At 48.3% G+C, this 70,137-nt stretch overlaps 2 protein-coding genes and 2 non-coding genes across 4 annotated transcripts in view; 2 read left to right on the forward strand and 2 right to left on the reverse strand.

Moving 5' to 3' along the window:
• The first annotated feature begins 704 nt into the window (after positions 1–704).
• On the forward strand, positions 705–786 carry TRNAL-UAG (transfer RNA leucine (anticodon UAG)). The gene has a single exon. It is a non-coding gene; the product is annotated as a tRNA-Leu (tRNA).
• A 5,978-nt stretch (positions 787–6,764) lies between these two features.
• On the reverse strand, positions 6,765–26,112 carry SDR42E2 (short chain dehydrogenase/reductase family 42E, member 2). Its single transcript, XM_081552264.1, has 12 exons — positions 26,041–26,112; positions 25,267–25,443; positions 24,691–24,786; positions 23,413–23,470; positions 22,642–22,760; positions 21,902–21,977; positions 18,147–18,229; positions 16,186–16,323; positions 15,592–15,657; positions 14,005–14,068; positions 11,870–11,943; positions 6,765–7,004 (listed from the first exon to the last, which is right to left on the reverse strand). The coding sequence occupies exons 1-12, from the start codon at positions 26,110–26,112 to the stop codon at positions 6,765–6,767; spliced, it is 1,263 nt and encodes a 420-aa protein (XP_081408390.1).
• An 8,006-nt stretch (positions 26,113–34,118) lies between these two features.
• The window catches only part of VWA3A (von Willebrand factor A domain containing 3A), a 56,384-nt gene continuing 20,365 nt past the window's right edge, over positions 34,119–70,137 (reverse strand). Inside the window, exons 10-35 of the mRNA XM_081554568.1 lie at positions 67,889–68,014; positions 67,477–67,585; positions 67,199–67,264; positions 64,692–64,817; positions 61,786–61,921; positions 61,574–61,677; positions 60,110–60,190; positions 59,253–59,347; positions 57,471–57,590; positions 52,337–52,411; positions 51,987–52,131; positions 51,376–51,571; positions 50,255–50,325; positions 47,237–47,389; positions 45,682–45,772; positions 44,878–44,988; positions 44,237–44,334; positions 43,286–43,423; positions 42,250–42,358; positions 39,352–39,496; positions 38,219–38,363; positions 37,657–37,808; positions 36,780–36,903; positions 35,436–35,533; positions 35,219–35,284; positions 34,119–34,936 (exon numbers count right to left, since the gene is read on the reverse strand). Of these exons, the coding sequence (XP_081410694.1) occupies positions 35,233–35,284; positions 35,436–35,533; positions 36,780–36,903; positions 37,657–37,808; positions 38,219–38,363; positions 39,352–39,496; positions 42,250–42,358; positions 43,286–43,423; positions 44,237–44,334; positions 44,878–44,988; positions 45,682–45,772; positions 47,237–47,389; positions 50,255–50,325; positions 51,376–51,571; positions 51,987–52,131; positions 52,337–52,411; positions 57,471–57,590; positions 59,253–59,347; positions 60,110–60,190; positions 61,574–61,677; positions 61,786–61,921; positions 64,692–64,817; positions 67,199–67,264; positions 67,477–67,585; positions 67,889–68,014 (2,866 nt within the window). The 3' untranslated portion in view covers positions 34,119–34,936; positions 35,219–35,232. The remainder of the gene's footprint in view (positions 34,937–35,218; positions 35,285–35,435; positions 35,534–36,779; positions 36,904–37,656; positions 37,809–38,218; positions 38,364–39,351; positions 39,497–42,249; positions 42,359–43,285; positions 43,424–44,236; positions 44,335–44,877; positions 44,989–45,681; positions 45,773–47,236; positions 47,390–50,254; positions 50,326–51,375; positions 51,572–51,986; positions 52,132–52,336; positions 52,412–57,470; positions 57,591–59,252; positions 59,348–60,109; positions 60,191–61,573; positions 61,678–61,785; positions 61,922–64,691; positions 64,818–67,198; positions 67,265–67,476; positions 67,586–67,888; positions 68,015–70,137) is intronic.
• On the forward strand, positions 54,260–54,367 carry LOC145533559 (U6 spliceosomal RNA). The gene has a single exon (XR_014074161.1). It is a non-coding gene; the product is annotated as a U6 spliceosomal RNA (small nuclear RNA).

A 70,137-nucleotide genomic window follows, 5' to 3' on the forward strand; every position in this document is an offset into this window, starting at 1 on the left:
GGCAGAAAAGGCTACTGTGTTTTTAAAATCTCTCTGAAAATAGTCTTCTACGTGAAGAACACTGGATCTTGGAAGCGTCAGGAATGCTGGCTCTACCTGGGGCAGCTAACACAAATTTTTTAGCCTCTCTGAGCCTCAGTTCCCCGCTCTGTAAAACAAAGTGGATACTCGTGATGACTGAGGGAGCCTACACAAGTCAATAATCTGTAAAAGCATTCAGTGCTATTCCTTCCTGGAATCACAGTGGCAAGTGCCAGGCCATGGGGCCGCCCGAGGCTGCAGAAGGACTAGAGAGTCCACAGGATGGGGACCCAGTTGGTTCCCCGAAAACCGGGTTCCGCGCGGACCTGCAGCTCGGCCCTGAGCAAGCGCCAGTGCAACACTGCCCCCACGTGGTCGTAGGCGGTATGTCACCCTCACGGAAAACCAAACGCAAACGTAGATGACGATTGACTGTTAACATTTTGGAACTCCTTTTTTTCCTTTTTACTGCTGCGTCCCGATTGTATTTTCTACTGCGGATAACGAGAGCACTCCGATTGCGAAGCCCGGAAGGAAGCCGCGAGGTTAGTACGTGGAAACCGGCGCCAGAGACCCCAGGCTGATGTCTGGCAAACATAGAACAATGGAGGCGGGGTTTGGAGACGGCGAGGCGCCGCGTCATGAGACTAATATAGTACGTGTGGAAGACGCTGCGAGCGGGAGGTAGCGTGGCCGAGTGGTCTAAGGCGCTGGATTTAGGCTCCAGTCATTTCGATGGCGTGGGTTCGAATCCCACCGCTGCCACACCTTGCGGGGTTCACTTTTTCAACTTATGAATCATTCTCTCCCAGTTATTCTTCTCCTTTTTTGTGTGTATGCTTGGTTTTTAACCTCCTGACGCTCTTTTTTCTTTTTTAAAAAATGGAATAAGGAAGGGAGGGGGAAAAGAGGAAACTGCAGCTCGGGGCACCTCACTCCTTTAGCCTAATACACAAACCCACCAATCCTGCTACCTAAAAATACGAAAACGTCTCCCTATTTTCATGGTAAAGCATCTGAGATACTTTAAGAAGCTCTCATCAGACTGCGCCTTTGATTTAAGGCTTCAAAGCCTGAGGCCCAGGGAGTGGGCCTCTTTACCGTCCAGCGACAGAGATTAGGTGGGGGTGATTTTAATCAAGACTTCACTCAGGAAGGGTCCTTTTCTGGCCTCCTCTGGTCTGCAGAGAGCTCAGGCTGACTCCATAAATCCCTGTTGGTAGAAACTGTGTCAGGTGACCTTACGGAGGGTCTGGGGGCTGGAGATCCCCGCCCCAGACGGGCTTATCAGCCTAGAGGTCCCAGTTTCATTGATCCGCCTCCTACCTGGTTTTTGTGCTTGTTTGTTAACTCATTCAGCAACAATTTATGAAGGGCCTGCTATTAGTATGTAGCCCTGGATTGGGTTTTCTAGGTGGCTCAGTGGTAAAGAATCTGCCTGCCAATGCAGGAGATGAAAGAGACACGGGTTCAGTCCCTGGGTCGGGAAGATCCCCTGGAGAAGGAAATGGGAACCCACTCCGGTATTCGTGCCTGGGAAACTCCATGAACAGAGGAGCCTGGCTGGACTACAGTCCATGGGGTCGCAAAGAATCGGACATGAAACAGGAAGATCAACCTGAGGCTAAAGAGGAACAGGGCAGATGGTCTTGACACGCATGAAGTTCACAGCCACTGTGCTTTCTTCCATTATACCTGTGAGGATTGTTATGCAGCATGAGGATGCTGATCCCTCAGAGGAGATCATATTTAGTCATCTTATCTCCTTAGACTTCTGTTGGCTGTGACAGCTTCTTAGACTTTCCTTGTTTTTGATGACCCCCGAGTTCTGAGTATGGCATTTTGTAGAAAGTTTCTCAATTACTTTGATTTCTTTTCATAATTAGGATTTGGGGACTTAGAATCTTAAGGGACTTTGAAAGGAAGACCACAGAGGTAAAGCGCCATTCTCTTCCACGTCAAGAGTACACGCTATCAGGACTTCTCTGGAGGTCCAGTGGTTAGGACTCTGCCCTTCCAATGCAGGTTCTATCCTTGGTGGGGAACTAATATCCCCCAAATATGGCTAAAAAAAAAAGTACACATTATCAGCATGATTTATTACTGTTGATGTTAACCTTGATCACCTGGCTGAGGTCTTATTTGCAAGTTTCTCCATGGAAAGTCACACCCCCTCCTCAGTACTGTACTCTTTGGAATGAAATCACCGTATACACTTAAAAAAATTTTTTTTAATTGGAGTCTAGTTGATTTGCAACGTTGTGTTAGTGTTTGCTGTAGGGCAAGGTGAATCAGTTATACATACACACATATCCACTCTTTTTCAGATTCTATTCCCATATAAGTCATTGCAGAGTACGGAGTAGAATTCTCTGTGCTATTACAGTAGGTTCTTATTAGTTATCTATTTTATATATAGTAATGTGGAGTTGTGATATTCTTAAGGGTGGAATGTTTACATCAGTTAATTAAAATTCTATACAAAGAAATCGGTCTCTTCCCTCATTTATTAAATTCATTTACACCACTATGGACTCCTGGATATTCATTTTATATTTTGGGAAATAATCCAGTAATAATTTGTTCAAAGTGTTGTATCTTTAGCCACTGGGAGCTCTAACAGCTGGCTCTAGTGTCCTTTCGATATACCTCCATCATTGTGTGGTTGTTGTTTTTAAGCACATCTCACTTTGTAGCACCATAAGATGCTTCAGGTTCATCTTACATGTTTCCTGTTCCAGAGTTTGCCGTTTATCTTAGGCATCATGGGCCCTTTATTGGAGAAGGGTATTAAGGAAATAAGATCTGGGTACCAGATGTAGCCTAGATACTGAGGTATTACTGCTTCTAGGCCCTGTTAACTGATAAAACAACGAAATTTCCCAGGTGGCTCAGGGGTAAAGAATCTGCCTGCAATGTAGGAGACGTGGGTTTGATCCCTGGGTCAGGAAGATCCCCTGGAGAAGGAAATGGCAACTTACGCCAGTGTGCTTGCCTGGGAAATTCCATGGACAGAGGATCCTGAAGGCCTACAGTCCATGGGGTCTCAAAAAGAGCTGGTCACAACTTAGCCACTAAAAAACAACAACAAATGCTTAAAAAAATAAAAGAAATAGAGTCAGATGTAGAAAACAAACTTATGGTTATTAGAGGGGAAGGGGGGAGAGATAAGTTGGGAGACTGAGATTGAGATATGCATGCTACTATATATAAAATAGATAATAAGGACCTACTGTATAGCACAGGAGACTCAATACTCTAATGACTTGTACAGGAAAAGAATCTTAAAAAGGGTGGATATATGTATATGTATAACTAATTCACTTTGCTGTACACCTGAAACTAACACAACATTGTAAAACAACTATTCCCCAATAAAAACTTAAAATGAAATAACATAGGAAAAGTATTAAAAAAAAAAAAAAAGAAGAACCTCATGGAGAGTGGATTATCTGGAGAGCCTCTAAAACCCTCATGGGGACTTTCTCTGTTGGGTGGAGGTGCCCCCTCCTTTCCCATTGGTTAAAGACACTTGAGAGAAAGGTAGCTTTCTGATACAGTGACCCATACTGCCCCCATCCCAGGGTTTAGACATTCTACTACCAGGGGAAGAGATGATTTAGAGAAATTCAGAAAACAAAGAAATTGATTTTGCTTTTGAGTTTCACAAGCTGAGGTTTGTCAGTAGACAAAAGATTTAGATTATGTCAACAGTAAAAGCCTATTTTCCTTCCCCTGAGAACAGATTTCTCAGAGAAAGTCAGAGGGGAAGGTGAATTTAGATGCAAGCATGTTACTGAGAAGAAAGAAATCTCAAGGGCTGCCAATCCCGACTGGTCCAAAGTTTGTGGATCTGAGACTGAGATATGTCCCAGAGCTCAACCCAAGCCCTGGTCAAGGAGCAGAAAAGCAGAAATAACCCATGGGTCATGTTTAGGCCAGTGGGCCTGGGGCATCTCATCCAAATTAACCCCCCTGCAGAGCAGTAACCCCCACCTTCCTCCACTCTTTGAAGTTAGACAACCCCAGTTTCCTCATTTAAAAATGAGAATAATAAGCCCTATGTAAGAGTGGTCCTGAGAATTACGTGTGAGCATATAGATGAAAGCTGTTTCAAATTGTCAAGCATTAAATATAAAGACTGAAGCATAAACAAAATATAAAGGATTGTTGTTTTAAAAATTATGTACACACATGCAATTCAACATAGTAAATAGGAGCACACATTTTTGAGCTGCTTCGCAAATTTTCTTAATTGTCCAGCAGAGGACACACTGTTGATGCTCATGCTGGGGCCAGGTTGGCCCTAACTAACATATTTACTCCTTCCCATCACAGGTTTCTTTAGGTTTGTGATGGTTTTCTTCTCTGCTAGGAGCCATAGTTTTATCAGCTAGTTCTACCTGTGTATATTATGATATACACACAGATGTATTTACACACTAATATTCTGGTACCCACAATTGAAGCCAAGATCATAGGGAGGCACTGCATCTTATGGAAAGCAGGGCTGGACTAAGAAATTTTGTGGTTTAAACATTAAAGACTATGGTGATCATTACTTGCCCCCTCATGAACAAATAAAAGCAATACTAAAAAAGTATGACCAATTAATTTCTAAAAATTCTCATTATAACTTATTGCTATTTTTCCTAGAGATTCTATTTTTTTTATTTTTTTAAATTTATTTATTTTTAATTGGAGAATAATTGCTTTACAATATTGCCTTGGCTTCTGCCATACAACAGATTCAATTCTTTAAAAAGGGTTTTGTGTGTTTTTTTAAAATTTAATTGACATGTAACATTCATTATATTAGTCTCTGTTGTACAATATAATTATTTGCTATATGTGAAGTCGCTCAGTCATGTCCGACTCTGTGACCCCATGGACTGTAGCCTACCAGGTTCCTCTGTCCATGGGATTTTCCAGGCAAGAATACTGGAGTGGGTTGCCATTTCCTTCTCCAGGAGATCTTCCCAACCCAGGGACTGAACCCTGGTCTCCTGCATTGTAGGGCAGACGTTTTACTGTCTGAGCCACCAGGGAAGTCTAAGGTCATTTGCTATATGTATATATTGTGAAATGGTCACAATGTTTAGTTAACTTCCATCACCACAGTTAGAATTTTTCTTGTGATAAAAACTTAAGATCTACTCTCAGCAACATTCACATACACAAAATAGTATCATTAACTATAGTAACCATGCTGTATATTACACCCCCAGGATTTATTTACTATTAACTGGACGGTTTTATCTTTTTATCACCCTAAAAAAATTTTTTTTTCTTTTTTGATGTCCCTTCTGGTACAGAAATCTGTGCTTACTAAACTGAATCATCCCCAGACTTATACACTGGAAACCCAAAAAAGGCCAAGCTGGGCTAGGCAGAAGCCTGAGTCTCAGGTTTCCTTCCAACCCTGGCTATCAACACATAGATCTGATGAGTGAGAGAACCCAAAGCGTAAGCGTAGCAGAGGATCAAGCGTAGTGCTTCTAGAATGGGTCTAATCCAAGACCCCAATCTAACAAGCCCGGGGAAGTTAGGGCAGCAAGGAGGGTCTGTGCCCCTAGAGAGGTAGCAACAGACAGCGAAAACTTGCAAACTTCTGCCCAGCTTGCACAAGTGGCTGCAGTTCAGTTCAGTCGCTCAGGCCCTAAGAACTCACCTATGAGAAGTGACTGGGGGGGGGCGGTAAGTAGAGGGGGAAGGGGCGGGGCTAGGACTGAATAGCAAGTAGAAGAGGGGAGGGACCCGGCCCAGGACCTGGCCCAAAGGGATAGAGCATGCTTGCTTGCTCAGTCGTGTCGGACTCTTTGCGACGCTATAGACTGTAGCCCGCCAGGCTCCTCTGTCCATGGGATTCTTCAGGCAAGAACGCCGGAGTGGGTTACCATTTCCTTCTCCGGGGGATCTTCTCGACCCGGGAATCAAACCCAGTCTCTGATGTCTCCTGCACTGGCAGGCGGGTTCTTTACCACTAGCGCCACCTGGGAAGCCCCTACCCAAAGGGCTGAGCAAGGCTAATTTCCGAGGGAGAAACTAGGGGGCGGGCTCAAGCTTACAGGTAGAGCCAGGAAGAGGGCGGAACTAGAGCAGGAGAGAACCCTGGGGCGGGTCAGACCTGGGCAGGGACGAGGAGAAGGCCTGGAAGGCGGAGCAGGCTGTGAGGCTAGGACCTTCCGGGGCCATCCTCTCCAGGCCAGAGGGAGCTCAAGACCCAAAGGGAGGAGCAGGGGCGTGGTCATGACTCAAGAGGCGGGGGGGGCGTGTCGAAACCCAGGGGGCGGGGCAGGAGCGTGTCAAAATCCAGGGGCGGGGCCGGGCCGGGCCGGGGCGGGGCCGGGCCGGGCCGGGGCCGGGCCGGGCCGGGGCCGGGCCGGGCCGGGGCCGGGCCGGGCCGGGGCCGGGCCGGGGCCGGGGCCGGGCCGGGCCGGGGCCGGGCCGGGCCGGGCCGGGGTCAGAACGGTGGGGCCCAGATGATGATGATTTAGTAGCTAAGTCGTGTCCGACTCTTGCGACTCCATGGATTGTAGCCCATCGGGCTCCTCTGTCCATGGAATTCTCCAGGCAAAAATGCTGGAGTGGGTTGCCATTTGAGCCCCGGGCAGACCCAGGCCCAGAGGGCGTGGCAGGGACAAGTCCAGGACTCCAGGGTGCGCCCAAGTCCGGAGGGCGGAGCAGGGTCTGGTCCGAGTCCTGAAGGCGAGGCAGGGGCAGGGATGGGCCGGCGACGACGGTCAGAAGACGGACGGCTGCAGGGCTAGGAAGCGCAGGGCCAGGACGAGCAGGCCAAGGAACAGCAACAGTCCGAGCAGCAGCCGCAGGAGGGTCCGCGCGGTGGAGCCGCGGGTCCGCCCGGCCGTTGACTGCACATATCGCTCCACTGCGTCCGCGAAGCTGAACTTGTCCGGCACGTAGCCAAGCTGGGCGCGGGCCTTGGCGATCTGGAAGGTGTGCGTCACGGCCACGCTGCGCACCTGCGGGGAGAGGCGGGACAGCCGCGGGGCGGGACTAGTGGGCGTGGGAAGCAACCTTGTTTCACCAGGACGGGATAGCGTAGGGAATTTCCTTGCGTCGCACAGCGATTTAAAAGGACCTCCCAAAGTGTTGGATCTTGCACCTTTGATGTCCTCATGGGGAGGACTTCCTTTCTCTCTTCCGCCCCCATTTTCCTTGAGGGCGCCGCCTCTAGGATGTCTTTTCTGCCTCTCCTCACCCTACTGAATTTCTCAGTCCCCCAAAAGTAAAGGCCTCACCTCTGCACTCCCTTCCCTGGCCTAGAAGATGCTGGGGCTCAGGAGGACCTTGATACATTCTGCCTGTAGCCTGGGTGCAGCTCTCCGGAAACGGTGTCTCCAGGGGACACCCTTGGCTTTTCAGCCCACAGCCCCAGATCGAGTCTGGACAGGCAGGTCCCAGGGCACAGCCTTCACTCCCTTGCTGATTAACTGAGCTTCCCTAAGAGAGGAATTCAGTTATACAGAAGTGATGACTCTCCAGGGTCTGAGTAACCTTCCCTGCTGGCAGAAGTCCTGGGGCCCACAGGCTTCAAAGGGTAGTACTGACAGCTAACAACTACTAAACTAGCACCCTGTGCCTTTCGGGCTAAATTCTTTCTGGGCCTTGTCTCATTTAATCTTCTGAAATGGTAATACCACCGTCTCCTCTTGAAAATTGATCAGAGAGGTTAAGTGACTTGCCCAGGGTCACACAAGGGAGCCAAATTCTAGTCCATGCCTTTCCCTGCTATGTTAGGACTGGGAGGATACCCTCCCACCTGATTCATTTCTTCTGCTTTAGTTCCTCACCTGGACACTGGGAAGAAGTCCACTAGCTGCTTAATTCTGCTATGGCCCTGTAATAGCCCTTGGGGTCGAGCCCCAGGTCTTGGATGCTAATGTAGGGAGAGAGGCCAGTTCTTGTCTCTTTTTGCCTCAGCTAGCAAGTTCAGGGCTTTGGGGATACAGCTGTGAACTAGATAAACAGGGGTCCCAGATCTCAGGCTTGGATGTCACCTCCTTTGGGAAACCCTCCCTAACTTCCTCAGAATTGGTTTATGTGCCTCTTCTGTGTACTCTGAAGTTTCTCATCATTTCTCCCAATATAATCCTTATCACAGTATGTTGAGTTGCCTGGTTGTTGGGCTGTCTTCCTCTTTGGATGGACTGTGAGCTCGCCATTAAATGAGATTATAATCTTTTTGCCCTTCCTAACTTACCAGAGCATCAGGGACAGTCAAATCAGAGCGTGGACTGGAAGGATTTTGCAAATAATCCAAACACCACCTGTTGCTTTACTGTTTATGAAAGTGAAAGTCACTTAGTCGTGTCTGACTCTTTGCGACTCCATGGACTGTACCCCACCAGGCTCCTCTGTCCATGGAATTCTCCAGGCAAGAATACTGGAGCAGGTTGCCATTTCCTTCTCCAGGGGATCTTCCCAACCCAGGGATCGAACCCAGGACTCCCACATTGTGGGCAGACTCTTGACTGGCTGAACCACCAGGGATAAACAGATTATTACTGTTTACAATCTGCATTAAAAATATCTTCTTTTAATAAACAACAAGGTCCTATATAGCACAGAGAACTATATTCAATATTCTATGATATGGACATCCCTGGTGGTACAATGGATAAGAATCCCCCTGCGAATGTAGGGGACATGAGTTTGATCCCTGGTCCAGGAAGATTCCACGTGCTGTAGCCCATGGGCTACAGCTACTGAGCCTGCACTTTAGGGCCAGCGAGCTGTAACTACTGAGCCCCTCTGCTGCAACTACTGAAACCTATATGCCTAGGACCTGTGCTCCACAGCAAGAGAAGCCACTACAGTGAGAAGCCTGGGCATCAGAAAGAAGAGTAGTCCCCGCTCATCGCAACTAGAGAAAGCCCGTGTGCAGCAACAAAGACCCAAGGCAACTCCCCCCAAATTATATATCCTATGATAAACCATAATGGAAAGAAAGTGAAAGTTGCTCAATTGTGTCCTACTTTTTGCGACTCCATGGACTATACAGTCCATGGAATTCTCCAGGCAAGAATACTGGAGTGGGATTGCAGCCATAATTAAAAGACGCTTACTCCTTGGAAGGAAAGTTATGACCAACCTAGATAGCATATTAAAAAGCAGAGACAGTACTTTGTCAACAAAGGTCCGTCTAGTCAAGGCTATGGTTTTTCCAGTGGTCATGTATGGATGTGAGAGTTGGACCATAAAGAAAGCCGAGCGCCGAAGAACTGATGCTTTTAAACTGTGGTGTTGGAGAAGACTCTTGAGAGTCCCTTGGACTGCAAGGAGATCCAACCAGTCCATCCTAAAGGAGATCAGTCCTGGGTGTTCATTGGAAGGACTGATGTTGAAGCTGAAACTCCAATACTTTGGCCACCTGATGCGAAGAGCTGACTCATTGGAAAAGACCCTGATGCTAGGAAAGATTGGGGGCAGGAGGAGAAGGGGACGACAGAGGATGAGATGGTTGGATGGCATCACCGACTCGATGGACATGGGTTTGGGTGGACTCTGGGAGTTGGTGATGGACAGGGAGGCCTGGCATGCTGCGGTTCATGGGGTCGCAGAGTTGGACACGACTGAGCGACTGAACTGAACTGAACTGAGCCTTTCCCTTCTCCAGGGGATCTTCCCAACCCAGGGATCAAACCCACGTCTCCTGCACTGCAGGCAGATACTCTACCAGCTGAGCCACAAGGGATGCCCCAAACCATAATGGAGAAAAATATTTTAAAAAGAATGTATACATATATAACTGAATCACTTTGCTGTATAGCAGTAATTAAGACATTGTAAATCAGCTAGTCTTCAATTAAAAAAATCCTCTCTTTTAAACTGTATATGCAAATAGGAAGTAAGGACTGTCCTACCTCTATTCCTCAGAACAATGCCTGACGTACAGTAGGTGCTCAATACAAGTGAAATGAATGAAAAAAGGCTATGAAGTCAAACTAGAGGGCTGGTTAGTATGTCAGAGACTGGCCAGCAGAGGGCGCCAGAGCCACGGTGCCCAAAAACTTCACAACTAGGGATCCTTTGCCCCAAAATTGAACAAGGAAACCTCAAGTGAGGTGAGAGAGAGAGGAACCAGCTCCCAGCCCGACCACAATTCAGCAGAACCTTGGCAGTTATTTTATGTGAATATGATTTCTGACATTTCACAAGCTGGTGGTTAAGCTTGGAATCTTTAAATCTGGTCTGGGTTCAAATCTCAGCGCTGCTCCATAAGCAAATGTTGATGGGCAGTTTATTTTACCCTCTCCCCCTCCCCCAGCCGTGTGTTTCCGTTCCTCCTCTGTACATGGAAGTGATAACAGAATCCATGGTGTATAGTGGTTGTCAAGATTAAATGAGATAAACACAGTGCCTGGCATTTCTTCACCACTCAATAGATGGTCCCTATTTTTATTTTTCTCTTTTCTCTGCTAGTCCGGATGGTTAAAGGAGTAACCATAGGGAACTGCTTCTTTCCATGGCCCATTGTTGATTCTCTGAGGTGGTGAGCACTGAGCTTTGAGTGTGAAGCCAGTTCTAGAATGGTGGGACCTTGGTGCAGGTATGCGTACTCAGTCGTGTCCAGCTCTTTGCGACCCCATGGACGGTAGCCTGCCAGGTTCCTCTGGCCATGGGATTCTCCAGGAAAGAATACAGTGTGGTTTGCCATTTCCTCCTCCAGGGGATCTCCTCGACCCAGGGATTGAACCCATGACTCCTGCGTCTCCTGCATTGGCAGGTGGATTCTTTACCACTGAGCCACCTGGGAAGCCTTGAACCAATCACTGATGGGTTCACTCTCATGCTCACCGTTTTTCACCATTGAATAAGATGCTAATCTTTCTGGCCTTCCTAACTTAGCAGTGCATCAGGGACAATCAAATAAGAGAGGAAGGACTTTGCAAGTAACACCAAACACCAGTGTTGCTTTGCTATTTACAATTTGCGTTAAAATATCCTCTCTTTTAGGACTTCCCTGGTGGTACAGTGGATAAGAATCTGCCTGCTCATGCAGGGGACATGGGTTCAAGCCCTGGTCTGGGAATGTTCCACATGCCTCAGAGCAACTAAAGCCCATGTGCCACAACTACTGGAGCTCATGTGCCCTAGGATCCATGAGCCACAAATACTGAGCCTGTGTGTTGTAACTACTGAAGCCCCTGCACCTAGAGCCGATGATCCTCGGGAAGAGCAGCCCCCACTCATCACAACTAGAGAAAGCCTGCATACCACAACGGAGACCTAGCGCAACCAAGAAAAAAGAAAGAAAGAAATGAAAAAGTAACGTTTAAATAAAAACAAAATTTCTTTTTTTAAAAAACATCTCTTTTAAACTCTATATGCAAATAGAAAATGCATCATCATTATTTGAGAACAGTGTTCTTAACACAGTAGGTCCTTACTTAATATATACTTATTCGGTGAGCAGGGATTGTGAGCCTCAAACTGTGAGGCTTGAATCAACAGGCTGTGTGTGCGCATGCGTGCACATTGACAGATGTTGGGGAGTAGGGACATTCCAGAAGGTGAATGTCATGGAACCTACCTTCGGGAGCCTCCAGTCTGGCTGGGAAGGCAAGTTGCTTATGAATGAAGTGACAGTGATGAAGGATGGGCTTGGAACTCTCACCCTTCAGACCAAGAGAGCACAGCCTAAGCCAAAGCCCAGAGGCTGGGATATCATAAAGGAGCTGGCCCTAGATTTGGGCGCACATGGGAGGTTCTGAGACCTCAGACAAGCATCCAGTTATAGTGTCAGAGTGGGAGAGGAGAAGGGGCAGGAAGGCAAGTGAGGGGCCCCAGGGCACAGGGGCTCCCCTCACAGCAGCCCACTTACCTCACTCCGGGTGAGCAGCGGCGGGAGGCTGCAGATGGGCCTCAGGGCCAGATGCAAATACTCCATCACCGTGGCTGTGTGGGGAGAGAGGGGACAGTGAACAGGTGCCTGCTCTTCACAAACTCCAGGGAGGCTCTCAGGGGCAAGTCAGTTGGGGGGCATTATTTGCTCTGCTAGGGGTAATCTTCACTTTGCCAACATTTTCCTGTCCTTGGGATTCCTTTAAATCAGTTTCTCAGCACAGCCTGGGGCACCTTGCTTGGTGATGAAATATGTCACAAGTTAAGTTGTTATTAATATTAAAAGCCTGACATCTTAAAATAAATCTGAGCGGATTCAAAGTGATATCTACAGTCATGTCTCTCTCACTCACTTCTATTCCAGTATGCTTTCTTGAGTCAGAGAGAAAGAAGTTGGGGCAGTGATTGAACGCAACATGCGCTTTATACTGAATCACTTTTTTAAATGTTCCAGCTTACCCCACCCCCTTGTACCTGCAGATGCTGAGATAATAGGTCTGGGATGTGGCTGAGGCATTTCTAGATTTTAAAAGCTCCCAGGTGATTCTACTGTGCAGCCAAGGGTAAGAAGCACTGAGTTACAGTTAGCTCACTGGGAACTGGGAATTATAGATAATTCACTAAAACTGCCAGAACCTGCAGTTGAACTTTTCTCAGTGGGGGTCAGAAGTGTCACTCTTGGTGGCGATGCTGTGCAGGGGAAGCCATTCTGTGCAGGTGCTGTGGGGGACAGAAGTCTGCAAACCCCAACTTTCAATGGCAAGCATCCCAGTGCTCTTGAAGAGCAACTGACCCAGCTGAGGTTTTCCAGGAACTCAGTTATCTGTGACTGGAGGGCCACTTATCCCCTGGGGCTGATCACTCCATGCCTGACACACGCTCAGCATTCCAACTGGAAGGAGGCCAACAGAGAGACACTGGGGTGTGAGAGTAGAGACTGACCTTCAGGGTGAGGAGGAGAAAGTGAAAGTGTTAGTCGCTCAGTCGTGTCTGACTCTTTGCAACCCTATTGACTGTGGCCTGCCAGGATCCTCTGTCCATGGGATTCTCCAGGCAAGAATACTGGAATGGGTTGCCATTCCCTTCTCCAAGGGATCTTCCCGACCCAGGGATCAAGCCTGGGTCTCCTACACTGCAGGCAGATTCTTTACTGTTGAGCCACCAGGAAAGGCCCAGGGTCAAAACTGAACCTCCACATGTCCCAAAGCAGCCTTAACTCCAGGCTGACCTTGGCGGATGGGGCAGCCCCAGGGCTCCCTCTCCTCTGCCTGGCTTAGCAGATTCTGGCATAGCAGTGGGGCTGGGAGTGGGCTATGGAGTCAGCCGAGCCCAGTGTGAATTCTGCCTCTCCTGCTTTCTCAGCATGGCTCTGTGGGCAGGCTGCTAACCTCTCAGAGCCTCAGTTGCCTCATCTTTACAATGGGCCTAATCACACCCACCTCGAAAGTGGGATAGAGTTTAAACAGGGCCAGGACTAGGGTGAGGGGATTATGGTGCCTCGAGGGCAAATTTAAGGAGGCACTTGCTCTCAGGCTTGGGCAAGTTCAGATCAGGCTTGGAGCATTTGACTCCTGAGACCGAGGGTTTCCTTAAATTTTGTGCCCTCATGGCCCCACCCATCTCAGCTAAGTCCTGGCTCTGGGTTTAAAATTTGGTAATGCATTGATACTTTCTGAACTGTGGTGCTGGAGAAGACTCTTGAGAGTCCCTTTGACTGCAAGGAGATCAAACCAGTCAATCCTAAAGGAAATCAATCCTGAATATTCATTGGAAGGACTGATGCTGAACTTGAAGCTCCAATACTTCGGCCACCTGATGTGAAGAGCCAACTCATTAGAAAAGACCCTGATGCTGGGAAAGATTGAAGGCAGGGAGAGAAGGGGACGATAGAGGATAAGATGGTTGGATGGCATCACCGACTTGATGGACATGAGTTTGAGCAAGCTCCGGGAGATGGTGAGGGACAGGGAAGCCTGGCGTGCTGCAGTCCATGGTGCTGCAAAGAGTCGGACACGACCGAGTGACTGAACAACAACAACAACAATGCATGTACATCTGGCACACGGAGGGTTTTCACACACACACACACACACACACACACACACTCTTCCTTACCTGACAGGTAAACCCAGGAAGTAGGAACCTGGATCCAGGGCTGGCTGTACCCCAGTTTCTCAAACTGCAAGGAAACATGGCTTGAGGTGAGAAAACGGATACCTGAAGGGCTAGTGTGCAGAGGCCACATACTGCCTTTACCCCAGAGTCATCAGAGCACCTCCTGGCCCCTCCTCAGCTGCCCACCAGAGTGGGCAGACCCCACAGCCAGCTCTAAGTTTACACCAGTCTTTAAATGAAATCCACACTATGACCTGGAAAACTAAGTGGGTTTTAAGCTTGGGCTCATTCCCATCATTTAGTTATTTTTTATGTCTGCTTCACCCGAACACACTTTAAGGCACTTATAAGGCAGAATTTACGGTAGCCTGCCAGGATCCTCTGTCCATGGGGATTCTCCAGGCAAGAATACTGGATGGGTTGCCATGCCCTCCTTCAGGGGATCTTCCCGACCCAGGGATCGAATCCACATCTCTTGCACTGGCAGGAAGATTCTTTACCACTAGCACCACCTGGGAATGTATGACCCAGGAATTCCACTCCCAGGTATAGACCCAAGAGAAATGAGAACATATGTCCACACAACTATTTATACAACAAATGTTCATAATAGCGTTACTGATAACAGCCCCCAAATGGAAAACCCAAATTTCTATCCACTGATGAATGGATTAACAAAATTTGGCATATCCCCTGAATGGAATGGTTTTTTTTGGTAATAAAAAAGAATGAAGCACTGATATGACACATCCACAACACGGATGAACCTTGAAAACATTATGCTAAATGAAAGAAACTTAACACAGAGCCCAAATGTTGTATGATTCTGTTCATAGGAAATGTCCAGAAGAAGCAAGTCTATAGAAGCAGGAAGGAGGTTAGTGGTTGCCTGTGGCTACGGGTGGGGTGGGATGAGACGCAAACAGAAATGACAGCCAAAGAGTATGGTTTTTGGAAGGGTTCTTTTTGGGAAGGTGACGAAATGTTCTAAAATGTGTTTTGGTGATGGTCATAATACTCTTAAAATACTAAAAACCATTGGCTTGTATGCTTTCAATAGGTGAACTGTATGGTCTATAAATTATATTTTAATAAAGATGTTTAAAGTTGACATTCATGCAAAGGGCCTGAATGCCCCAGATATAGCCTCCAGTGTGGGGTTTCTGGTCGACCCCTTCAAGGCATCTGTAGGCTGCTGGGAGAAGAGGCCGGGATTCTCAGGGCGGGGGCCGTGCCTCCCTTTGTGAAGGCCAGCACCTCCCTTTGTGCTTTGTCCACCTTCTACTTACCTCTTTCAGGGCCTCCCTATATAGTACGGAGGTGGAGGGGCCACAAGCCAAGCTTCACAAGACATCAACATAAATCAGGAAGCAGGCTGAGAGGGACTGTGGCAAACTCGGGGAGCTCCTGGCCTCCTAAAGGGGTGGTCATGACCCAGTTCCAGTGTCACCCAAGTGGACACTGTTGCCAAACTGGTCTTTAATGTGAAACCTTCTGAGCTTTTGGAAGGAGGAAAAGTGACGGGGAAAGAAGATGTGGGGATCCCGGAATTCTCACTTGGGTTGGTAGCATTGTCTGGGTACCTACCAGCGGAGCCATCCACTCGAAGAGGTTGACACTCTCCCCATCATTGATGTAGTACGCCTGCCCACTCTGAGGGGACATGCGGGGAGGGGGATGTCAGGCACAGGGCCATCACCTAACCCCATCCTCTCTGATGGCTCCTAGCAGCTGCCCCAACTCCCCACTCTCCCAAGCAGCCCTGGAGAAAGATCTGAACAAGTCCCTTTGGATTCCAGGGCTGCCAATTGACTAGCTGTATGACCTTGACAGAGTCACTTAAACTCTCTGTGCCTCACTTTCTTCATCTGAGAAATGGGAGCATAATAATGGGATCTCCCTTTTGAGCTGTTCTAAAGGTAAAATATAACAATATATGTAAGATGCCTAGCATTTGGTGACTGTCACTCTGGCATCAACACCTACCTCCCAGGGTCATTTCAAGGATCTAACAACGCTCTAAAAAGTATCATCCATCCCCCAGGTTTCCTGGGCTGACAAGCCCATGAGGCAACTTGAGTTGGGGAGATATGTTGTGTGTGAGCCAGGAATCCCCTAGGGATGGGGGGAGCCTACCTGCAGCCTCGGGGGTAAGGAGGGGGAGCACTGCAGGAGACTCACGGCCACGTGGCCCTTGGCCGCGGTGAGGGCTTCGGCGGCCAGCACGTGTGCCTGCACCAGATTGCGAACGTGGACCCAGTTCATCCGCATACTTCGGTCCCCAAATCGGAACATGAACAACCTCTTCTTAATGTGGCTCTGGTGGAGGGGCGACGGGGTGAGAAACACAGACGAAGCCTGGAAATGGCTTTTAATTCCATCTCTATGCAGACGGCTCCCCAGTTTCTAGCTTCAGGGCGGACCTCTCTGTCCCAGCCCCATTAAACCTTCCTGACAGACGCCTCCACCTGGTTGCTCATTTGGTTGCCAGATAGACAAGGCAGACTTGCCCTGTCCTGTGAGTGCCCGACCCCACTTGGCCACCCCTGCTTCCCCTCGGCCCACAGCACCCAGGGCTCAGGCCAAAGCTCTGCAGCCCCCTCTGGCTATCCCCTCCGTCCCTCTCTGCACCCAACCCATCTGCAGACCCAGCTATCTCAGCTGTTACTATCTGTCCAGCGTCTAGCCACTCCTCACTGCCTTGACTGCCACCCTCATCTCTCACCTGGACACTGAAATAGCCTCCTAACTGGTCCCCCGCTTCCACCCTCAGCCCCTGTGGGCTGTTCTCACGCAGCTGGGGATCTTTTTGAATCCTAAGTCAAACCACGTTCTCTCTGCTCAGAACCTTTGGGACGCCTTTCTGGCAGGTCAGATGGCTAAGGAGACCCTTCTGCTCTGGATCCAGCAACTCTTTGACTTGTCTCCCACCGAATCCCTTGGTCTCACTCAGCTCCAGCCACTCGGCCTCCTGCCTGGAACATACCAGTAGGTTCACATCTCGGGGCTTTGGACCTCCCATGCCCTCTGCCTGGAAGGTTCCGCCGACCTGTGTGATACACCAGGTCACCTCCCTCAACATGCTCAATGTCTCTGCTCGAAGAGGCTCCCTGACCATCAGCACCCTAGCTTTCCCCCACCCCACTGCACTTTTCCTCTTTCTCCACAGTCCCCAGCACCTTCAAATATTCCTTCTCATGTAAGGTGTTTATTCTGTCTCTCTTCCTATGAGAATATAAAGCCCATAGGAAGGGTGGCAGAATCATCTATTTTGTTCACTGTTAGTGTTAGTCGCTCAGTTGTGTCCAACTCTTTGTGATCCCGTGGACTGTAGCCCGCCAGGCTCCTCTGTCCATGGGATTTCCCAGGCAAGAATACTGGAATGGGTAGCCATTCCCTTCTCCAGGGGATCTTCCCAATCCAGGGATCAAACCTGGGTCTCCTGCACTGCAGGCAGATTCTTTACCGTCTGAGCCACCAGGGAAGTACATCCCCAAACCTGGAACTGGTTTTCATTTCCAGCCTTGTGCCCAAACTCTCTCCTCTATTTGGATCACCTTCTCTCCACTGCCCACTTTCCTTGGTTAGCTCACTCCCTATTCAAACAGCACAGGTGTCACTTCCTCCAGGAAGCCCTCCTGGACCTCCCCTGCCAGGCCCTCTCTGTTGTCCTCCCACCTTCTTCCTTTCACCTCAGCCCTTACCACCCCGCATCTGTGACTGTGGCACCTGTCTCCCTGACTAGGCTGTGAGAAATCTGAGGACAGGATCCAGAGCCCCTTGCAGCCATATCCCTGGCACCCAGCCTTGTTTAGAGAGAAGTTTTTCATGTGAAGACCCTGGTGCTGGCAGCATGAGATGAGCTCTCTGGCCCTCAGGGAGCCCACATCGGAGCAGGGCAACAGTTTCCTCTGCCTCTCTGGGGTTGTAACTCCATGTCTTCTCTATGGGTACCAGGCCTGGCTGGAGCACCCCAGGAGCTCTGTTCCTGGTGGGCCTGGTGGGAGTAGGAGTTCTCCCAGAACTGAGGGTCCCCGGCTTGGGGCACTGACCCAAGACTGACATGGTGACCGTAGGTCCTCATTCACACAATTTCAGCCGGGTTCCTCCCATGCCTCTGGCCTCAGGTTGGAACAACGTACCGCCACGCGGGGCAGGTGCCTCTGCTCTTCAGGGCCGTAAATCCCTGGGGGTCGGAGCACACATGTCCTCAGAGAGCCTCCTCCTATGACACAGGGGAGGGCAGTCAGGGGCCTAGGAAGGGGTGGATGAGCAGGAAGAGGGATAGAAAGGCTGTCCACATCTCCTGGTCCTTACCTGGACAGGTTAGTGGGATAGGCAGGTCCTTGGAGTTTCCTCATTCAATTAATTATTCTCTCAGCAGACCAGCTAGTCCTTCAACAAACACTATTCAGAATCATCCCCCTCCCCACCTGCTCTGCACTGGGTCCTGGGATGGATGCTGTGAAGAATCCAAGAAGGACCAAGAAATGGTCCCTGAACTCACAAAACTCACAGGCCAGTAACAGAGGCAACACCTGTGTGCATGGCCCAGGAGAGTTTAACCAGCTCTGACAGATGTGATCGCTTTTGACTCCCACGCGAGTCCTACTGTGCCCATTTTACAGATGTGCACAGACCCACATGCCCTCACGCCAATAGCTGTAGCTCTTTCTTTCTTCTCGTCATTAGGTAAGGTCTATAGGGCTCTCAGGTTTTACTATGTGTCTGGTGTCCTCCTCTGATGCTCTGGTAAGCCTGGAATTTTTCCCTCCAGGCAGCCCTATGAGGTGGGAGCTGTTATTATCCCTGTTTTCTGGATAAAGGAATCAAGGTTCGGAGAAGAGATGTGATTTGCCTAAGGGCACACAGCTCAACCTAGTGGAGCTGAGATGGAGATCCAGGTTCAAGCTCTTTCCACTAACATCTCTGGTGAAACAATACTGACAACTAGACCCTCAGCTCTCTCAGCCTTGTTCTCTTCACCTGGAAAATGGGTGCTTTGTAACTAGTGGTAAGAGTTACCCTTTCCGACAACCAGAAAGGAAAAGACTAGAGCCATCAGCATGAGAGCTGGACGTCTGTTCCCCCTCTCTGCTGTGTCAGCAGAGTCTCCAGACTAAGATAGAGCTTGGTCCAGGGCTTCCCAAATTCTCTGCTGAGGGGTCCCCATTGGTGGAAGTGGGAGCCTGTCACCCTGTGGGGGGTGGTCTAGGGGTATAGCCTGAACAGCTGCCCCAAACATACTGAAGCCTTAAGAAAGTTTACAAAAGTTTCAATTTATTCTAATTCATTTGTGTTTAAGATTTAAATTTTTTTTCAACTACTATTTGTAAATTATTTGACTCCCAACCCCATCTCCTTAACTGAGATGGAGCCTCCTGGTAGATGTTCCACTCCCCCAAGGTTCAGGTTCCCCAAGCAGCCTGCTCCCAGTTTGGGGAGCTGAGTGTATGCCATCCTCTGGGACCAGAAGCCCACCTTTCTTTGGGAGCTGCTTCCCCTTTGCACCAGGTCTGGGGGGGACTGGCAGTCTAGATACACCTCTCTTCTCTGAGGTGGCAGCCCAGGACCCAGGCTGAGTCAATGCCATCTTCTCACCCAGGAACGTAACTCTTTGCATCCCGCTGACATGGGATCTGAAATCCTAAGAGTAAGCTCACCCTGAGAGACTGATCACCAGCTCCTGCCTCCCAAGTCCCTGGAATTGCCCCGACCCTGTCATTTCTAAGCCCTGTGGTCTTTTTTCTGGATCATATTTTCCAGAAGCCATCACATATCCTTCCAGTATAAATTGCCTTTTCTTCATAAATTAGCCAGGGATGGTGTCACCAGGTCATAGCCTGCTCCTGACTGCTCCATAGCCACCCTGACTGTTCCTTCTCCAACACCCTCACTTAACAATGAAGCCCAGTGTAGTGGGTTGAATGCTGGGCCCTGAAAAGTGATGTCTGCGTCCTGGAACCCGTGGATGCTACCTTACTTGGAAAGGGGGTCTTTGCTGATGTAATTAAGGATCTAAACGTGAAACTATCCTGGATTATCCTGTTGAGCCTTAAATCCAATGTCAGGTGTCCTTATAAGAGACTCACAGAGAAGAGACAGAGGGAGAAGAGGAGAGGCCACATGAAGACAGAGGCTGAGACTGATGCCAAGTGATGCCACCACACACCAAAGAAGGACCCCAAGCTCCTGCAGCCACCAGAAGCCGGAAGAGTCAAGAAAGGATTCTCCCACACACGTCTGGAGGGAGCACAGCCCAAATGACACTTGGATTTCAGACATCTGACTGTGAACTATGGGAACCGTGAGAGAAGAAATTTCTGCTGTTTCGAGCCACCAGGTTTGTGGTGATTTGTGCTGGTGGCCCCAGGACACTAACACACCCAGAGACATGAAGACACAGCGCCTTCACATGGAGCTGGGGTCTGCATGTCTCAAGACTCTGCTACAGGGCCCAGGGTGCTCCATGCCAGGCTAGAGGCAGAGTCTCTCACGGACCAGCTGGGGGAGCAGGGACTGGAAATCACCCAGGGAGACTGTGGCCGGCCTCCTGCGAGGCAGGTATCAGGTGAGCTTTTCTGTAGACAGCCTGGAGCTAATTTTAAACTCTGGGTCACCTGGGCATGGGGTGGGGGCGGGGGGGAAGGTTGATCGGGCTGCAGCTGACATTGGCCAGCAGGGGACTGGGCGGCTACGTCACAGAGGGGCGGGGCCCAGGGTATCCATGACTGTCCTGACCATGGAAAGCTGGGGATGCTTGTATAAATAATTCTCAGCTAGAGGATTAGGTGTCTGACTTGTAGGAGTGCTGGTCCAGCCATGGGAGACCCTGATAGAGAAGAGAGTTCTACTGAACAGGCTCAAACTCCTGGGAAACCCAGCTGGATGTTCCCCCTGGGATAAACAACTGAGGCCTGACAGGCCCAGGGTGAGGAGGTGAGGTGGGGAGGATTTTAGGGGAAAGCATTCATGCTCAGAGACCACTCAGGCTCCGGTGTTAGACTCTCCTGGAGGGAGGCAGGTTTTCAAACCCCGCCTCTGCCACCTAAGAGCAGTTAACCTCTTAGCCTCAGTTTTCTCTCCTGCAAATTTGGGGATTATGATTCCAAGCAACCTTCACCCTCTAAATCCACTTGGCTTCTGAGTTTCGACAGTGAGAGAAACCAGCTTTTCTGATTCTTTTTAATTTCTGAATTTCAGAAAGCAAATATAATTTGGATAGCAAGGCCTTTACCTGAACATATTTGACTCCTGAGTTTGGAAAGAAACTGGGTCTCTTACCTTATACAGATGCTGTCAAGAGATAGGAGACTTTTGCTGAATGGTGGTGGAGCTGGGATTTGAACTCAGTTCAGTCTGATGCTGGTATGTGGGTGTTTAGCCACTGTGCCATGCTGCCACCTGTCCTTATTCTATTATTATTTCTTTATGACAATATGATAAGCAGAGGCAATCCAAAAATTGAGCAGCCGAGGCCAATTTTTCTGGGAGTTCCTGAAGGGTCCCTCACTTGCACAGCCCTTCCAACGCACCACGCCTCACTGCATACTCATAAATTTGTACTCTTTTTATCTGGAAGAGGATTCCCCCAAATTGGATGACCTCCTATGTGGCAGAAAAGAGGGCTAGACCTGGGCTAACCCAAGTGTCTCCCCACCAGACCATGAGCAATGTGAGGGCAGAGACTGGGTCTGATGTTTTCCAGGCTGTATCCCTGTTGGGTGTGGGTGCTCAGAATTTGTCGGATGATGAATGTCCAAGGCCCTGGGGAAGTGTCCTTTAGAAGGAAGCTGGGCCTCAGAAACATACCAGCTAAAAGCGAGAATCGCTCACGTGCTTCAGGCAGGCAGCAGTGGACATGCATGTTGGCTATGAGCAGGCCCCCAATACTTACCTGGGAGAGGCGTCCCATTGGCCATGAGGATCAACTGGTCAGCTATGGCTTTGGTTCGGGAGTAGTGGTCTGTGTGCTGTTCAAGGACAAGTAGAAAAGAGCCACCAGATGGGGTCAGGGACACTGCTGATCACATTGCCCAGCCCTCCTGGCCCGAGGGCTGCACTTTTGCTTCTGACCAATGGGAGTTCATTTCTGGGACCCCCACCGGGAAATGGCCGAGCCCTGAGCCCTATCCCCTCCTCTCCCTCTGGGTGGGAGCCATGAACAGAGGAGAGAGTTCAGAGCAGTAACTATGGAGCTTCCCGTCAGCCACATCGCCTGCACTGGGTCATCACCTACACTGGGATGTGGATGCTGGATGCATGTCAGATGGACTGTTTACGTGGAATCCTTGTGCTCATGTGGCATTTTCACATAATCGTCTCATTTCCAGCTCTCTGCATCCCCACAGGGTGGTGTTATCATGCCCAGATGAAGAAGGAGAGCCTCCAAGTGAAGTGATTTGCTCAGGGTCCCACAGTAGAAAGTCGCTTTGCTGGTTCAAGGCCAGGTCAGTGTGATTTCAAAGCCCTTGCTGGCATGACTGAAGTAGGAGAGGGCTGTACCATGTCGTTTGGGGACTCTTTGCTCCTGGGTCTCACCCTGAGTTGTGAAGTTGACCCTGACTCTGCCCATCCCTGCCCTTTGAACTGTGGGTCCCAGGTCTGCCCTGCCCACCTCTCCCGGAAGCCAGGTACCTTCTCCAGTGGGAAATATGGCACAGAGTCCTCATCGCCTTGTTCTATAGGCTTCCCGCCGAATGCAACATTGACGGTGCTGGTGTAGACAAGCCTTGGAACCCGCTGGCGGACACAAACTGCAGTGACAGGTCACACACACACACACACACACACACACAGAGCCGATGTGAGCAGGGAGTTGGCTGAGAGGTGCCCATGGGGACCTCCTTGGATGAGTCCTCCACCCACCCTCCAGCTCACATCCTGCCTCAGGAGAGAAGGGCCTCCTTCCCTTAACTTGGGGAGGGGTCAAGCCCCTGCTCTGAGAGTCCCTGGGGGCGAGGCTGGCTCACTCTTCCTTCTCAGTATGGCTACCTTGCCAGGGACAGGTCAGAAGAAAGTCTCACTCGTTGGGGACATAAGGAAAACACACTCTAGAATCAGAGAGAAAAACAGGATGGAGGACAGGGCAGGACATGCCCAGAGAGCCCAGAGGTGGGTCTTCTCATTTGGAACTTCAGCAACTTTTCTTGCTCCCAACCGCTAAACCCTCTGCACAAACTCCACTTCCGTGTCCCCAGACACACTGAGCCCCACGCCAGGGCCTGGGCACGCCTGCAGGACAGGAAGGATGTGCTGCCCACAGGCCCTCCACGGGGGAGAGCAGGGGGTGGGAGGAGGCTCCCACCTTTGTCCCCCTGCCCTGTCCCCCAGAGCTGGGCTTGCGGCAGCCCAGGTAAAAAAACAAGCAGCAAACACACAGCAGGTCACACTGCTCTGAGCGCCTACCATCAATCACTAGTTTGGTGCCGCCAACATTTATAGACTCAATCTGCTCTTTTTGCAGCTAAAAGACAAGACAGAGGTGCGAGAGTCGAGGTGCTGTCTCAGCCCTGTAGCTGAGGCTGTGCGGCTGGGCTTGGGTGGGGCAGGGTGGGGGGCTGCAGCTCAGATGCAGGGGTTCTGAGGGGCCCCTGGTAGTGTGGGGGCCCTGGGCTCTAGTGCCCCTCTCTGCTCCCATCTGCCTGGGCTATCGGGGAGTTTCCTCCCCCCATCTGGCAGTCAGCTCCCTCACCTATAAACTGAGGGAAGAGCCCCTTGGGTGGTTGGCAGGATTTAATAAGCCCCATGAGAGGACCTGATGCAGGGCTTGACACAGAAAAGAGCCTCAAATGTGTTGGATTGCTTCCTGGCTCTAGAAGTTTCAGCTTCCTTATCCATAAGACAGAGACAGTAATACTGTCCTCTACCCAAATGAGAGGGCGGGGGTGTGAAAAATAAAAACAACTGAGCCACAGTGAGAGTCGCTCGTGCGTCAGGGACACGGCGAGGCCTTTACATCTCATTTAATCCCTACAACCACACAGGGAAGTGGGTTCCACTTGATTTTCAAGCTATATTTATTCTTGTTGCAGTTGTTTTCAATAGGTCATACAATCACAAGGTTAAAACTACTCAAACAGTAAAACTAGTATGCAACAAAGAGGAAATTTCCCTCCCATTTCTAATACAAATGTGAGTATATGCCTTTAAAAAAAAAAGTGGCAAATACTATTTTCATACCTTGGAAATTGTTCTGTTATCAGCACACACTGCGTTACCTCATTCTTTCGCCTTCTTTTTAATGGCTGCATAGAATTTCATTGTTAGCCTATATCACAATTTATTTAATGCCAATAGATGGGCATTTTGGTTAATTTCTGTTTTGTTATTAAAAACAATGCTGCAAATATATAAATAAGTGTAGTTTCTGAGTCAAAGGCTATTGTATACTTTGACAGATACTGTTACACTGCTCTCTGGGGAGGTTGTGACATCAGCACTAGTTGTGTCCTCACTTAAGAGATGAAGAAACAGAGGCTCAGAGAGGTTAACTTAACTTTCCTAGCCACACAGCTAGAAAATGGCAGAACTGGCCTTTGGTCTCATGGGCTAAATGTAGGCTGGGTGTAGCCCAAATCCTCCCTGGAATAGGTGAAGAGCATAATGAACACCCAGGCATTGGGGGGTGGGGGGGTGGGTGGGCAGAGCCAGGACCTAAGCCCTGTGTGTGTGTGGGGGTCTCACCTGCTCAGCACCAGACATTCCGTAGGAGGCCACGTGGAAAACACAGTCCACCCCTTCGAAGGTCCGGTGCAGGGCTTCTGCATTGCGGACATCAGCCTGAAACAGAGAAGAAAGACACGGAGGTAGGAGGTCAGGGCCCAAGGTAATCAGACATAACAGCTGTGGCAGGTCCCAGAGCCAGCCCCCTGACCCCACCCAGGCCCAGCATCTGCAGAGCCCGGACAAGCTGTGGGGCAGGATTTACTAGATGATTCCACTGGGCATCCGTCTTCATCATCATCAGCCCCCTCTATGGAGCTAAGTCACAGAGAATGTGCTCAGAGTTTCACATGCACTGTCTCAACTCCCCACAAGTCTCTAGTGAAGCAGATACTGTTGGGGTCCCCTTTCTGTGGATGAAGACGTGAAGCTCAGAGGCGTGGGGCCCTGTGGCCGTGGCGGCCCAGCTGGGAGCTGGAGTCTGACTCTGGAGCCTGTGCTCTTCACTGCCAGCCACCGGTTACACATCAGACACCATCCCCTGACTTCCACCACCAGCCTGCCCCCTGCCCGTCCCCCAACACCTCATCACTGCACCTGGATGAACTTGGTTCCTGGGCACAGTTCCCACTGGGGTCTGCGGAGGTCGAGCAGGATGACAGAAGTGCCGCTCTTGGCCAGGCTGGAACCCAGGCTAAAGCCCAGGTAGCCTGCTCCTCCAGTCACCACAACCTTCTGCCTTGAGGCCTGCACAGGGGTGGCCTGAGTCTTCTGCTGTTGAGCCGGTGTTGGGATTGTTATTGGCTCACTGGGTCTTTGCCCAGTCCCTGATCCCCGCCTGGGTCCAGGCCCTACCTCTGGGCCAGGGGAAGGTGAAGCTCCTGAATCAGGTACTGACCCAGCTCCTGAAGCAGCACTAGGCCCCTGCCCAGGGCCCGACACTGCTCCAGACCCTTGTCTGGGTCCCAGAACATCACTAGGCCCCTGCCCAGGGCCCGACACTGCTCCAAGCCCTTGTCTGGGTCCCAGAACATCACTAGGCCTCTGCTCAGAGCCCGATACTGCTCCAGACTCTTGTCTGGGTCCCAGAACATCACTAGGCCCCTGCCCAGGGCCCGACACTGCTCCAAGCCCTTGTCTGGGTCCCAGAACATCACTAGGCCTCTGCTCAGAGCCCGATACTGCTCCAGACTCTTGTCTGGGTCCCAGAACATCACTAGGCCCCTGCCCAGGGACCGACACTGCTCCAGACCCTGGCCCATGTTCTGTAGCAGCACCAGGCCTTGATCCAGGTTCTAGAACTACACCAGGCCCCAGCCCAGGTCCAGACACATTCCCCAGGCCTGAGATCCCACCCCAGGCCTGACAGACAGGGCAGCTCTGCTGGCCCTGTCCTGCAGCTTTGCAGGCCTCTGGGGAGGAGCCTGCTGGGTTGGGCTTCATCTTCTACTGAGCCATGTGGATCCGGGATCTATCCACCTGTAGGGAAAACAGAAGAACATATGCTCTAGCGTTGCCTTGAGTCATGTGGATTATCAGACTGCTGGAGGCTTAGGGGGCTTGCTGGTGGGAATTAGAGACCCTCTGAGTTCCCAAACCTATCCCTGTAGGAATCTTGAGAACTTCCAAGGTGGCTGCTGCCTTCCTCAGAGAGTCATAGACAAAGCAGCCAAGGCCCTGGGATTCACAGCTCAGGAACCCAAGGCCCAAACCCACACCACATGGCTGAGGTTTACACCAAGCATTCCCAACTTCTCTGCTGCTGCTGCTGCTAAGTCACTTCAGTTGTGTTCGACTCTGTGTGACCCCACAGACGGCAGCCCACTAGGCTCCCCCGTCCCTGGGATTCTCCAGTCAAGAACACTGGAGTGGGTTGCCATTTCCTTCTCCAATGCATGAAAGCGAAAAATGAAAGTGAAGCCCGACTTTTCTACCAGCTCCTTAAAAGCCTGGTTCTCATGTAGTATTAGAGGGAGATGGATCAAATCATGCCACCTGAGTTGGGAGGATGGGGGGCGGGGGGCGGTGACTGCTTTCTGATGGGGAAATGGGGAGGGCTTCCTGGAGGAGGAAAGAAGGGAGGAGCCACATGCGATCCAAAGGGCCTTGGTAACTTGTGCAAGGGCTGGACCACCTCTGCCCTGGCAACTGCTGCCTCTGGTTCTCCCAGGTCCCCAGTAGTGCGGCTGGCTGACACCACAAGGCTTGCCCAACCCCCTATGGGCTTCAGGATAAGGTCTGCGGTCCTTGGGGTCTGGCTGTGAGGATCCTGTCCTCACTCTAGACTTAGAGCGAGCCAGGCTGTCAGTCACTGTCACCATCATCTCACCCCCTACCTCTTGTTCCACCTGAGGATAAGCTGGACCACAGGCCGATCACCATTATCATCATTAATAACAGCAGCAATGTGTACTGTGTACTCTGGGTCTACCAGAGTGTGCCAGGCCCTGTGGATACAGAGAGAGGTAAACTCTGCTCTGTGTGGGACATAGTGGCTATAAAAAAAGAACAGGTGTGAGGGAGGGGACATATGTGTACCTATGGCTGATACATGCTGCTGTATGGCAGAAACCAACACAATATTGTAAAGCAATTATCCTTCAATTTAAGAGAAATTTACAAAAAAAGAACAGGTGCAACTGTGTGGCTGAATGACCGAGCGATGAGCCCACAGATGTTGCTGGTGGTCACAGGACAGAGACTGGGACCGCTCTATGGGATCTTCTAGTCTCCTCTGCCCTGCTGGCCCTAGTTCTGAGTGAGGGATATGGTCAGGCCCCATACAAGCGCTGGCACTCACGGCTGTAACAGGGAGGGGAGACACCCCAGATCTCAGTCGCCACAGAGTATGAGTCCAGTTCCCCCAGTGGGAGGGGGAACGGAACCACAGAGTGGAACCCTCCTCTACCAGGCCGGGGCACTCTGCGCGCAGGAAGCGTCTGTGGCACCAGAGTGTTTTTCTATGCTATGCGGATACTCTCTGTGACAAAGGCTGGGACCCTGCCGCAGGTCGAATTTCCCGGGTGCGCCCTTGGGCAAGGTCCTTCTAACCTTACTGCACCTCAGCCTCCACGTCTGCCCGATGAACCCCCATAACCCTGGCTGCCCTGTCCACCTCACCGACTGCAGGGCCCTCACAGGCCACCGGCACACATGCGCCAGGAGGGCTTGGATCAAGTGGTGCCCGTGGCCCCCGCCCAGTCCTGTGCCTGGGACAAAGCAGGCTGTCAGTAAACAGCCGCTGAATGAATGAAACTCCTGGGAGCTGTTCTGCCTCTGGGAGTTTAGGGCTAAGCGTCGAGCTGGCCGCGGCACCGCCGTATTCAATCCTCCCAGCAGCCTTGTGCAGCGGAGGCTTACCGTCCCCATCATCGGGGAGGGAGATTGATGCTCAGAGAACATCCGCGAACTCTCATAAAGTCTTAGTGAATGGTTGGCCCTGGATCCAGGTCGCTGGGGACTCAAAGCGGGGTCGGGTGAAAGGCAACAGGGAGAGAGGCAGGGACCACTCCAGACTCATAGCCGTCGCTGGGTGGGTAGGAGCGGGGCAACCCATCCCATGTTGAAAGCCTCCTGCTGGGCAGCTCCGGGCGGGTCCTGCCTGCTGCGTTTGCTGCGCGCGCCCCCTCCCCGCGCCCCGCGCCCCGCGCCCCGCGCCCCAGCGGCGCTCACCTGGCCGGGCTCCCGCGGCGCTGAGTGATCTCGGCTGCGCCCGCGCTTCGGTTGGTCTAGACGCTGAGCCGGCTGCTGCGGGGCCTCCGCTTCCACGGGGTCTCCGCCTCCACGGGGCGGGGCCGGCCCCGGCTTCGGGGACCGCCCCGCGCCCGCGCCGCGCCTGCTTCCCCTGACCCTGCTGCCCACTCCACAACCTTGGCCTCCAAGGAGGGGACACGCAGGCTCTCCCAGAGGGTAAACTGAGGCCGGTCGAAGGGTGAAACGGGCCACGATGCTGGTGGGGAGAGGGCAGGAACGTCCTGAGTGCTGGGCCGGGTCCTGCCCGCATAGACGTCTTGAACCCCAAGAAAGGGTGGTTCTTTCTTCCACCCACCTATCCATCCATGTCCTCTCCCACGCTATCCCTTCTGTTCAGCCTGCCTCCTGCTTCTTTCCTCCTGCCCTTCTTCCTTCCCTCCCGCTTCCTCTCTTTCCATCTACTCATTTTCCCACCTACTCTTCTATCCATCTCTTTATCTATTCATCCAGCCTTCTACCGACTTAAAACTGTTTTTTGTCCATTCACCTATTCACCTGACATTCAGTTTTTCCACTTAATCCATCCAGCTTTTCATCCATCCAATTCATTATGTATCTTTCTTTCCTCCCTTCCACCCATCTGTCTACCCTTCCTTTCTTGCATCCTTCACCCACCTCTGGGTTATCCATTCTCCAATGCCATCATTCCACATTTAATAGGTGATTCTTCAGTGCCGTCCTTTCTCTTGCACTGGGGACCCAGATGGATCACACCATCCCTGGAAAACTCATTGGCAAGTGGCAGTGGCAGAGAGGCAAGAATGTGCCCAGGAGTGGGCACAGCTGATGAAGTGGAGCTGGGGGGCGGGGGGGCGTGCTCCAAGGCTGGCCCAGGCCACCAAGGGCTGCTTACTTTGGAGAGGGCTACTGCAGAGACTTCACCTGTATGAACCTCCTCTGTGTGCTTGGGTAGGATGGGGAAGAGCAAAAACCTCAGCCAACACATGCTATGTGGCAAGTGGTAAGGTAACTTGCTCAATTCTCACAACTCTGTTTTAGCGCTGCTTGCTTCATTAATCAGGTTCAGAGAGATGAAAAGGGGTGTAGTGGGGAAGTGTAGTGGGGCAAGGCCATGGGGTCAGTTCAGTTCAGTCACTCAGTCGTGTCTGATTCTTCGTGACCCCATGGACCACAGCACGCCAGGCCTCCCTGTCCATCACCAACTCTCGGAGTTTACTCAAACTCATATCCATTGAGTCGGTGATGCCATCCAACCATCTCATCCTCTGTCGTCCCCTTCTCCTCCCTCCTTCAATCTTTCTCAGCATCAGGGTTTTTTCAAATGAGTCAGCTCTTCGCATGAGGTGGCCAAAGTATTGGAGTTTCAGCTTCAACATCAGTCCTTCCAATGAACACCCAGGACTTATCTCCTTTAGGATGGACTGGTTGGATCTCCTTGCAGTCCAAGGGACTCTCGAGAGTCTTATCCAACACCACAGTTCAAAAGCATCAGTTCTTTGGTGCTCAGCTTTCTTTATAGTCCAACTCTCACATACATACATGACTACTGGGAAAACAATAGCCTTGACTATCTGGACCTTTGTTGGCAAAGTAATGTCTCTGCTTTTCAATATGCTGTCTAGGTTGGTCATAACTTTCCTTCCAAGGAGTAAGCGTCTTTTAATTTCATGGCTGCAATCACCATCTGCAGTGATTTTGGAGCCCCCCAAAATAAAGTCAGCCACTGTTTCCCCATCTATTTGCCATGAAGTGATGGGACCAGATGCCATGATCTTAGTTTTCTGAATGTTGAGTTTTAAGCCAACTTTTTCACTCTCCTCTTTCACTTTCACTAAGAGGCTCTTTAGTTCTTCTTCACTTTCTGCCATAAGGGTGGTGTCATCTGCATATCTGAGGTAATTGATATTTCTCCCGGCAATCTTGATTCCAGCTTGTGCTTCATCCAGCCCAATGTTTCTCATGATGTACTCTGCATAGAAGTTAAATAAGCAGGGTGACAATATACAGCCTTGACGTACTCCTTTCCCGATTAGGAACCAGTCTGTTGTTCCATATCCAGTTCTAACTGTTGCTTCCTGACCTGCATACAGATTTCTTAGGAGGCAGGTCAAATGGTCTGGTATTCTCATCTCTTTCAGAATTTTCCAGTTTATTGTGATCCACACAGACTATGGCATAGTCAATAAAGCAGAAATAGATATTTTTCTGGAACTCTCTTGCTTTTTCAATGATCCAGCGGATGTTGGCAATTTGATCTCTGGTTCCTCTGCCTTTTCTAAAACCAGCTTGAACATCTGGGGTCAGTCCTGGGTTTAAATCTTGGCTCTGTCACTTTCTCGTGTGTGTTTGGGCAGCTACAGGGCTCAGTTTCCTCATCCATAAACCAGAACTGGTGTGTATTTTGCAGCTGTGATGTTGTGAGACTTGTGGCTAACAAGGTACCATAACAGAATGCCAACTATGGTGACTGCCCAGTCAGCACTCAACCAATGGTAGCTGTTATCATTGTTCTATGAGAGGTTTGGATTCAGTCCCAAGACCTGTGATTTGCTGCTTTGCAAACCATGCATCTGGTCTGTCCTTCCATTCACAAAGACCAGCCTTTCCTCTCCCACCAGCAGGGCCAGAGGACTCTTGTTCTCCAGGCCCAAGTGTAGTCTCATTAGGAAAAGCATAGTTTGCAACTATTAACAGGTGTTACAGTTGAACTGTGCCACCCTCAAGTTCATGTTGAAGTCCTAAGCCCCAGGACCTCAGCATGTGACCCTAGTTGGGAAGAGTCTTTGCAGATGTAGTTAAAGATGAGGTCATACTAGAGTACAGCCCTAACCCAGTATGACTGGCATCCTTATAAAAAGGGGAAATTTGGACACAGACATGTGCACAAGGGGAGCATCATGGGAGGATTGGAAGCACGCTGCCAGAAGCAAGGAACTGGTAGAAGCCAGGAGACAGGCCTGTTCCAGGCCTTTCCCAGTGCTTTCAGAGGGAGCACTGTATCTTGATCTCACACTTCCAGCCTCCAGAGCCGGAGATAACACTTCAGACACTCAGTCTGTGGTACTTTGTCTGGACGGCCTGAGTGATGTAATATAGTGACCACGGGTTGTTATCTCCGCACGGACTGAGATGATGCGGAGGGCAGCTGTCCAAGACAGAGACCAGACTGATATCCCCTGTGGCAGGGGCTGTGGTCACTGCTGTCTCCCTGGGCAGGTACAGAGCCTGGCCAAAGGCATGGCTTGTCAAGCTTTAGTAAACTGTGTTTTTAAACAATTTGATGAATTTTTACTTATCAATGTAACCACCCCCAGATTGAGATACAGCTCTGTGGCCCCAACACACACAAGGTAATCACTTCTGACTTCTATCACCAACAATAATTTTGCCTATTCTTTTTTTTTTGGTACATTGCATACTTTGTGGGATCCTGACTCCCCAACCAGGGATTGAACCCAGGCCCACGGCAGTGAAAGCACTGAGTCTTAACCACTGGACCACTAGGGAAGTCCCCAGTTTTGACTATTCTTGAACTTCATATAAATGGGATTACACTGTATGTGCTCTTTTGTGTCTGGTTTCTTTTGCCCACTTTTGTTCATAAAAGCTTGCTGAGTATAGCTGTTCATGCTTTTTAAATTGATGTGTAGTAGTCCACTGCAAATATGTATCACAATCTATTTGTCCATTTTACCACTGATGGGCATTTAATTAGTTTCCACATTCTGACCCTTATAAATAAAGATGTTATAAACATTCTTGTATATGTCTTTTGTCAAACGTGGGCACTTGTTTCTCTTGGAGTGGAACTGCTGGCAGAGAAGTGGCATACTTTTTAAAAACTTTATTTAATTAATTAATTTATTTTTGGCTGCACTGGGTCTTGTTGCTACATGCAGGACTTCTCTAGTCTCCAAGCGTAGGGGCTACTCCCTAGTTAGGAGTGGCTATTCTCATTGTGGTGGCCTTCTCTTGCTGCGGGACATGGGCTCTAGGGCGTGGGTTTCAGCAGTGATGGTGCATGGACTTAGCTACCCTGTGGTACATGGAATCTTCCTGGACCAGGGATTGAACCTGTGCCCCCTCCATTGGCAGGAGAATTTTTAACCGCTGGATCACCAGAGAAGTCCATATGTTTTACTTTAGTAAAATTTACTTTAGTCCATATGTTTTACTTTAGTAAACATAAAACATTTTACTTTACTTTACAAAAATTGCCAAGCAGTTTTCCAGAGTGATTGGATCGATTTACACTGCCTTGTTTCCACCTCAGCAATGTGTGTGAGTTCCAGTTGCTCCCTATCTTGATATTGTCAGTCTTTATTTATTTATTTTTTATAAATTTATTTATTTTAGTTGGGGGCTAATTACTTTACAATATTGTAATAGTTTTTGCCATACATTGACATGAATCAGCCATGGGTTTACATGTGTTCCCCTTCCTGGACCCCCCACCCACCTCCCTCCCCATCCCATCCCTCTGGGCCATCCCATTGCCCCGGCCCTGAGCCCTTGTCTCATGCATCAAACATGGAATGGTGTTCTGTTTCACATATGATAATATACATGTTTCAATGCTATTCTCCCAGAACGTCCCACCCTCACCTTCTCCCTCAGAGTCCATAAAATTGTTCCATGCATCTGTGTCTCTTATTCTGTCTCGCATATAGGGTTATCGTTACCATCTTTCAAATTCCATATATATGCATTAGTATACTGTATTGTTGTTTTTCTTTCTGGCTTACTTCACTCTGTATAATGGGCTCCAGTTTCATCCATCTCAGTAGAACCGATTCAAATGTATTTTTTTTAATGGCTGAGTAATATTCCATTGTGTATATGTACCACAGCTTCCTTATCCATTCGTCTGCTGATGGACATCTAGGTTGCTTCCATGTCCTGGCTATTGTAAACAGTGCTGTGATGAACATTGGGGTACACGTGTCTCTTTCAATTCTGGTTTCCTCGGTGTGTATGCCCAGCAGTGGGATTGCTGGGTCATATGGCAGTTCTATTCCCAGTTTTTTAAGGAATCTCCACACTGTTCTCCATAGTGGCTGTACTAGTTTGCATTCCCACCAACAGTGTAAGAGGGTTCCCTTTTCTCCACACCCTCTCCAGCATTTATTGCTTGTAGACTTTTGGGTAGCAGCCATAAGCCTTTGTCTTTTGGTTGGGGCATTCAGTCTTTATTTTTAACCATTCTAGTGGGTGTTGTGGTGGTTCTCACTGCAGTTTCATTTTGCATTTCTCTGATGGGAAAGGCTGTTGAGCACCTATATATACAGTCTTTATTTTTAACCATTCTAGTGGGTGTTGTGGTGGTTCTCACTGCAGTTTCATTTTGCATTTCTCTGATGGGAAAGGCTGTTGAGCACCTATATATACACCTATTTTCATACACATAAAGCTCATTTGTATCTGTTTGTGCCTTCTGTCCATTAAAAAAGTTAAGATGTTTATCTTATTGATTTGGAGTTCATATATCTAGAGATGAGTCTTTTTTTAAGTGTGATTTTAATTTTATAGAAAAAATAAAAATTGCACACAATGTGAATATATAAGTTTGCAATATCTAAAATAAGTTAGGTGTTACATGATATAAGAGCTAAAAGTACAAAAAATACTAGAAAGACCATGATCACAGTTTTTTTTAAAGATGCAAATAAAATAAACATAGCTACATAGAAAAGCTCATATACCACTTTCTAGTAAAAAAAATTAAAACATAGATGAGTCTTTTAATAAAGTTTATCTCACTAAAAATTTATACACAGACACACACCACAATGATCACATCAGTTTAAAAGTAACTTTGATCCTATTAATTAAATAAAAACAATATTTTGTGTCTTAGAAATGACTCCCAATGATATAATACATGACACATTCATTTTGTGTGTACACAGTGGGGCTGGCCCAGCAGATCCAGCCCGGTTTTCACAAGCTTGAGCCAAGCATTTGCTCTGGATTGGGCTCCAGGGCAGACTTCAGCCCAGTTTGGTTGAGCAGGGGTGGGGGTTGGTGGTGAGACTCATTTATTTTTTCTTCCTCCAAGACAGGTTGACGCTGAGTCTGTGTTGCACCCATGGACTAAGGTGGTGGGAAAGCACAGAGCAAGAGGATCGGGGCAGAAACAATCCCATCTGGCCGGTCTCCAGAGCGGGGCTCTCGTAGCTAAGCTGCAAGCTCCCAGTTTACTACGTGTCTGCCACATGGCAGGTTCTGGGGATACAGAGATGGTTAGGACACCAGCCTCATCCTGCGGGAGCTCATGGTCAAGGAGAAGAGACAAAGAAGCCAGGAAGCATGATGTGGAGTGCTAAGTGTAGTAAGTGTCACCACTATAAAGAGATGAGTGGTCAGAGTGCTATGGGGGGAAGGCTGGAGGCTCCCAGCTCATGATGGATCCCAGAGGCATCTTCACAGAGAACCTGATGCCATTTGCACTGTGCCTTGATGGATGAGGAGGAGTCACCAGGCAGAGGGTGGCAGAAGGATGCTCCAAACAGGGGGCTTGGTGCAGGACTTCTAGCAACGAATGGTCTTGTAACTGAATTGCAGGGTGTGTTGGGGACAAGGCAGGAACATTAGGGTGGACCCAGGGATAGACAGCTCTCCTCTTGCAGCTTCTAGGGAGTCCTGGTGCCTGATGATGCTGATCTGGGGGTTACAGTTTCCCAGAGCACCTTGTGCTCACGGCAAGTATGTGGTTCCGTGTAGGATGGCCTTTCTATGTAGAGGAATCCTTGTTTCTGATCCCTCCCCATGGTTACTGCTGTCCACAAAGCAGAGCATGCTGCCTGGCCCTCACAGGGTTTGTCCCCTCCCTTACCTGAGAATGCTTCTCTAAAAAGGAGCGAGCTTCGGTTCTGGGTTGCTTTTCTTCTGGAGTTGGGACCTAGTGAACAGGAGATAAAGGAAGATGCCCAGATTTCTGGGCCTGGCAGGCAGGAGCTCTTGGAGCAAGGGTGTCATGACTGGGGTGGGGCCCAGGGTCTGGGTGGGCTAGAGCCATGAGGCAGGGGGGCGCGGCTGATTGAAGGGTGTACCTGATGGATTGGGCCTGACAGAGGAAGCCTCTGGCCTTGGTGATCTCCTGGGCCAATTTCCTTAAATCATCTCCTTCAAATAGTGGCAGCACAGGATCCTTGAAAGAGGGAAATGAGTCTGAAGTTAGATCCATTAAATGACTGGGTGGGACGTGAAAATCCAAAATCTCAGGAGAAGAATTTTAGAGTGAACTCAGTGCAGCCTTCCTCCCAGTACAGGAAATCTTGGCCTCCGTTTGCATGTTTCCAGGGACAGAGAGCTTAATATATGTCAAGGCAGTCATTCTGTAAAGGGGACACTTTGCAATAAGATGTCTGAGAGTCAGTGGAAATCGAGAGGGGCCCTGGACTTCACTGAAGTCAGCACTGCTCTGCCCTGTAGAACAGAAGTGGTATATACACCTTATCTCATTGTCAATCAGTAAAACCTATCCATCCTCTTCTCTATTTCTTCTAGTAAAACAGCTCCACAGGCATACCTTTTTCTATGTCAACTAATGAAATTCCAGAGCTTAGGCTTAAAAATACAAGTTCTCACAATTAGCAAGAGACCTAAGAGGGATGAAAGTGTTCCTTCTCCCTGGGAGCAGTAGTGGCAAAGGTCCCACTCTGCACCCAGAAACTATTCAAAGAATCTGATTTGATAAGGTATTAAACAGAGAACCTTCCCAATATCGTCAAGTGTGTTTTCCTGGGTAGGATATGGATGAATATTTGTTACTTTTACTTGTTCTGACCTCTATATCATTAGTAATATTTGCCCCGAAAACTGTTACTCAGACAAAGAAATCATGCAAAGCACTCAACTTCAAAAATTTTGCCATGACCTGTGACAGTAAACTTTATTTCCAAAAAAAAAAAATCCAGAATTCTGGTTGATTGTTCTACTGGATGATTTGTTGGCCTGGAAATGTTATAATTCACAGCAGCATATCCCTAGAAGGTATGAATAGATACATAATCTTTCTAGCAGGTTGTAAAATCTTATTCCATATGTATGATAAAATCTATGACTTTACTATATTTATTTTTAACGGATCACACATTTGAATATCTGTACTTTAATGAATTTAAGGTGAGAAGACAGAAACATGCAGGAATTAAAGCATAGAACTTAGGAGCATGGGTGTCTGGACTCCAGCTTTACCATTTACTCTGACTAGGTATATTCCTAAACCTGGCTGAGCCTGTTCATTCATCTGTTAAATGGGTACAATAATGGTTGGTAGGATTAAAAGAGGTAATTTACAAAGAGCTAATTGTTAGTTAGGAAGAAAAAACGACACCTGTTGACATCGTATTGCACTGTTTCAACAGAACTCGCCCAGCGGCTCCACAACCTACCCTTTGGTGGATGAAGCCCCTGGTCAGCAGGCCCTGCATTTCAAGAAGCGAGTCCTCACCAACAGGGCAGTGATAGCGCCCCCCGGTGAGGGCGGCCAGGTCTCTCAAGAAGTTAGCAGCAGTCCTGTGGGGAGGAGCAAGGGGCTGCAGTCAGGCCCACCGAGCTCTCTGTGAGCCCCCAGCCCCTGGGGAAGTCGCCTCAGTGGGGTAATGGGTCTTGGACCCTGAGGCTCTGTGCCACGGGGACCATGTCAGGATCACAAGCCCACTCTCCCAGATGGTTTTTGGGTGGCAGTGGTGCTGCTGTGTGAATCATATTCACTGTATCAGGGTGGCCCTCTAAGCACATGGCCCCATTCCTTAATCTATCCAGTGCCAACTATGTGTCTGGCCTGGCAGGGAGACAGTGTGACTCTTTCGGAGCTCATGGTTTAGACAGAGAGATTAAATATGAATGTAAGAAATCACAGCTTTGCCAATTACATTAAAATTGTACATCAGAAGGAGCTGAATCTCTGTTTAATACACGTTCTTTCTTCTATGGTGATTGTTTATGGAAATAGCCATAGCTACTTTAAACTTTTTCCCCCTAAATACTCACACATGTGCCCCTAAGAAAGACAGAGTGGTAGCACACGGTGTGTGACTGTGGGAACCGGTGCAAGCCTGTTTCCACACTGGAGAAAATCGGGGTGCCCTGCTGACGGGTAGGCAGGGTTTCAGTGGGGTTCCCTCTCTGGTGCAATGCCTGCCCAGGGGCCTCCTAGTGGCTGGCCCACGGGACTTGCGCCCAGGACAGCTCAACTCACGGTCATGTGCCCCTCAGACACGTGGCGGTAGGGAAGTGGTGCGACTCGGCCGCCTCCTCACTGCCCACCTGCAACAGCAGTTCAGGGAGATGGTGTGCACTTTGATGTCTCTCTTCTCCTTGAGTCTCTGGACTTCACTGAGAATAAGGCTACAGCTTGTGTCTGGCTTCCCGTCGGTCAGGAGGTATAGTCCTTCCACATCAGGAAAACTGAAAGCTTTCTGAAAGAGCACATAGGCTGTCTGGCTCAGAGGAGGGGCCAACCAGGATGCAGAAACCACTGACCTGCTGTCCCCAAGTCTGTTTGGATCCCACCAACTTCTCAATAAGACTGTGAGCCTCCCCTTTCACCTGATGACAGACCAGGAAGTTGTTGAAGTTTAGGAAAAAGAGTGCAGCTCACTCCAGAGCTGGTTAACCCCAAGCAAGTCACTTAACCTCTCTGAGCCTCTGTGTTGTCATTTATAAAGTCTGAAATTTGAGAAACTCATTCTCACTGGGTTGTTGGAAAGATGCAATGACTGAACACTTAGTAAATTCTAAAGTGCTCTCCGTAAACTCTAAAGCATCATGCAGTGTCAGGATTAGAGGTTAGGACAGTATTTCTGGGTTGGGCTTGGTGGGAACTTGCCAGCAGTGCTTGCAAGACTGAGGTGCTCCCCTGAGCATGCAGGCAGGTCACCCACTGCATGGCCTTGTGACAAGCTGCATCTGTGGTCTCCACCAGAGTGTCCTGCCACGGCTGTAGGCCCTCTGCAAAGCTGAGCAGGTTAAAACTGGGAAGCAGGGAGAAAAAGTGGGGGGTGGGAGAAGAAGTGGGGGGCGGAGAGAGGAGAAAGAAATTTGTTAGCATGTGCCAGTCTATATTGAGGGCTTCACCAATGGCTCAGTGGTAAAAAAAATCCTCTTGCAACGCAGGAGATGTGGGTTCGATCCCTGGCTCGAGAAGATCTCCTGGAGGAGGGTATGGCAACCCACTCCAGTATTCTTGCTTGGAAAACTCCATAGACAGAGGAGCTTGGTGGGCTACAGTGCATAGGGTCGCAAAGAGTCAGACACGACTGAGCATGCACACAGTCTATTTTGATCTTGGGAGAGTAACCTCCATGAGGACACATGCTTATCCCTGAAGACCCTACAGCAAGCCCTGGGCCCCCAGTGGACCAACCAAGACCGAGAAGGTACACGGTGAAAATTCTAGATGCAGACAGATTTAAATCCCCCCTCAGTAATTGCTGCTTACTGGTTATATGACCTTGGGCAAATGACTTAATCTCTCTAAGCCCTTGTTTCCTTTTCTGAAGAATGGGGATAATAACAGGATCATTGTGCAGGCTGAATGACCTCACGCATGTAAAGTGCTTGGCACAAGGAAAGAGCTCTATAAATGCCTGCTCATTTGAATATTAAGGCAAGAATGAGTCCCATTCTGGGGTCAGAGTTTCCAGCTGTCCCTTCGGGGTCAACCCTTCTGGCTACAGAGAACAAATCACACCAAACCCCTTCTTGAAAAATCCACAATTCATGGCGGCCTGGTGATTCCTCTGATCTGCTTGCAATTGTCACTGGGCCTGAGACGGATTTCTAAAAACCACTTTACTTCTGCAGTAGAAGGCAGTGTTCCTTCCTGCTATTCAGCTGAGCAGTTCCGAAGCCTCCAGGCCCCTTTGGAAGCGCGAGGAGGGAGTGGTCTTGGCCAGGGAAGCATCCAGAACTATCGCTTGGATCTTCCTGCCCCCACCCACCTGCACCCCTGCCTCTTACCTGTCACAGTGCTTCCACAGCTGTTCCCATATCAGCAGGGTAAGCTCCGTCTTCACTTGCTGCAGGTAGGGGCCCATGGATCCTGACGTGTCCAGCAGGATGCACACTTTGCTCTCCAAAATGACACCGAACACTCGGCGGCTCCCTGCTCCAGGGTGGGTGAGGGCAGAGGCCAGGGAGGAGCGAGTGTGGTTTTTCCCACTGCAGCTATCAAATACATCGCACCCACTGCCCAATCATTTGTGGATCAGATGTGAACCCGCTGGGAGATAGCCTCTGTGGTGTTGCTAGAGTGGTCACCGTTTAAAGGCAGAGCAGGTCGGTGGCCTGGGCTTTGGGAGGTCACGGTTTCTGCTGTGACTTTGCTGGAGATTACCTGATTATAACCTCCCTGGGCTTGAGCTTTCTCACCCCTAATGTTAGGTGATTGAGTTAAGTGGTGTCACAGCACTGTTTGGGGCTGGAAACAATGTTACAGAGCACAGAGTCTGTACATTGGTCAACAGAAATCAAATGAAGATCCACTGTGTGCCCGGCACCCACTGTGTGCCCGGCACTGAGAAAAGTGCAATGGAGATGAGGGAGGGTCCCTGCCCTCGTGGAGCTGCCAGTCAGTAAAGGAAAACGGAGTTATACTAACAGCTACCACTCTGCTGAGGGTTCTGACAAACTTACAGGAGTACACACTGGGGAGAATCTGAAACTGATGGATGTGGGGTGGGGAGCAGACAACCTATGGCTGAAGGATGAGGAGCAGTGGCCAAGGAGAGGAGGTATGTGTGGAGCAGACAGACTGAGAAAAGCTCTGAGTGGGAGAAGAATGTGCCATGCTTGTGGGACAGAGAGAAAGCTGGAGAGGTTGGTACAGGATTTGGGAATTAGCCCAAGGGGAGACAGAGAGGGTCAATGACTTGCCCACGGTCACACAGCCTGGCAGGGAAGCCGAGATTCACATCCAGGTCCTCTGATCCACATTTTAAGGCAACAGCTAGCCCCAGCCCTTCTGGTGCCCCAAGGCTAAATGAAGTAACATGGAGGAAGCCAAAGAGCAGAAGATGGCGCGTCACGCATTCCTGAATCACACCTCAGACCTCACTGGAGGCAGGAGTAGAAAAAATGGAAACCTGCTACAAAACGGGTTCACTGCTCTCCAGGAAAATGTGACCTGAGCTGGCTGGACCCACTGCCCAGGACTCTTCCAGGACTCACGTGGGGTATTCTCTGGCCATGCTCATGGCCACATGAGGACAGGAGGGAAGCCATCCTAAAGCGTGGGGGATGTTCTGTGAGGACAGCCAGCCAGCTGTCGAGGGGCCTCCCACACAAAAGGCCAGCTGATCCACCCTGGGAAGCAGACAGCGGAAGGGAACACCCTGCAAGCCACTGAGCCCTGTGGTTGTCTCCCTAATCTAACTCTGATTTCTTCGTCCATCTCTATCATCACCAACCTTCCCAGTTATCCTATTCTTATCCCCTGGATTCCTACTAGGTTCCCCTGATTGCACTCCATCCCCTCAACAATTTATAGTCCAGAGAGATTGGTTGTAACTTGATCACATTTCCCTTATTTAAAAAATCAATGTCTTCCCATTGCTCTTAAGATAAAATCTGGGCCATGGCTTCATATTCCCGGGATGGATGCACCCTTTACTCTCAGCCACTCCGGTTTCCTTTCAGTCTTTGTACTCAGCCTCCTCTCCCGTTGAGCAGCTCAGCCACATCCTGAGAGTGTTTCTTTTCTTTGCTCAGGTAATGTCTATTCATTCCAGATCACCTCCCCAGGGAAGCCCTTCATGATCTCCCTGTGCAGGCCCACTGCCCCTCTCTCCCTGCACCACGCCTGTCTCCACTTTACACTCGTCACTGCTGTTCTTTGGGTACCATCCTTCTCCTCTAGACCATATGCTCCATGAGCTCAGGGACCACATGGGGTGTTTCCTCTATCACCGCCCCAGAACTGAGCAGGAGAACGACACTCTTTGCTGAATAATGAATGAGTGAATCAGTGCAGCATCCTCTGGGCGTGTTTTGAGGTGTTAGATAGTGTTGGGTGTGTAGCTGTGTGTGATGTGGGGGTGCAACTCGTACTACACCAGGAGCAACTGCACGGCTGGCCTTCACACTCTTCCGGCAGGAAGTGTGTGTCGGAGTGGGGAGTGCAGACAACCTCATTGTTGCCCCACCTCAGCCTCTGACTTGACAGCTGCACCTCAGACTTGCAGCCCCCCTCCAGAGGCTATGGAGAGCCGTGGCAGACCAAGGACTGTTTATGCCAGGTTCTACTGCAGAGGACTGGACTTAATGAATCTGCACAGGAGCCCGAGTGGCCCACACTGGGATGCTTCTTCCTATTGTCCCAGGAACCTTCCGGGCCCCAAAGCCTAAACACCATCCCATTCAGTTCTAGCCAATTGCCCGGCCTTTTGGACTTGACACTTCAGATCATCCTGATTTCCACCCCAAGCCACCTCTGGGATGTGAGTCTGGCTCCCAGCCAGCCCTGCCACTGGCCTCTCCAGAGGGTCCCCAGTGCTCTCTGTAAAGAAGAACAGGAGCATCCTCTCTGCTGGAGACCCTCCTAACTCTCCCTTCATGGACCAGTTCTTTGGGGCCCAATCAGCGCTAAATTGAGGCTCCTGAGGGCCAGCCCCTCAGTCACACCCAGGAGGTGGGATGTGGGAGACCTCCTGGACAGACCTGGTTTTCTCTGATGCTCTGGTCCGTGCTCCACCTCCTGTTATCCAGCACAACGCCTGACTTCTGAACCCAGAAGTCATGTTGCCGCTGGGTGACAGTTTGTGAGTGCTCAGTCTGGGAAGGAGTGACCCTGGGGTCCCTGGGGTTGCCCTCCCCCTTCCCCTCATGCCCCCCACCCTCCAGGACAGCAGGCAGGCTCACCAGACAGCAGCCACTGCAGCCTCTGGACGTAGCGGCGTATCACCTTGTCCAGGTGTGTGATGTACACCTCCATTTCCCTGGGGGTGCACTCAATGTGTCTCACCGTCCCCTGGATTAAAGCAAGCAAAGAAAAATACTCCATTGCCAGTTCTTTCTTCATATCCCCATCACCCCCCTAAAACAGTTTAGTCTTCGTGGTTCACAATTTTCACAGCACTGTTTAAGCATACATTTTTGTTTATTTGTTGAAAAACTTTTTTTTCTTTATTAAACTATCAAATGCATGGGTTTAAGCAGGTGTGGGGGAATTGGGTTGATGATTTTTGTGTCAAATGTGGTCACTGTCATAACAACAAATATAGTCTCTCTAAATTTTAAATAGGAAACCCTTAACGGTAGGATGGGAGATCGAGAAATTTCAAATTAAAGGATGACCTTGGATGGAGGAGGCAAGCAGCATGATTAAACTCCCATGAAACTTATATGGTGGATAATTTTTAGCTTTACAGTTGACAATATCACATTAAAGGGCTAGGAGAGGAAAATGGGGTCTTTTTTTTAAAAAGCAGGATTAGATTTTAATTTTGTACTAAATTTAACTGTTCCAGTGTCAAAGCAATTAAAAAACTACCTCAAAACTAGGAAATAGAGAAGCCCCCCTGACCTTCTGCCATAACCCTTATTCCTGGCCATCTTAACAGAGCCACCATCAGAATCGGGGTACAGAGCTCTTATTGGTGAGTATTCCAGCCACTGCTCTGTGATCTCAGCAACTGATACTAATTCTCACCCCAGTGAGTCCCTATAACCTTGACCATGGTCTCAGGCATTCTGAGGGGCTGACTTTTCTTCCAACAGGGTTCTGTATCCTATTCCTTGAGGGAAGTCCCCCTTTGGTGGAGTGGGGTTCTTAGCAGGAGGAATAAAAGCTGGAGGGTCATACATTCATGTGGACTTTCCCCTAACACACTCAGCCATCTGTGTCTGAGAAGAGACAGGAGCTGGGAGTGAAAAAACAAAACCAATCTTGACTTACATTGATCTCTATGCTGGGGAAGACACTGCAGTATTTGGCTGATGCCGACGTCTGTACTGATTTTTGATGAGTGCATTTGGGACCGAGGTATCTGGAGACCTCCATCTTTAGTTTCTTTAACCCATAATTTGCTACCCACTTTGGAATAAAGGAAAGAATGATTATCTTGGGTAATTTGAGCTTAATGGAATGAATGACTCATCTTTTAACACCTCATGTTTGAAATCTGTCTTGTATTTGAAATGTGGGGTTTCCCAGGTCTTCACTGAGACTACCTCACATGCACATTCCTGCCCCAGTGCTGGAGAGAGATGCAAAGAAATATGAGAACCAGGGAACAAAATTTACTGAGCACTTACTACTCCCTGGTCTGGTGAACAATGTGGCTTCCACCATTTCCATTTTAGTCTCTTCCATGAAACTTGAATGGAAACCCTGATTGGTTTCAAGTTTAGATCAATTAAGATATCACTTATCTCTTATTAGATACAAGAATGACCAGGTTTAAAACAATCAGAGTATGGCATCCAGGACTGGACCAATCAGAACCAAGCTCAGACTGACTGACTGTTGCCAGAAGAAAAGATATTCCTATCTTTGGATCTGAACAAGAAGAGGAGTTTCTAGTGCTTGCATCCAAAAGGATCTGATACCACTAGGGACTTTACCCAAAATATACTTCAATTAATCAGCAATCCTATTAAGTACAAGAGTCTTCATTTTATAAATGAAGACATTGAGACTGAGTAACTAGCTCAAGGTCACCCAGCTAGGAAGGGGCAGACTCAGGTTCCCACGTAGTTCTCTTTAATCCTTATCCTGACACTTGACACAGTCATTCTAAGCAGATTTGGTCTCAATTCCAAGTATGTCCACTTTCCCAGATATAATGGTTGGTGGGAGGAATGATTGTTTGGAGGCATGTGCTGGTACAAACAGCATATATAATACCTCTTGGCTGGAGCAGACTGTATCCTTTCTGGGCAACTCAATAGAAGATCTAGTCCTTCTTAGGCTCCTTCCTTGAGGGTACTTCTTGTATACCGAGCCTGGGAGAAAGAGAGCAGAGTTATCTTGTGGAATTCTCTTACTCTTTCCTCCCTTTTCCATGTCAGTTTCTGTCAATGAAGTCAGTTGTAATATTCCTTAGGTGCAACTTGCTGAGAGATAGGAGGGACTCTTGGGGGGATCTAGGGAGGTCTTCTGGGACCCCCGCTCCACCCCGCTTCTCAATGAGTTGCTATTGGGACCTGTGCCTTTTCACAGCAATCAATCCTGCTGACTTGGGGGACTCATGCCCACTTCCTTCCCGTCAGTCTGAGGACACTGCCTCTCGTGAACAGAGCCAGAGCGCTGTACCCAGGGACCTGGGGGAATGCCGACATCACCTCTTCCCATGGTACTGCTTTGTGTCAAGACTTTGCAAGCTCAGTTCCCTGGGCTGGGAGACCTGAGTGGTTTGAGGATAGATCTGCTCCAGGGGCACTGCTGTTCGTGTCCTGGAGGGGGTCACCCTTCCATGGGGCCTGATCACCTTCTAGGTCTCACGGGGCAAGGGGGCTGTCCAGACAGCTGCGTAGCTGCCAACTCACCCACGTTATTCCCGATCTCTGTGTAGAATAGCGAGAGAGCTGTTTCTGCATCCCTTGATTGGGTCTTCTTCCTCCGCTCGGCAGTCCCTTTCTTCACTGGCGGGGCTGCAGCTAGAGGACATTTGGCCTATTGTCTGGAGCAGCCTTGTGGGTTTATGTGGTGAAGCTGTGCAGCTTGGCTTAGTGACTTGTCAACTTCAGCTATGCTCTGCCCTCAGAAATGGGGCTCCAAGGTGCCTTTGAGGTCCTTTGGGATGACCTGACTCTGGCCTCACTGGGATCAGCAAAGCTAGAGCTGCTGCTACTTGGTGCGAGGTGCCTCCCTGTCCCTGTCTGGTTTTATCCTCACAGTCCCCCAGTTTACAGATGAGGTACGAGGGACTCAGAGTCAGTGAGAAGCAGAGCAAAGATTCTGCCAGGTCTTGCTGACTCCGGGGCTCCAGAACTCTGCTCTGAGCTGCTCTCCTGTGTTTCTCACATTAGAGGTAATGGGAATGGAAACTATGGTCTAACACATGGTCTCAGATTCTATGAGCTGAATACTTTCATAAAAATACCGGTGCCTTGTCATGACCGGCTGGCACTGGACACTCTCCTTAGTCCCTCTGAGCCTGAATTTCTTCATCAGTAAAACAGAGGAACTAATAGATGCCTTGCTGTATAGGATGGATGATTACAAGCTTTAAATGGGGCAATCTTAGCAGAGGGCAGGCGCACGATCACTGATCACTTTAGTGACTGCCATCACTCATCCATGTCTTAGCCGTGTTTGTCCACCCCTCCTACCCCGTGGCTATGCCTTACCTGGGGGGATGCCTGCTTTGCCACTGAGTGGACACCATAGCAGAGCTTTCAAGGGGGGCCTCTTCTCTCTGTCAGGGTCATCTTTAACGCTCTAGAAAACAGGTAGCCTTTCCCATCAGAGGCCTGTTCTCTGTGGTGGGCAGTACCCCCATCACCCCAGCCCCAATATGTCAAGTAGGAACCTTTGCATGGAGAGGCCTGAGGAAGAAGGTTTCTCATACGTTCACCTCTCTCCTTCAGCAGATGCAGAGAGGACTCCGGCGTTTGAGGTGAAAAATATGTGTGTGTGCATATATATGAATGGGTGCGTGCGTGTGCGTGTGTGTGTGTGCGCATGTGTTATGAAAGAGGGCCTGTGGAAGTTCCCTGGCGGTCAAGTGGCTAGGACTTGGAGCTGTCATTGCTGTGGCCTGGGTTCAATCCTTGGTCAGGGAACTGAGATCCTGCAAGCCATGAAATATGGCCAGAGAGAGAGAGAGAGCTTGCTAGGACAGCTGTGGGGATTTGCCTGAACCTTCTTCATCAGTTACCTGCCCCTCTTCCTGCTGGACTGGGATTTCTGGGCCTCCAGAATGACCAACAACCACTCAGTAATTTCTGTGTCATGTAAAGCACCTCAGTTTTAAGGGAGGGGTTCCTTCATTACTGGACACAGCTGGAATGTGGTGACAGTTGAACAAAGCCACCCAGGCCCGGGGCCAGCTGACCCCCATCACCTCCCCAGCTCCCCTTCCCTCGTTTCAGGAGGCCTGTTAGAGGCCCTGGTGCAACCCAAGGCCCCTCATGCTGAAGGCCCAACCGGCAGACTCCGAGACCCTGGGGTTTCACCTCAGAATCTGGGAAGACAAGAAGGTGCTGGCTCCTGACACCTGCTGGAGTCTGTGCATGAGAACAGTGCCTGTGTGGACAGAACCTCTCGAGAGTGCAGCCCCAGGAAGGGAGTGAGCTGTGTTCACAAGAGTCTGTCGCTGGTGAAATGTTGAAGAGTTCACACATCGCACTGTGGCTTCTGCTCACAAGTGCTCTGGAGTCTGGGGTCTTCCCCCAGGCACACCCCTAGAGGCCCCTTGTGATTGTTAAGGTGGACATTTTATGCAGGTCAGATTTTGTCAGGCTGTGAACAAGGATCAACCCTGCGGAAGGCCCAGGTCCCATCAGGCCCCTGTAAGCCTTGAGCAGAAGCAGCAAGAACCCATTAGATGCCACACCACCCTAATTCCTTTGCCCCTGAGAGACCCTCCGGATGAGCCCTCCTGTCTTATAACCAGCACGTGTAATGATGGGTCCCAGTTCCACGGAACCCTTAGTACCACGAGGCTGGGACAACCAGGCAGTGCCAAAGCTGGAGTGGACAGGGTGGCCAGAGCTGAGAAGCAGGCCCCTGGGGGTCTCCTCCCCCTTGGAGGCCAGGCCAGTGACCACTGAGGACACTATCCCCACCTCCACTGGCCCTGGGACCTGGGGACCTGGCCCAGGCCACTTCACCATCTAGGAAAGACCAAGAGACAAGGTGGAAACAAAATCTTCTGTGTGTTATTAGGGAGGGGAGTCAAACCATTCTGGCCACGGAGGGGGCTGTGGGCTTGGAAGGACAGAACTTCCTGGTGTGACTTCTTGGCTTGAGCACATTCGGCTTCTCTTTCAGGAGGGCTGCACTTTCCTGTTCTTTTCCAGACTGGTTCTTCAGGGAAGACACGAGTAAGGCACACTGCAGCGGGGATCGGGAGAGTCAGCCAGGTGCTTCCACAGGGAGTGCGTACACACACAATTGCACATACACACACACACAGAGCAGGAGGGGCTGAGGCCACTGGGGCCCCTGGTCTTTTCTTTCTACCCCTAAAGTGCTGCCGGGAGCTGGGAGTTCTATGGTCAAACCTACTAATAATAAGTACAGAGGTCCTGTGATGCATCAGACTAGTTAGTGGGCTAGTTAGTGCCTGGGGGTTTCAAACCCTCTTGTCCACAAGGTATGTGACTACACAGGCAGGGTAAGTGCCATCTTATCCCATTTTACAGGTGGGGAAGTAAATCTTATAAACTTTGAGGACTTGCCCAAGGTGACTACGAGTATACAGTGGATCATCCATTCATTCTAAGGTGGACCTTGTCCCAAAGCCAGTTTTCCTCCATATGTGGACTCTGTGCCCACAGCCAACCCTGGGGGCCCGCAGAATGGTGGCGTAATACTTGGTTCCTTTGCCTACCTATTTCTCAACTGCCTGAAAGATTCTTCAATAATTACTCTCAACCAAAACACTAGAAAACACCACTCGAATGTAAATAACACCACAGGAGGGTGGATTAAACCATTATGGCCCATTAACACCTTGGGGACGAGTTTATCAGACGAGGGAGCCAGACTAATGGGGACCTGAGAAGCAGTTTTTTCAAAACACCAAAGGGGGGGCCCTTTCAGGGAGGAAAGCTCAGACACATTTCGGGGAGTCACAGGTCTGCCAGTCCATGGCCCCACCCTCCCAGGAGCTCACGATGTAGCTGGGGAGCAGTTCTGGCAATGGTGGTACTTGAAATGTGAGTCACCTACATGCCCTGCCTATCCCCTGGCTTCAGCTGCCCCACACCTCTGTGTCTGGCCCTCATCTTTATCCACCTGCCAGAAGGATGCTCCCACTTATTATCTCACAAGCCTCACAGACTCACCTTTGTTCTAGCCTCTCTGAACCCTGCCCTGATTTCTCTCTCTGGGTCTATGGCACCACTGTCTACCAGGTCCTCCAGCAAGTCACCCCAGGATTTCTTCTTCTTTCTCACCCCATGCATTCAATCAGCCACAAGTTTGGGCAATTCGTCCTTAAAAACATGATCTCAAGTTTGTTCCTTTGTTTCCATTCTCATTGCTCCTGATGCGATCTGGTCCCTCTCTCATCTCGCCTTGAACTGCTCAACTCCTTCTCTGTGTGAAGGAGAACCCTGAATAATATGGATGACCTGGGAGGGGAACAGCTGGCTGAGGAAATAGCAGGTGCAAAGGCAAATTTGGGAATGAGTTTGATCTGTTCAAGGGTGTACAGGCCAGGATGCAGAGCACACAGACCTGAAACCAGTGATTTATAGGAAGCCCTCATGTTTCATTGGAAGCCTTTGGTGCCTGTGGATCAGCACAAAGGTGGAAAGCTGACGTGGGGGGAGTCGTGAACCCCAAAAGACATGGTCCAAACACCTGGTACCTGTGAACATGACCTTACTTGAAAACATGGCCTTTGTAGATGTAATTAAGATGCAAGTTAATGAGGCTGTACTGGAAGGGTGGGCCCTTAATCCAGTATGACTGATGTCCTTAGAGGAAAAGAGACACAGACACCACACAGAGGGAGGAGAGCCACGTGGAGACAGAGGCAGAGATTAGACTGAGGCTGCCACAAACCAAGGAATGCCAAGGAGTGCTGGTGATAAGGATGCCCTACTTGACCAAACTTTGGTCATGCTCCTCTGAGCCCTCTTCTTGACTGGGTTTTGACTCTGCTCCAAAATCACTGCAGATGGTGACTGCAGCCATGAAATTAAAAGATGCTTGCTCCTTGGAAGAAAAGTTATGACCAACCTAGACAGCATATTAAAAAGCAGAGACATTACTTTGCCAACAAAGGTCCATCTAGTCAAAGCTATGGTTTTTCCAATAGTCATGTATGGATGTGAGAGTTGGAAGGTGAAGAAAGCTGAGTGCTGAAGAATTGATGTTTTTGAACTATGGTGTTGGACAAGACTCTTGAGAGTCCCTTGGACTGCAGAGAGATCCAACCAGTCAACTCTAAAGGAAATCAGTCCTGAATATTCATTGGAAGGAGTGATGTTGAAGCTGAAGTTTCAATACTTTGGCCACCTAATGGGAAGACCTGACTCGCTGAAAAAGACCCTGATGCTGGGAAAGATTGAAGGCAGGAGGAGAAGGGAACGACAGAGGATGAGATGGTTGGATGGCATCACCGACTCAATGGACATGAGTTTGAGTAAACTCCAGGAGTTGGTGATGAAGACAGGGAGGCCTGGTGTGCTGCGGTTCATGGGGTCGAAAAGAGTCGGACACAATTGAGCGACTGAACTGAACTGAACTGTTGAACCTAGTTTTAGCAAAGAATCCTGTTAGGCTTGTTTAGCAAGAATCTCTCTACCCTTGACATCTAATCAACTTTATCTTAGTAACTTTCATTCCACTAACCCTCTCACTCTGCTCATTGGCTATAAATCCCCAGCTATCTTTGCTGTATAATCAGAGTTGAGTTCAACCTCTCTCCCTGATTGCAGTCATCTTGAACAGTGTCTTCCTTCCCATTTTTAACAAGCATCCAGTGAAATTTCATTTCTTTAAGAGCAGTCACCACCAGAAGCCACAAAGAGGTAAAGAGAGATTCTACTCAGAGCCTTTGTGGCGGGGAGGGGGGGGGGCGGTCATGCCCCTTTTGACACCTTGATTTTAGGCTCTAGCCTCTGGAACTGTGAGGGAATAAATATCTGTCATTTTAAGCCACCTCTTTTGTGGTCCTTTAATGACAGCCCCAGGACTCTAACAGAAGCTAGTGTAGTCACTGATTGCCCCATACGTAAGGCATACCTTTTGGGAGTAGTTGAGAGCCTTTTCCATCTCAGACATGATGGCACTGATATCATCACTTTCGTAAATACCTGGAAACAAAGCACATCATGAGTGGGGGGAGGGGTACAGATTCTAGCAAGTGTCCATATCTATAAAAACAAGGGCCACATGGAGGTGACCTCAGCCCAGGGGGCAGGCTGGGGTCTTAATGGGCTGAGCTGACCAGCTCCCACCCCACACTATCTGGTAGTAAAGGAGATGGGCGGGTACAGTGAGGGTACCAAAAGTGGAGCCAGCCTTGGGACCCAGCACCCTGGCACCCAGCCAAGAGCTCTCACCCACAGAAGAGTAGGTCAGGGAAAGGTCCTGCTCCTCCGGTGAATGAGATCTACCTTCAGGTTACTTAAAGTAGCTAATGTCTGCAGTGAATAATGTCTGTAGTAATATCTCAGATATGACTCATTTGAGTGGGACTAGAGTGTGATGCCTAAGAAGACAGACTCTGGGTTCAGTTTCTGGTTCCTTACTTACTACCTCTGTGCTCTAGGTTCTATGTCTCAGCTTCACTAGCTGCAAAGTTGGGTAATAATCATAACCCATTTTATAGGGTTATTGTGAGGAATGAATCACAACATGTTTAAACACTTAAACCGAGTTTAGCATATAATCACTATTTTGTAAATGTTTGCTATTATCAATAATAATCACCAATAATAACTTTTTAAATGTATGTGCCCGGCACTTTTCATGAGTTCCAGCCCCAGCTCTGCCACTCATGTCCCTGGGAGTCATTTCTTGATTTGTAAATCAGAGAGGTCAGAACACACTCTTGTGTCCCAAGCTTCAATCCCTCCTGGATCACGTCACAATTTTGCCTTGCCGGCATATCACCTAAACCATAACTTACTTAATATATGTATTTAAAAATTTTTTTAATGGAACAAAATTGCTTTACAATGTTGTGTTAGTTTCTACTGTACAACACACGAATCAGTGATAATTATGCAAATACCCCCTCCCTTTTAAGCCTCCCTCCCCACCCCTACCCTATCCCTATGTTTAAGGCATAAGGAGCTATGTCAGTAGCGAGACTGCTGTCTGCAAAGAAAGAGGTGGAGGGACCAGCACCACTCACTCACCTGTGTCTCCAAACCAGTGGAAGCGCCCACCAGCAGCCCGGGTGACCTCCCTGTAGGCGGCGGCTGTGTCCGTGCGGCTGGCATAGCAGGCAGGGGGCATGGTGTCCGTCTGTGACTCACCCACATAGAAGAGACACACGTTCAGATGGAAGTCACAGCCCCCGCAGGCCTCGGCCATGTAGGCGCTGAGCATGGCCTGTGGGCAGAGAGGGAGGAGGGGCCCAGGGCTGAGGGCTTTTCAAGCTGCTATTCAGTTCAGCCCAGTCTCTTTCTTGAGGACCTACTGTGTACCTGGTCTAGTACGTGGCACTGAGGAGAGAAAGATGGAAGAGCCTGGGTCACCATTTCTCTTACTATCTTAATAGATCTTGGCGGGGAGCTGGGCCTGAGATCTTAGATGGGCAGCCTCTAATCCTCTGGGAGCTCATTAGAAATTCAGACTCTCAGGCCCCTGGGAGCCAGGTCTGACAACTTCTGCTTTTGAACAACATCTCCAGGTGATAAAGTCTGGATGGGAAAATCATGCTGGAGAAACTAGTCGCTAGGCATCCACCCAGGGGAAGATGTGGGGGTCCTGGAGGATAAGGGAGGCCGAGACGAGGCCCACCCACCATGTCCTGGTCAGGGATGCCCCCCGTGAAGAGGTAGATGCCCTGTGACTGCTGTACTTCTTTGTCCTTGAAGTCCACTTCCACAGCCTTCCGCAGGGCGCTGAGGACGTTCCTGCTGCCCTGACACTTCAGGTTCAGGACCCACCTGGGAGGCAGGGAGGCGGTGCTGAGGTGGTGGGCTGCCAGGCCCCAGAGGGGAGGGCGGGGAATGAAAGGTGGATGTTTCCCGATTCGCATCTGTGCCGTCTGTCGGAGGGCAAAGGTTCTAGAGAGAGCTACTTTCTGGGGGAAAGAGGGGGCCAGAAAAAGTAGCACCAGGGAGGCTGCTGTCAGACCAGCAGGTCACCTACCGCCAGGCGCTTTGTAGGTTGCTGTGGCTGGCGACAACCATCTCGGGCCTCCAGCTTTCCACGGTGCTTCCAAACCTTGGAGGGAGGGAAAGAGGGCTTGTTCTTAGTGGGGAGATATGTGCCCCAGCTCCCTGGGCTTCCCAGGATTTTAAGGGGGCAAAATTCTGGTTGAAAGTGAAAGTCACTCAGTCGTGTCTGACTCTTTGCAACCCCATAGACTATACAGTCCATGGAACACTTTAGGCCAGAATACTGGAGTGAGTAGCTGTTCCCTTCTCCAGGGGATCTTCCCAACTCAGGGATCAAACCCAGGTCTCCTGCATTGCAGGCAGATTCTTTACCAGTTGAGCCACAAGGGAGGCCCCAAATTCTGGTTACGTCCCCAAAATGTTAGGATGTCACCCACGAGCTCCTTGCTGGTCAGGACATGTCCCAGCATGTTCACAGTGGGAGCAGAGCAGGGGCCCGCCGTGTCCACCGGCCAGGACCGGTTTGGCCAGACCTTCCCCCTGAAGAAGGGTACTCTCTCCTCTGTGTGAACTTCCCCACCTCCAGGGAAGGAGTCACTGCTCCCTTTTTGGCTCCCCTAGCATGGATTCAGGGCTTCTCAGGTATCTCAGATGGTAAAGCATCTGTCTGCAATGCGGGAGACCTTGGCTCGATCCCTGAGTTGGGAAGATCCCTTGGAGAAGGAAATGGCAGCCCACTCCAGTACCTTTGTCTGGAAAATCCCATGGACAGAGGAGCCTGGCAGGCTACGGTCCATGGGGTGGCAAAGAGCACAGATTCATCCTCAAAGTTTTCACTCTCCACCTGTATTACAGTTTCTCTTTTTTATATGCATCAGCTCATTCTCCCTATGAGACAGAATTTAAATCTTTGAGAAGAAGACTTATCCCCTTAGTCAAGGAAAAGCTGTCCCCTCTCTCGTTCGAGAGCATGTCCTCCACCTGGGTTCTTGACTTGACCACCGCCAACCTTTCTGAGACTCTGCCCCTTGGTGACCTCCCTCCCACTCCCATCCCCAGGCCTACTTCCCTCGCCCCCTCTGCCTCTCTTAAATATCATTCTACCAGGGTCCATTCTGCCAGCTACTTCTCTCTCTTTCCTCTTCCCCTTCACAGACAGGCTCCCTGGAAAAACAATGTTACTACCACTTCCTCATTATCTGCTTCTCAATCCTCTGCAGTCAAGCTTCCACCCCGGGCAGTTCTCTGGCAAATATTAATGATGACCTCCTTTCCTAATCCCATGGACATATCTCTTATTAGATTTGGATAATAAATCCTCTATTATAGTTGAATAAAAATTCTAATAATATACAGAGAGTGAAAATGCCTTCAATTTTATCCCTCCCTCCAAATTTCTGTTAACTCTTTGTTCTATATTCTTTTGGATTAAAAATTGTTAGATAAAGATATATTGACAGAAGTGGAGTTATAGCCTTTCTTCCCATCCTGGTGACCTTGTTTTCAACCATAAATCAGTGTTACAGCCTAAACGGATAGAAACTGCAAGTTTGTGGAGAGAGTCTGGGAACCTGGAGGTAGTGAGAAAGAGGGTAGGCATCAGCTCAGCATGGTTATTTTTTCACTTTACACAATAATTTAAAAAAATTTTCCAGCAAAATAAAAGAAATGGAATTATATAACCTATGCTATTTATTTCCTTTCATTTGGACTTATTGAGCAACTTTTCTAAATGTACTCACGTAAATCTCCCACATCCTTTTGAACAGTTGCATAGAATTCTACAGTCAGGTTTATTTTTACCAATTCCCTCTTGTTCTTTTTCCAAGTTTGTCAACTATCAGAACTCTGCATTGAAAAATCCCTTCAAGGTTATCTTTGCACATTCATCTTAATATTTCCTTTGGTTATTTCATAAAGGTTTAATTGAAGGAACAAAGACCCTACTGATTCAGTGCTTGTTTCAGTAGCACATATACTAAAATTGGAACCATACAGAGAAGATTAGCATGGCCCCTGTGTGAAGATGATACACAAAATATTAGGAGCTTGGGATTAACATATACACATTATATATAAAACAAATAACCAACAAGGACCTACTGTCTAGCACAGGGAACTATACTCAATATTTTGTAATAACTTATCAGGGAAATGAATCTGAAACACAATATATATATATATATATATGGTATATAACTAAATCACTTTGCTGTACACCTGAAACTAACACTACATTGTAAATCAACTATATGCGTGTGTGCTGAATTGTGTCTGATTTTTTGCCACCCTATGGACTGTAGCCCACCAGGCTCCTCTGTCCATGGGATTCTCCAGGCAAGAATACTGGAGTGCGTTGCTATTTCTTCCTCCAGGGGATCTTCTTGACCCAGGGTCTGAACACACATCTCTTGTGCCTCCTGCACTGGCAGGTGAAATTTTTACCACTGAGCCACCTGGGAAGCCCAAATCAACTATGCTGTGCTGTCCTGTGTTTAGTTGCTCAGTCATGTCTGACTCTTTGCAACCTCATGGACTGTAGCCCCTCAGGCTCCTCTGTCCGTGGGATTCTCCAGGCAAGAATACTGGAGTGGGTTGCCATGCCCTCCTCCAGGGGATCTTCCCAATCCAGGGATCGAACCCCAGGTCTCCCACTTTGCAGGCAGATTCTTTACTTCCTGAGCCACCAGGGAAGCCTAAGAATACTGGAGTGGGTAGCCTATCCCTTCTCCAGGGGATCTTCCTGAGCCAGGAATCAAACAGGAGTCTCCTGTATTGCAGGCAGACTCTTTACCAGCTGAGCTACCAGGGAAGCACCAAATCAACCATACTTCCAATTTAAAAAAATGTAATACAAGGTCTGTACCAAATTACATTTCCACCAATACTTTCCAGGAGTGCCCTTTTCACCAAATTATCATCAGCATTGGGTACTATCAATCTTTTAAATGCTTGCCAAACTGAATTGCAAAACTATTATGTCTCATTGTTTTCCTATCAGGGAGCTCTATTGCCAGATTCAGTGAATTCCTTCTTTCTTCGCCTTCCTACTTTGCTTCTGCAGGCCCTAACTCTGTTTCTTTCCAAGATCCTTCTTCAACTGGGAAAGGTGAAAACACCTATTTCTCCAGGTTTTCCTCCTGCCTCTTGGACTGCTCCTCTTGTTTCGTAGGTGGTTCCCTTTCTCTGCCGTCCAAATGGCAGCTTCTCCCAAATTCTGTCCTTGGTTGGCATCTCTCCTCCATCGCGTCTCCACAGGTGCAATACATGCCCTCCTATGTCTTTAGTCAAAATGCTGATGGCTAGAGCTCCAACCAGGAGACTCTGCAGACTCTTAAGGATCTCAGGCTCTATATGTTTATCTTCCAAACTCTGCTCCACTTGGCACACCTCTTCACCATTCCCTCGTCCCCTACAGCCAAACAGTGACTACATTCTGCATATGTAACTCCTTGCACCCCTCACAGGCCCCCCTGTCTTTCATTCCCACTGCCTTGGCTCAGGTCTCCCCTCCAGTATTGCATCCCTTCAGCCTGTCTTTCACCTTGTAACTCAAGTGTCTCAAGATTATTATCTTGCTTAAAATCCTTCAATGCCTATATGTCTTATAGTATAAAAGCTCCTGTTTAAAGCCTCCATCATCTGGTGTCTCTCCTGTGTGCTAGGGAAACACCTACTCTTTGTCAAGACTCAGCTAAGATCTCCTAACCTCACTCTTCCTAGGTGAATGGATTGACTCCACCTTTGAGTCGATATGGGACTTGCAGTTCCATATCCTGCCTTCTACTTATTTCTTCAGAAAGCATTTAATAGCATTTGTATTTTAACATTCCTGCCTCTTACTACTAGGTCATAAGTTCCTTGAGGACAGGTATCGTGTGTGTTAACTTCTATATCCCTAATGCCTAGCATACTTACAGTACATGGCAGCCTTTCAATAAAAGTTTGTTAAGTGAATGAAAGGCATGAATGAATGAAAATATTGTCCAAAATGCTTTTCTAAGCATTTTTCTGTAGAATTTATTAGGGAATGACTAGGCTCTGGTACAGTTTAATATATAATATTAACTGCTGACTTATTAGGTTTAGAATACTCCCTATCCGATGTGAAGTTGTGTAAAAATATATATAACTACATATATTTAAATTATATATAATTTATAGATTAAAAATATAAGTAACTATGTAGATAGAACTATAACTTAAATATTTATACTATTATATATAGTCATATATAATTTAAACATATGTAGTTAAACATGTTACATATTAAATATTTATAAATTAAATTTACTTATAGTTAAAATTTATATATATAATTATGTATAAAATACATAATTTAAATATGTAGCTACATAGTATCAATTTATATTATATATACTTATATATGGGCTTCCCAGGTGTTCCAGTGGTAAAAAACCCACCTGCCAAAGCAGGAGACATAAGAGACATGGGTTTGATTCCTGGGTCAGGAAGATACCTTGGAGAAGGAAATGGCAACCCATTCCAGTATTCTTGCCTGGAAAAGCTCATGGACAGAGAAGCCTGGTGGGTTACAGTCCATGGGGGTCCATGGGGGTCCATAGGGTCTCAAAGGGTCAGACATGACAGAAGCTACTTAGTATGCAGCACGCACACCTACTTATGTATAACTTAAATACATAGTTTTATATATAATGGAACCATGTAGTTATATAAATAAAGGTATAATTTAATTCTATATAGTTCTATATAATCTATATAACATATAACTATCTATAATAATAATATTGATTTATCTATGTACAATTAAAATTTATAATTGGAATTCTGAATGTTTAAAATATCGTGGCTTGCTAGAACTGAGGTAGGAGCCAAGCCTGGGGACCCTTTTTTCTCTCTCTTGTGTTTATCAGCTTGGGAGCCAAATGGGGCAACGGGCTGAGTTACTTTATCCTAGCTGATCAAACAATGTGTTTTGGGGCCGCTTACCAGCGTCACCCCAGGGGACCATCCTACAACCATTTAATTATTCAATGCCCCAAACAAGATCGTTCAAATCAGATAAACGGACAGCCCTCCTAGGAGGCTGGCTGCCCATACATCTGCTGTCCTGCCAGAAGCCTCAGCCTGGCGATGGCGTCCTAGCACCCACGCCCTCCCCACCAGGGGAAGCAGCTGCATACGCAATGATGTTGAAGCAGTCCTTGTTGGACAGCTGCTCCTCCAGCAGGCGTCGCAGGGAGTGCTGGATATGAATAATGTACATGGAATTGGTCACGGAGATATCGAGCAGTATAACCACCCTAAAAAGAAACACAAGCTTTAAGAGGAGAACCGAATCTCTCAGATAATGTTTATTCTGTTCCATTTTACTATTTAACGTTTTTTCCAGGGGAGTTCTGCACGCCAAATGCACCCCTGGCCAAATCTTCTCTATGGTTTGAGGTCAACACAGGCAGTGGCCTGAGGAGGTCATGGAACCTTCTCTGCAGGAGGGTCTATCATGGAATAAAGCCTCGTGGTGGACACAGTTTAAGGGCAGGACTGCATATAATGATTTCATACATTACCTTGTTTTAAATCACTAGCATTTGATACTATAATAGGTTGGGGTCTGTGAAGGGAAAACAAACAAGCTAAGCAAGTTAGATGGGGAATTAGGTATAACTGGGGCCTCTGGGGAAATGTATCTTTTTATTTTCTCTCTCTGTTTTAAGATCCCTAGCACTATTCAGCTTTCTCCTTAGATCTTACAGTCCTCTCTCCTCCCCCCATTCTCATTTTGAGACAGCTATAAATTAGCAAAAGAAAATTCACCAGATAGAGCATCAGAAGACCTTGGTTCAAGTCCCACTTTCTGTGGGGCCTTAGGCAAGTCACAGTACCTCTCTGATCCTTGCCACGTGTTTGAGTGTGTGCTCACTCTTTGTGACCCCATGGGCTGCAGTCTGCCAGATTCCTCTGTCCATGGAATTCTCCATGCAAGAATACTGGAGTGGGTTGCCATTTCCTACTCCAAGGGATCTTCCTCACTCAGAGACTGAACCTGAGTCTCTTGCATCTCCTGCGTTAGCAGGCAGATTCTTTACTACTGCACCACCTTGGAAGCCCGTTCCTTGGCATATTTAACTATATAAATTATAACAGGACTCTTCAAGAGGTTGTTTTGAGAATTAAATAATAGAACAGATGAATGGTATTACAAACTTATAATACATGATAAGTGGTAATGCATTAAGTAAGGTATGGAATGGTAATGATATAATAGATACCTATTGTTTCTTCCTACTCAGCATCCATCACTTCTGCTCACAACAATATCTTGATCTTTCTTTCTGGTGTCGGGGGGATACCTCTGTCTCTAGTGGTCCACTTGAGTTGAGTAGAGCTGACCCTAGCCCAAGCTTTAAAGTGTACATTAGACCCCAGGCAATCAGAACATCAAATCCTCTTGGCCCAAGTGAATAGCTCACGGATGGGCCCATGTCCCAAACCCTGGAAGTGCTAAACTGGAAGGAAGGAAGTTGGGAACTTTGGGTGGCTATCTTGCTACCTAGAGGGGACAGCCTGCCTGAAAACAAAGCCAAGAAAGAGGAAAACGGAACTGAAGGATGGAAAGAAATTTCTGACATGTATGAACCTCTGGATCAAGCCCGGCCTGAAGACAGCTACCAAATCTACTTTAGAATTTACAGTTATAGATCAGACTTCCCTGATTTGTTTCAGTCAGTTTGCACTTAGTTTCTTTTGCTTTTTGACAAAGACTCCTGAGTGACATGGTGATGCTATTCTTGAGGTTGCAGTTAATGGTGGTGACTTTTCCCTCCAGGGGGTCTGCTGAGCCATTATTGATCCTTAATCTAAATGATGGATTCTGATGCTACCAATAGGAAATTCATAAGTTGAATCAGTACCGTGTCACACAGGCCACCATGAAGGACAAGAATACTACTGGAGGAAGTTACCTTTTTTCACAGACGGTGCCCCAGATTCTTCTGCTGGCCAAGGACAGCCACTCAATCCGTCTCTCATACATCCGCATCACTCTGCTGAGCTGTTTCTGCAAACTCATGGGCCATATACAGTCAGCACTGCACAAAGCATGGCTGACTAAGGGGCCTGTGGGGGAAGAGGGTGTATCCCACTTGGCTTCTGCAAATGGTGTGTCAAGGCCATGGATATCCATGTACAAAAATCCCTCTAAAGCACGTACTAGGACTTCTTCCCTCATGGTTCAGTGGTTAAGAGTCTGCATTCCAATGCAGGGAACACCGGTTTGATACCTGGTCCAGAAAGATTCCACATGCCGAGAGGCAACTAAGCCCATGCGCTACAACTACTGAGCTCCCCACTCTGGAGCCCGTGAACCACAACTAATGAAGATTGGGCACCTAGAGCCCATGCTCTGCAGTAAGAGAAACCATTGCAATGAGAAGACCCAGCACTACAACTGGAGAGTAGCCCCCGCTGGCCGAAACTAGAGAAACCCCGCGCGCACCAACAAAGACCCAGCAGAGCCAAAAATAGATAGATAAATAAATAAAAATTTGCATGTACTCGTCTGTCACGAGCCTAGGGAGGGAAGAGTCAAAGTGTGTCATTGCTTCAAATGGGGAGGAGGTAAACCTTGACCACAAGGATTAGAGGGTTTTGTTTAAGGCATCCAGGTTCCTGCCTGGAGAGGAGGTGGAGAAAGCTCCAGAAGGGCCCATGGGTGGAGCACAGTCTGTTTACAGGAGGGGGTTCTGTCACTGGCTTGGTGCCTCCACATTCATCCCCCTCCCCACACCCCACATTCTGACTGATGGGACCCAGCACTGACCTGGTACTCGTACAGGAAGGGCAAGTCCACATGAATATTCTTCACTGTCCCGTCGTGCCATTCAAATTGCACCATTGCCTTCTGCACTCAGGTGTGGCCAGGAGGGGGGCAGGTGAACAGAAGCACAAGTGAGGAAGGATTTTAAGTTTAAATCGGTCACTGGGTTCTCCAAGTCAGATGCAAGAGAGGGAAATGGGCTCTTAACACCTCTGCGGGTGGATTAGGCCCCTCCCCATCACCAGGCCATTGCCTTGTCTGGAGCTGGCAGCTGAGGGACTTCAGGACACAGTCCCCTGAATGAACCAGGTGTGACAGCAAATCGGCTTCCTTCTCAGGAGGTTCTTCTGAACAACAGTGTCTTTATTAAAAGGTATGATTAGAAGTTTTGGTAATAGCAGAGTCGGAGACCTTAAAGCATACTATAGTCATAAGTTCTTAGATTTGGAAACCTAGATGGGCCTTCATGGACACTTTGAAAATCAGATTTGTTCATTCTGTTCATTCATCCTCCATCAAGTTGTCATATCTGTATCTCTGTCACTCCTTCCGTCTAGTCATTCATCTGTGGGCTGCCAGAACTAGACATCCCCTGTCTCTTGCCTTTCATTCTTCTGTCTTTCCACTGATCTTTTCTTTTCTGGCCTTGCCTTGCTGCCTGTGGGATCATAGTCCCCTGACCAGGGATCGGGCCCATGCCCCCTGTAATGGGAGTGCAGAGTCTCAACCACTGCACCGCCAGGGAAGTCCCCCCACTGACTGATCTTTCTATTCACCTATTATGCTTTCCTTCCACTTCTCCATCCTTTATCCTTCATTTAATCTTTACTTTTCTCCTTTCATCTTTTTATTCTATCATGTTATCTATCCTTCCATCTGTTCATATTTCCATCTGTCCATCCATTCTTTTACCTAGTCATCTATCATTTCCATCCATCCACTCACTCAGCCTTTTCCTCCTTCTTTCTATCCTTCTCTCCACCCAGGCAGCCATTCATTGACTGCTTACTTGTACTACATATAGGGGACAGAGTGTTGGGGAAGAGTTCTTTCTTTTATAGGGCTCATACTCTGGTGGGGATCAGACATGTAACAAATACACACATATGTGCATCATAGGAGCAATAGGAGAAGTCTGTATAAGGTAGAGTGAGGGCCCAAAGAGAAAGTGTGTCCTGAATGACGAGGAGGAAACTTCCATGAAGGAGGTGACCGTGGTGCCCAGTATACGCCCTCTTACCCCTATCTCCCAAGTTTCATTTTTTGTATCTTTGAAAAACAGCAGTTAAAGTAGATTTGATGAGAGTTCTAGAGTCCTGGGTGGAAAGCCTGCATCGCACTCCAAGCCCTCAGGTCCTGCTCCTTGGGCTCTGTCTCATAACCTCTATTTCCTGAACATTTCAGAAAGGAAATACCACACAGGAGCTCCATGGCAAAGGACAGGACAGAACTCTGAATCTGAGTTACCTCATGGATAGTTGATGATACTGTTTTCCGGAGAATAGGTATAAATTCCTCCACGGGAGAGAATGCATTGGGTGCCAGAACCTGATAAAGGTTTAGCTTCTTGGCTGTAAAAGTAAATGGTGGGGTTTGAGGCACTGCTCATGAAGCCCCAAAGGGTTCATGCCTTTGGTCAGTCACCCGCATCTTGGGTTCTTCCCTCTCTGGGGATTTACCTTTCAGGCTATTGGTCTTTAGCCATTCTGCAGAAGTCAGGTCCAAGTTTGGGAACTCAATCATGAGAGGATCCTCATGCTTTGGGGGTTTAGGCAAGAGATTCATGAGTGAACTCTTGCCAACCTCTGTAGAAATCTAAATTGAAATGAAAAATCATCATTACATAATAATATTTTAGAGCTGGAAAGTCCACAGTCTTCCCCCTCCCACCCAAAGGAGCATCTTAAAATATTGTGTTTAGTCGCTCAGTTGTGTCTGACTCTTTGTGACCCCATGGGCTGTAGCCTGCCAGGTTTCTCTGTCTCTGGGGATTCTCCAGGCAAGAATACTGGAGTGAGTTGCCATGCCCTCCTCCAGGGGATCTTCCCAACCCAGGGATCAAACCCAGGTCTCCCACATTGCAGTCAGATTCTTTACTGTCTGAGCCACCAGGGAAGCCCAAGAATACTGGAGTGGGTAGCTTATCCCTTCCTTCTCCAGGGGATCTTCCTGACCCATGAATTGAACTGGGGTCTCCTGCATTGCAGGCGGATTCTTTATCAGCTGAGCTACCAGGGAAGCCCTCTTAAAACATTACCTGTTAAATTACAGGCAGTTTTGCCTTTCCCTCCCATAGTCCCATCCCCATCTCTAGAGATGTGTGGAATTTCCAGGAGAAGACAGAGCTGTACCCAGCAACTCACTTCCTCTGTCATCTGTCCATCCTCCTAACCCCTTCCCACCCTTACCAACTGAATCAGCACCACGGACTCCAAGATGACAGGTGGCCTTGCCGTGGGCACAAAACATAAGCTCCAGGGAACTAAAGAGCAATTCCTGTACCAAATCATTTAGGGAGCCCTGATCTAGCCTAGACTCCCGTGCCCACATTTACAACCAAAAACCTGAGGTTCTGAGAGATTAAGTCACATAGCTTGTGTTCGAGGAAAACACAAAACAGCAATTCCCAAACTTGAGACATTTGAGAACCACCTTCATGAAATATGCTGTATCTGAGTACCAGGGTACTGTTATTTGCTGTTGTTGTTGTTGAGTCATTAAGCCGTGTCCGACTCTTTTGTGATCCCATGGACTGTAGCCCACCAGGCCCCTCTGTCCATGGGATTTCCCATGCAAGAATACTGGAGTGGATTGCCATTTTCCACTCTAGGGAATCTTCCCGACCCAGGGATTAAACTTGTATCTCCTGCATTTGCAGGTGGATTCTTTACCACTAAGCCACCAGGGAAGCACTGTACTGTTATTTACTTCATATTTAAAAAAATCAAACATGTAACACTGTCTTTTTAATAATTAATTTTAATAACATTAATTGAAATTAATATTAATTTCAATTTTGATTTTTAATGGACCCCTTTTTGTACTTAAATTTTATATATATACTTTGTTTGTTTTTGGCCACGCCTTACAGAATGTGGGCACTTAGTTTCCCTACCAGGGATTGAATCTGGGCTCTTGGCAGTGAACACGCCAAGTCCGAAACATTGAAACTGTCAGAGAATTCCTAGTACTTAAATAATTTTGGAAAGCTCTATTTCTACCATAATGAGCTAGTTTTAAAAATATAACATTTAAAAGAATGTTAATCTGCATATCACCTTATAATTATTTTGCAAACTACAAGTAGTATATGCATTTCATTTTGGGAAACTCATGGCAAGTTTCTGACATCAAACAGACCTGAGTTCAATTGAGACTAATCAGCTTCTATCTCTGTGATCTCAGGCAAATTATTTAAACTCAACTTCAGTTTTCTCAGTTGTAAAATGGGGGTAATAACATATCTGCTGCAGACCGCTGTTGTAAGATAAAGTAAGGCATTTAAAAAGAGTAAGCCTTGTGCCTATCTTAAGTGCCTACGCACTCAGCAAATGAAAATCATTAATTATTGTTATTGTTTATAGATAATCACGTGGTCCCAGAGGCTGTGGAGTTGGAGAAGATTCTTGAGAGTCTCTTGGACTGCAAGGAGATCAAATCAGTCAATCCTAAAGGAAATCAGTCCTAAATATTCATTGGAAGGACTGATGTTGAAGTTGAAACTCCAATGCTTTGGCCACCTGATAGGAAAAGCTGACTCATTGGAAAAGACCCTGATGCTGGGAAAGATTGAAGGCAGGAGGAGGAGGGGACAACAGAGGATGAGATGGTTGGATGGCATCATTGACTCGACTTGAGCAAGGTCTGGGAGTTGGTGATGGACAGGGAAGACTGGTGTGCCACAGTCCATGAAGTCACAGAGTCGGACACGACTGAGCGACTGAAGTGACTGATAGATAATCAGTAGAAGAGCTGAAAGTAAAATTCAAGACCTCAGTCTAAGTGCTGTGTTTCTTTCACGACAGCTAGCCAGGTCAAAACGTGTGGTACCCCAAGTCCATACCTTCACTCTGTGATGCTATAAAAGCGTTTCCAATTCTCTTCTGTCCATAACTAAGTTGTCTGTGCTGTCTAAACATAGCACAGCTTTTATAGCGCTTGTGTCCATAAACTTTCTAAGTTTTTCTGCTGATAAATTAAACGCCCTCAAACAGGGCCTTTGCCCGGAATGAATGAGATGCTGGTGAGAAGATGTCTCCAGACAGCCTACCCTGTGTAGCTGAGGTTTTCATCATTCTCCAAATTAGGGGGAAGGGAGGGACAGTGTTTAAGTGGAAGGGGTGGCAGAGGCCTGATGGCCTTTCTCTGAAATATATTTTTTTTCGGTTAGAAAATCCACCAGGATCCTTCCAGCAGAGGCTGGGGCAGTTCAGAGCTGTGGGGGCTGTGAGGGGGCGGGGCTTCGCCTTACTCCGCTTTTGGGGGCCTGGCAGCCGCGCCCTTGAATGACAGTTGAGACGCGAGAGCATGGCGAGGCCAGCTGCGCGCCTCCGGGAAGGTCTGAGCTCCGGCTCTCAGCACCTACCTCCTGCATCACGCCGGTGGGCTCCTCACAGGGGGCATTGGGGTGCAGGGCTTGCACGTGGTCCCGGAGGCTCTGGGCCTTTTGGATTTCTGCCAGGAGCTCATCCACCTCCCGGCTGCTGCAGATCTGGGGGTGGTGGGGACAATCGGTCATCCAGTAGTCACCTGGTTAGCCGCAGTGGCCGAGGTGAGAAAGGGCAGGCAGCCACGTGAATCCCTAGGGCAGAGTGGCATGCTCTTCAAAGCGGATGTTATAAACAGGATCCATGAGCAGGACAGAGCCTGCCAATGAGTGTTCCGTTTGTACATTATTGGCTTGCAGTGTTTTAAATAGTTGAAAGGCTGTCTAACCTTACAGATGTGAAGAAACACTTTATACCCTCCTCTAGCTATAATAATAATAATTAAAGGACTATAATAAGTATTGGCGAACATGTGGAGAATTGGAAATTGAGGGGTGCGGGTGGAACTGTAAAATGGTGCAGCTGCTGTGGAGAACAGTTTGGCGGCTCCTCAAAAAATTAAACAGAATTACTACATGACCTAGCATTTCTGCTCCTAGCTATGTACCTACAATAATTGAAAACAGGGACTCAGATACTTACCCACCAATAATCGTACCAGTTCACAGCAGCTCAAATATCCATTGACTGGTGAATGGATAAACAAGTGGTAGTATATTCAGAAAAGGGAATATTATTCAACCATAAAAAGAATGACGTTCTGATACATGTTAGAACACAGATGCATCTTGAAAACATGATGCTGAGTGAAAAAAGATGGACAGGAAAGGTGACTCCATTTATATGAAATAGCTACAATAGGTAAATCCCAAGAGACAGAAAGCAGATTGACAATTAGCTGGGGCTGCAGGGGAGGGGGAATGGGGAGTCATTGTTTGAAGGGTACAGAGTTTCCTTTTGGGGAGATGGAAATGTGTTGGAGCTAAACAAAGGTGGTGGTTACACAACATTGTGAGTATAAAAAGTGCCACTGTTGTTCACTTTATTTATGAGAATTTTCTCAATTTTTAAAAATTTATTTATTTATCTGGCTGCCCTGGGTCTTAGTTGTGTGTGGTATGTAGGATCTAACTCCCTGAAACCAGAGATCAAACCCAGGCCCTCTGCATTGGGAGCATGGAGTCTTAGCCACTGGACCACCAGGGAAGTCCCTCAATTTTTTAAAAATGAAAGGAAATCACACACACACACACAAACACAAATCCAGATTTCTGGCTCTTTTTGAAAAATCAGAAGATTAGAAACACTGGGGGTCACTCCTGCAGAACAAATAAATAATGGGCTAGGGCTGAGCAGAGGCGTCTCATTCACTGGGGCAAATGCTGTTTCGTTCATCACACTCCTTACCACTCTCTGCTGCGGTCTCATCAGAATCAGTTGTAATTTTTTGTCATCTTTGTACTGTTGTTTTGCTCATAATAAACAAAACAATGAAATTTGTCTTACCCATACCTCCATCAAGAGTGGAAAAACAATAACTAAGCCAAGAGGTTCACAGGTTTTAAGAGAAAATATTTCTTAAACCAGCCAGTTTCATTCACTCACCCATAGTATCTTCCTAGCCCTGGAGTATATCACTCCTACAGAGTCTGGCCAGTGAGGTAACAAGGGGTTTTCCCAAGGAAAGTGTTGCCTGACCTAGACTTTGTAACACTAGAACATACTTGTGAGATGCAAATATTCATTTACTCTTGGCAATTAGTAGTTAGCAGGCAAGGCACAGCCTGAAGCTCAACAGACAGCTGGATTCTCAATCTGCCATATGGATTTACACACGCATTTGCTGTCATCTCCATTACAGACACAGAGTGCGTGATGTTATTATTAACTGAGACAAGGATTAATGGATGGATTGGTACAGAATTACTTGCTCATTCAGAATTGATTGCTGCGTGTCTCTTCCAGTACATGGGGTCTATCTAGGAGAGAGAACTGAAGCAACTGCTTCAGACTCAGAGCTTTGGTGGGAGCAGAGGTGGGCTGGGGCCCATGTTGATGGCAACTGGGTAGGAATTCAGAATTCTGTCAGCATGCAACCAGCTCATTGTGTGCATGCTCAGTTGCTCAGACGTGTCTAACTCTTTGCGACCCCGTGGACTGCAGCCTGCCAGGCTCCTCTGTCCATGGGATTCTCCAGGCGAGAATACTGAAGTGGGTTGTCATTTCCTCCTCCATTGGATCTTGCTGACCCAGGGATTGAACCCATGTCTCCTGCGTTTGCAGGCAAATTCTTTACCACTGAGTGACCTGGGTAGCCCAATCAACTCATCATACACACTGACAAAAGAATCTCTTGTGACTTTTTGTTGTTCCTGTTCTTCCCATCTACTCCTTTTAATCTGATTTTACTTGAGTAAACCCACTGAGTGGGGGAGAAGGGAAGCCAGTACACACAAAGAATCTTTCTGGCCCAGATTCCCCAGGCACAACCTTGGAAGCAGGCAGGGATAGGAGGAGGGGGCAGCGTGTTGGCCCAAGAGCTTACCTCTGTCTCTGGGCTGTAGCAGTGATAGTAGCCCCCAAAAGCTTCCACAAGGTTCTTCAGAACAGCCTACGGGGATGGAGACAGAGTCAGCCCTCCCTAGGGCAATGCCGCTAGTCTTACAAGCTTTCTCCTTGTCTGATCCTCCCAACTGGGCTGACCAATGGGAGAAGCAGGAACAAGGAGAGTTGTATTCTGATCCACAACTTGGGGGCCTCAAAGGCTGGCCCAGCTCACTATCGCCAATCCAAGGGAAGCCTTGAAGATTTGTGGGTACTTACAGGCGGCACCTGATCATCGCATTTGTACGTGATGATGTGGATGATGAGGTCCCTTCCCGTGGTAGACTGTTGGATGTAACTGGACAGGATTTCAGAAGGCTGATCTGGGCTGGGAAGAAGAAGGAAGAAGAGAAGGGGGTACTCCAGCAAAATGGTAATTCTCAAAGAAGCTCTACCAAATCTAACCAATCACCAGTGTCCCAGGTCACCTGTGTTAAGATGCAGGGCATAGTGGGCCTCAGGCCTGGCTGCCCTGGCCCCCTGCCATAAAAATCTGTAGATGAATGGCCTGGAAATACAGCCCTCTCTCAAGAGTACATGAAGAGTCACGTTTGATGGTCTTTTCTCTAACCTTGGTTTGGTTCTCCAATCCCTTCCTGGGTCTGTTAGCAGCATAGAAAAGGAGACCTACCAGCTTCCCATGATGGTCACCAGAGAATTCAGTCCCTTCAGAACGAAGACTTTCTTCAGGGCTTGTAGCAGATTGCTGCCTCTGTCAGGCTGCAGTTTTTTCACCCAAAGCTTGAGTTCCTGGAGACTAGGCAAAATGATAAAACCTAATAACAGTACTCATACTAGGGACCAGGCCCAGGACAAACATGGGCTGGTGTGAGCCTAACAATGATTCTTTGATATGGATACCTTATTCCCATTTTATAGATGAGGAAACTGAAACTCAGAGTTAGGACTTGCCCAAGGGGATACTGTAAGCAACTGGAAATGCTGAGACTTCAATCCAGGTGTGACTCAAGGGCCTGAATTTCTAGCGACTCTGCTACGTGGGGTCTGGGACTAAGCTCCTTTCCCCTCCAACTCTCCTGGAGGCAGATCTCAGCCTGAAACATGAGGTTAATCCTCAACCCAAAGAGTCTTGAAGAGAAGACACTAAGGCTGTGTGGCTACATCCCACATGGATTGGAATACACACTACTGGCAATAGGGGAACGACTCAATACAGAGCTTTCTTGGTTCAATGTCTCACATAGCACTAGTGAGACAGCTCTGGTCTCCCCATTTCTCTTTCATTCTGACACCCCCCCACCCCCCCAAAAAAACCCTTCAGCTCATTGCCAGTAAGTCTCTTTCATTATTATAATGGTTGAGTTTCCCTTTTTAATAAAGGGAACAAATCCCAGGCCTGGCGCCATCTCTAGTCAATAGGTTTCAAGCTGGAATTTAATATTACTGTTTTGTCTGCTTTCATGCTATTTATTTTTATAGCAACTTTCTAATTATGGCAAGTGATACAGGATTCTCAGTTATGGCATTGATAGTTTCATTCAGAATAAATATTGGGTTATTTTTAAAATCAATAATAGTACAAGTTGCACAGAGTAAACAATAGTACAAGTGGCAGGGATATGACAAAAATCACAAGGGAAATCCAGGAATAATTGCAGTTAAGGAACTCTTGGCTAGATGGTCTCAAGGTGACTTCCAGGTCTGACATCCTGGAGCTTTGAGGTTGAACAAGAGTGGAAATCACAGTTAAAATATAAACAAACAAACAATCTTATCTATTGAGTGCCTTCCATGCCAACAACTCTGTGAGAAGCAGGTATCCTCACCTTATTCTGTTAATGAGAGAGTTAAAGGATGAATCAGGATCCCCCAATAACTGTCAGAGCTGGGATTCAAAGCCTATGCTGCCTGAACGGGCACTTCTCTACCCAGAAGGGTGCCCCTCTACGGCCAGTGCTGGACAAGGGAACCTCTGTCCCAGAAACGCAAGCATGTGGCTTTCCCTGGGATCCGCTCTGTGCTTTGGACTCCAATCCTGTCTACCATTTCAGAAATGTTCCCTAACCTGAGTCTCAGTTTCCTCATCAGCAAAATTGGGATAGTAATCCTATTCCATATGTTGGCTATAAATATTGAGTAAGAGAGTACATGTGAAGTGCTAAGCATGGCACCTAACACATAGTGGATAATCAAGGCTATTCCTTTCCTGGAAAAGAGATGTCTACTTTCAGGCATAAATTAGTAGAAATTCTTAGTTGTTTAGTTACTAAGTTGCATCTGATTCTTTGAGACCCCATGGACTGTAGCCCACCAGACCACTCTGTTCATGGGATTTCCCAGGCAAGAATACTGGAGTGGGTTGCTATTTCCTTCTGCAGGGGATCTTGCCAACCCAGGGATCGAACCCAAGTCTCCTGCACTGAGCCACCAGGGAAGTGCTAAACAGTGGAATTGTAGGTAGCTATTAAAAAGAAAGAGGTTGACTCTGCATACTGAGAGAAAATTAGGTGCAAAGCCAAGATGAAAAACAATGTAATGTCCTCTTGATTATGTTTAAATAAAAGAGGATAAACACACAGATGCATATATGTGCAAAGACTGTAGAAGTAGATTGAAGAAACTATTATTGGGAGGTGAGGGAGGGGGAACTAGGGTGAGAGGGAGACTTAGCTGCTATTTTTTATACTTTTATACTGTTGCAATTTCTGAAAATCAGCATGTATCATTTTCATAATAATAAAACTATCTTTGTTCGATTTCTCGGTAGAAATGGTATCTTGTCTTTTCATTTTGTGGTGCTTGTGGGGTGATGACTTTTCCAAAAGTTATTGGCTTCTTGTGTTCCTGTTTTTGTGAACTGTCTCACTTATTTTTATTTTAATCTTTTGATAAAGACACTAACACTTTTAGGGAGGAAAA

Source organism: Giraffa tippelskirchi, chromosome 13 (assembly GCF_054371585.1).
Source record: "Giraffa tippelskirchi isolate mGirTip1 chromosome 13, T2T-mGirTip1v1.2.pri, whole genome shotgun sequence".
Classification (NCBI taxonomy): Eukaryota; Metazoa; Chordata; class Mammalia; order Artiodactyla; family Giraffidae; genus Giraffa; species Giraffa tippelskirchi.

What these genes read in the sequence shown, in the direction of transcription:
- SDR42E2 (XM_081552264.1), bottom strand. Translation starts at nt 26,112, where the DNA reads ATGAAGCCCAACCCAGCAGGCTCCTCCCCAGAGGCCTGCAAAGCTGCA. An exon ending in GGCACCTGCCCCGCGTGGCG is followed by an intron (nt 16,324 to 18,146) that starts GTACGTTGTTCC and finishes CCCCTCCACCAG; the next exon opens with AGCCACATTAAGAAGAGGTT. An exon ending in CGGCCAAGGGCCACGTGGCC is followed by an intron (nt 15,658 to 16,185) that starts GTGAGTCTCCTG and finishes ATGTCCCCTCAG; the next exon opens with AGTGGGCAGGCGTACTACAT.